This window comes from Otolemur garnettii, unplaced genomic scaffold (genome assembly GCF_000181295.1).
Source record: "Otolemur garnettii isolate 467f Iridium unplaced genomic scaffold, OtoGar3 scaffold00019, whole genome shotgun sequence".
NCBI classification, from domain to species: Eukaryota; Metazoa; Chordata; class Mammalia; order Primates; family Galagidae; genus Otolemur; species Otolemur garnettii.
Window position 1 is genome coordinate 15,913,520 of NW_003852414.1, and position 63,940 is coordinate 15,977,459.

The 63,940-nt window shown below is 36.6% G+C and overlaps 1 protein-coding gene across 3 annotated transcripts; it reads left to right on the forward strand.

Moving 5' to 3' along the window:
* The first annotated feature begins 14,857 nt into the window (after positions 1 to 14,857).
* TRDMT1 (tRNA aspartic acid methyltransferase 1) lies at positions 14,858 to 59,406 on the forward strand. 3 transcript variants are annotated; one of them, XM_003786878.3, is made up of 11 exons: positions 14,858 to 14,985; positions 34,110 to 34,219; positions 44,610 to 44,686; positions 47,432 to 47,503; positions 48,121 to 48,186; positions 48,868 to 48,937; positions 50,133 to 50,216; positions 51,517 to 51,860; positions 54,206 to 54,263; positions 55,264 to 55,393; positions 59,087 to 59,406. In XM_003786878.3, exons 1-11 carry the CDS (start codon positions 14,922 to 14,924, stop codon positions 59,185 to 59,187), a joined length of 1,176 nt encoding a protein of 391 aa, XP_003786926.2. In that variant the 5' UTR covers positions 14,858 to 14,921; the 3' UTR covers positions 59,188 to 59,406. The 3 variants fall into 3 exon arrangements, with proteins under 3 accessions (XP_003786926.2, XP_023367199.1, XP_023367198.1); XM_023511431.1 differs by lacking the exon at positions 59,087 to 59,406 and adding an exon at positions 56,164 to 56,259; XM_023511430.1 differs by lacking the exon at positions 48,121 to 48,186 and having other exon boundaries at positions 14,908 to 14,985; positions 59,087 to 59,281.
* Positions 59,407 to 63,940: the final 4,534 nt, after the last annotated feature.

A 63,940-nucleotide genomic window follows, 5' to 3' on the forward strand; every position in this document is an offset into this window, starting at 1 on the left:
AAATGGAAGAAATAAAATAACATAATGGTAAAACTATGTGAGGCAAAAAGATTTATGAAATTATTAAAGCAATAACAAAATGTAAGGACAGAAAGACCATTTGGAGTTAAGTATGGCAGAATACAGGGCTTGGCAGCCCTCTTCCTAAATCTACTGCAATGGTTTCTAAACCACTGAGTAAGCTTTCATATTTCTAGTTAGCTAAGTACTGGAAATACGCACACTCATGTGATTCATAGGGACATGTGGAATACGGAGGATAAATATGGAATTGGAGCTCAGTGAGATTAAGTACATGGTCTTCATGAGATAAATCATGAAAAATTGCACTGATGCTATAACTTACTCCTATGGCATCTTTAGAACTTTGGCAGTATAGACACATGTGATTAAAAGAATCCACATGTGTGGATCAGGGGTTTTCTTTTGCTAATTCTAGGCTGACATTCACAGTCCTGAGTGACTATGAGTCCTTCAGTGAACTTGAAACAATGATGACCAAGCCTGCTTTGACATTATGAGTAGAGCTGGAGTCTGGCTCAGACAGGAAAATGGTAATTGTAATGATTGCTTAGTGTATTGAGTGCCTACTTTATTTAACATGTTAATACCCTCAACAGCCCTATTTGACAAGAAGTTGAGGCACAGAGAGTTTATGTAGCTCACTCAAGTTAATCCAGACAGGAAATGTCAGACCTGGATTTTGAACCCAGGACTTCTGACCCCAGACCCCAAACTCTAAATCTCACTGGACTAAGGTAGGTGATATGCCCAGGGAATTTCATACTACTGTTAATGATGTCCTGAGGTCTCTTTGATGTTCTTATTATGGTGTCTGTCTACCTCATTAGACTATTTCTTTTTTTCCTGTTCTGATGCGGAAATGGGGCCCATTTTAATTCAGAGAATTTTGTGTCCCCAATGAGTCATCAAGAAGTCCAAAGGCATTTTTAGGGGTTTTCTGTGGATATCTCATTTCTTAAATCTGACTCAATCCACCGGAATGAATTGATAATTATGACATTTGAATCCTGCTTACCAGAGAAATGAATAGACATGCTTAGCCACATTTGCTAATGGAGAAGAAAGAAATTGAACCCATTTTTTGAAAAAATATTACTTCCATAAGTAAAAACACTTTCTCCCCATACTTTCTTTTAGTCTGAATTTTAGGGAGATTTACTAATATTTTAGCTCTACTTTAGTACTAATATTGTGCAATCCGAGAATAAATGGGAGAGTTTGGCGGAGTGAGAGGAGATTCCGGGAATTACAGGGCAACCAAGATTTTCAAGGTCAAGCCAAAGCAGCATTCCTGATTATATGAGTTAACTACCCAGTATTTAAATTTTCTTGTGCAGTACTGATCTTATTGTTTTTTGTATGCCAGATTTTTCTAAGTCATGCATATCAGCACCAGCTTTACCATAAAATAGGACATGCTTAAAGTACTTCCCGTGTGTGCCAGGGCTACAGCACGCCTATCAGAGGCCAAGAGGGGATGTAGGGAAATGAATGCAGACAAGTGTCAAAAAGTCTGGTGACATTCTAACTCAGTAGTGCCATGAGTATTTCATACGTATAATAGATTGGATTATTTTGAAGAGAACCAGCAACTCCATTCCGCAGAGGTATTTTGAGTCCTCACGTGGGTCAAGCCCTCTGCGAAGTGCTAAGAACAGAGAAATGAATACACCTTCCTTCTCTCAGGGGGCCCCAAATCTACCCCTTTCTTCTCTGTTAACTTATTTTGAGTCTTGCATAATTATGTGGCTGCCTCGATAGTTTACTAACAACTCTTAAAGGCAGAGCATCGACTTTGACTCTGAAATCCATGGAAATGTAAAGTTGACTGTTTTGTGCTCCTTGATAAAATATAGCATAATCACTAGTTGCTGGGTTACTACAGAAAACACAGGCTCCAAACTGCAGTTGGGAAGAGCAGTTAGCAATTAAGTAAAGGAAGTGACTGTGTCTACTGTGGGTTTGGGTTTGAAACCCAACATGCCGCCTGTGTACCTCTCAGCCTAGGAGGCATTGGCGTAACTTAGGCAACTTTTATCACTAAGGAAGTAGTTTGTGTGACTCATGCTCATACAGAATGACTTATTTGAGGATCTGAGTATTCACTAACCGTACCATTATGCTTCTGTTTTCTTTTCTTTGGAACAAGACAGAAAAACTCCATTTGGACGGCCTAGGTTTGTTTCTAAGTAGCATCTTACTCATTGGCTGGCCCGTACTTTGAAATTTAATGGCCTCGTGGTGATCAGAATGAAAGGTCAGTATTTTCTGGGATAAATTGCTACTTGAAAGGTAGAACTTACAGCTTATTTTCTAATGCTTATTTTCTATTTTCTAAGCAGAAATGTTATATTCTATAATAACAATACTTGACAAATTATTGTCAATTACTTTTTATTTAATGTGACAGCGCTATTTCAAATACTAGTCATGCTTTGATAATTAAATAGAATACTGAAGTACTTTATACCATCACAAAAAATGCCTTATATTTTCCCCCAAAGCGATGAAAAGTTGAATTAAAATCTCCTCTGAGAGTCTTCTGGAGATGATAATGACAAAAAGGAAGGGGCTTTTCACCAGTTTCTCTCTTTATACTTTTAATATACCTGCTTGTTGATCCAGTACCATTTCTTTATTGATCATTCAAGCTGTTGGCCTGGGTAGAGCACTGTGGCATCACAGCTCACAGCAAACTCAAACTCTTGCGCTTAAGTGATTCTCTTGCCTCAGCCTCCCAAGTAGCTGGGACTACAGGGGCCTGCCACAATGCTTGGATAGATATATATTTTTTGCCATTGTTGTTTTAGCTGGCCCAGGTCAGGTTTGAACCTGCCAGCCTTGGTGTATGTGACCAGCGCCCTACCCACTGAGCTATAGGCACTGCCCCCCACCCCCCACCCCAGTTAGTTAGTTTAAAAAGTTGCAGGTTGATTATTGTTGTTAAGTTATGTTTGGAGAGCTATGTGGAAGGACTTAACAGGAAAAGCAAACCAGGACCAAGGGACTGAATTGGTTTCTGGGGTTGGCACAGGAGCACCGTGGCTCATGTGCCAGGTTTTGCTGGGAGCCTCCAAGATGCTAATTTCCTGTGTGGTCAGCCCAGGACTCATGTGAATCATGAGCATACCTTTTGTCCTAACTCCAGAAACCATGCTATAAATTTCAAAATTTAGACAGTGTTCCTTTAGCTGTTTTCACTTTGCATTCAATTTAGTTCTTTTCTGTTTTTAATTTTGTGGCTGGAAAAGCTTGAAAAGGCAATGAGTCATAACAAATATTTCTTTGTTCTCCAGATAGAAGCCTTCAATGTGAGGCCATGGTATTGTGCACCATGTGTGCCATGCACGAGCCTTGGCATCTGATGCTTTTCTGGAAAGACCCATTGGGAGAGCACATCCGGGACATACCTTGTGCAGTGATTCTCAAAGTGTGGCACCTGGACCTGCAGCCTCAGCATCGCCTGGGAATTTGTTAAGGGATTGCAACTATTCCTACACCAGATGGGCTGCATGAGAAACTCCCAGGGTGGGTGGGCCCCACTCATTTGTGTTTCTGCAAGAATTCCATGTGATTCTGAGAACCACTATGGAAGTGAATTGTGAGCATGTGTGGCCAACACAGAATGTGAAAAATACAGGTTGGACATGGGGAAATCCATGAGTCTTTGCTTAGGAGGAAAGGAAGAATAGATAGAAAGGAATGATTTAATTTTTGGAAAAAACAGTTTTACAAGCCAACAGTTTACTTCATAAGACTAATTGGATGGATCTGTGCTTTCTCAGAGTGGGGCAATCCAGTTGATTAGGCTACTGTGAAATGTATTGACATGGTTCTGAAATTCTAGGATGATCTCACTAGTGAGAAAAGGCAAACTTGTCCATATTGGGACATTTAACTCTGGTTTATAAAATCCTATAGGATTCTGGGGTGGTGCCTGTGGCTCAAAGGAGTAGGACGCCAGCCCCATGTACTGGAGGTGGTGGGTTCAAACCTGGCCCTGGCCAAAAACTGCCCAAAAAAAGGTTAAAAAAATATTCTATAAGATTCTTGTATTCTATTGACTTAGCCAACTTGTTTGTCTCTTGAGACTCAAGTTTCTACATCTGAAAACCACATGCATTCCTACTCTTCATGAATTATTTCACTGAATGAACAAGGGATTCAGTATGTGTATGAGAATTTGTGAAGCATTTTAAGATGACTGAGAAATATAAAGCATTAAAGATCAAGGATAATTATTATAAATGTTGATAACAAAGAGATTGTTAGAAGTTGATGCAAAAGTGAGTTGATACGTATATATGCCTCTTAAGGTTGACTCTATTACTAATTAGCTGTTTGCTTTTTAAACAAATCATGGTTTTTTAAAGCTTTTAATCTTAGTTTCTGCATCAAAAATACAGCATTAACAACATCTATTCAGTGAATTTTCATGAGAATAAAATTCATTCAACTGATTTAAAATTATGGAAATAGAGTTTTTAAAAGTAAAGCATTAGATGTTATTGTAATTGCTGGTTTTTTTTTTAATGTCTTGTTAAGAAAGCGTTATGATTGTTGACATAATGATATCATCCAGGAGTTTGGAATAAGTATGTATGTACATCAGCAGATTTTCTGTTTGCAAAAAATAGCTATGTTTACTTTTCTGCTAATTCTCCTTCAGAGGAATGTTTCCATTTTCTCATGAAATGGAGGAGATAAGACATACGTTTTATCAAAGAAAGCAAGTCTAATATTTTGTATCTTTCAAACTATTCATTCTCTCCAGGGCAGATAGGGGTTGTCAGAATTAGAATACCCAGGGTAAAATTCCCAGCTCCTCTGCTTGGGAATAGTGCAACTGGAGAAGGCCTCACTGTCTATATGAAATATGGAGGGTGAATTGTATGAAGGTGAGATGAGAAATGTAGCTCAGCAGCCACAGCACAGTGGTTACAGTGCCAGCCACATACACCAAGGCTGGCGGGTTCAAACCTGGCCCCAGCCAACTAAACAACAATGACAACTGCAACAAAAACTAGCTGGGTGTTGTGGCAGGTGCCTATAGTCCCAGCTACTTGGGAGGCTGAGGCAAGAGAATTGCTTACGCCCAGGGGTTTAAGGTTGCTGTGAGCTGTGACAGCACAGCACTCTACTGAGGGTGACATTGTAGAAATGAGAAATGTATACAGAATTATAGTAAAGTGTCCAACACAGAGTAATCGCTCAATAAACGTGGGTGGTGGTGGTTATTGACATTGTTGTTATTCAATGATGGCATCAAAAGAGGTGAAAAAAAGGACCTGTGTCCAAAAATAAATGGCCAGAGGGGATAAGGAGACATGGGATGCATTTAAATTACAGGCGTCCTCAAACTACGGCCTGCGGGCTACATGCAGCCTGCCTAGGACATTTATCCCGCCTGCCAGGTGTTTTTGCCGCTGCTGCCTATCCTGCTTAGCAGCCAACTCATCCTGGGCCCGCAGTCTGGCCCTCCAATGGTCTGAGGGACTGAACTGGCCCCCTGTTTAAAAAGTTTTGAGGACCCCTGATTAAAAAATAATCATTTTACAAATAAAAATTTCTGTAGAAATTCCCAAGACTTTCTTGGTTACTCTTACAAAAACCGAACAATTCTCTGATGGCTTCAAAACAGAAAAGTAATCATAGTAATTTATAGTAGTATCCCACGTCTGTGTAAGATTCGGAATTTCCATCTAACTTTAAAGTTAACGTGCCTTCTCTCCCTCCCCTGGCTCAACTGTGCTGGAGTTGGGAAAAGTAGTCCTGGATTTTTCACTCTCCCCACCTAGGGACCTCTCCCCACCTAGGGACCTCTCCCCGCCTAGGGACCTCTTCCCACCTAGGGACCTCTCTCCTCCTTCTTCAACTTGCTAGTAAGGTCTGGAGACTCCAGGATTAGAGTATGGAGGAAGAGGTGCTGGAGGAAAGAAATTTCCTACTTGAGAAGTATTGTTGGCAATCTTTACACCTCTGGATGTGGCATGTGTTTAAAACTGTCCCTTTTCTAGCAGGTGCATCTCTGGAAACTTCTCATCACGGGGGATCGCTCTCTATCTCAAAGCTTCCCTGACATGCAGAAATGATTGTGCCTTCAGCTCCTGAGCCACTATCTCCAGAGCCCCTAGGAGGCATTTAGATGTATATTCCTTGCTTCTTTGGGGGGGGGTGCCCTCTTTTCCTGGGGTGATCCCTTGAAAAGGATTTAAGTCAGCCCGTTCTCTTGGGTGGCTTAGATCTGTCCAGGGGAAATACTTTGCCTCCCCAAACTCACGGGTTACAGGGTTAGAACTTTAAACTCTCTGAGTGGTTTTTGAAGCTCCTTGCCTTAGATTTGAAGTGAGGAAGGAAAAGACAGCCCCTACTGATCTTCCCAAGAAAAAGATCAGTCTATACAGCATTTGTGCAACATCAACCCAAAGTTTCCAACTCTTTTATACCTACCAACATGGGTAAACGGTTGTAAGAGTTATGTAACTATTTCTGGGATACTTGAGAATTTTGCATTATCCTCTTGTATTTCACTTTGGAATGTGGTTTCTAGTATTTGGGTACCTTAGCCAAAACGTGCTCTTTAACATCGCGTTCAAGTTAAAGGAAAGAGAATGACTTTGAAGGTGCATTGACTTCACACCCCATCATCCTTAAAGGAGCTGGTGCTGCTGAGGGCAAGCTGGTTTCTCTCTGTGAGGAGAGGTGTCACTGGGACTTTCATGGTGCCCACCCTCTTCACAAAGTAAAGCTTTAAAGGCGAGTGACTGAGATCTTTGAAATGTTCATATTCAATATTTTCCTGGGAGGTAGATTTTTAGGACCGATTTATATTATTGTTTTGGGAGCTAAAAATGTGTTTAAAAATAGGATTGGGAGGAATTTAGAAAACTGTTAACTCTTCTCAGATGATCCTAGATTCCCACACATACTAAAATTGTTTTAAAAAGCGAATCATTACCATTTTTAGATATTATTGTTTAAGCAGGCTAAAAGAAACATATTATATATGATGTATAAATTGTTATTATTTTTAGCATTTCAAGCATAACTCTTTTTTTTTTTTTTTTAGCATGAAAACTCCTGCAGAGACATGAGTCTGAAACCTCGAGCACATATCTGGGACTGACTTTTTAGAGTTTTGAAGGTGGGTATCTTTATTGAAAGATGTTCAACAAACCTAACAGTGCTGGGGTTGGGGGAAGAAAGATGGCATCGTGAATTACAGAAAGATTTATTTTTTTATTTTGTGCACCTTTATAAATTGTTTTTCCCCTCAAAATTGGGATATAAGTCAGGAAAATAAAGACAGCGTTTTGAAAATCGTATATCTCTTTGATGTGTTTACTGAAATACAGAACTGATAATAATAAAATGTTAGGTAAAAACGATGAATGTATAAAATATAATTTTATGATGAGGTTCTGGCGTGGGTAAAATACTACATATAATTTGTGCAAAGACTATAGGAAAACACACTAAAATGTTAGCCATGGTTATCTCTTGTACCTTTTTAATTTTCTTTTTTTACATGTTTCTTTATTTTCCAAATGATGGGCAATGGGCATAAATATCTTATTAATAGCGAAAAAGAGAACGAATGATCAGAAAAGAGACTCTTGTAGTTAGATTGGGCTTCTTATCCTCTGGGGGTTTCTGATGTTTGTTTATTAGGCCTCTTTCCCTTTAAGTCACAATCAATATTTGTTTTCTAAATAATAGTGCCTCGTGCCTCTAGGGAACAAACAATAGGATGAAACTGCAATCTTAAGTTTTGGGGTTTTAAAACTGTGAACTCTACAGAGATATAAATAATGCTCTTTGTTGCCTCCTTTTTCCACCCTATTCTAGGATTGGGTCCTAAAATGAAAAGGAGTAAAAAAAGATACGACATGCAGATTCCGGACATTCTTTCCAAACCAGGGTCTCGTGTTTAACTCTTCGTGTGAGATTCTTCCTTCAGATGTATACCAACTCCCTTTCATTTGTTATGTGAGGCCTTCCAGATGCAATTCTTTAAAAACACCAAAAAAAAGTGTTATCCTCTAATTTCCTGCCTTTAAAAATATGATGGTGTGTTTTGTGAATACATCTGTCAACCTGTACAATGTTTATTTATGTGACATGGAGCAGATCACATGAAGTTTTCTACTTTTTATTCTTTGTAAAACCCTGAATATTTGAAAAGAGGATCTGATAGGTCTGAAGTGGGTTAACAAACATCTAAAGTTCTTTGAAAATTACAGATGTTTATTGTCTTATTGATATCATCCTATTCGGCAAACGTCCCTTTGCCATCTAGTGAAACACGGACTATTTTAGTCACTCAGTATTTTCTAAGTGACTAAACATAGAAGAAGTCCCTTTGGGGATTCACGTATTTTAACATAATGGTGATTACCTTAGATGGAAATGAAAAATCCATAGTCTCGATCTGCAGGAATAACTTTAACTTTCTAAAGGAAGGGCTTGCTGGCCTCTGGAACAGTCCAAGTATAAATAGAAAGTTTAAAGGTGAAAGTGTGCTTCTAAGCTATTCAATGTTCACATGAACGACTTTGCAAGCTGATAAGGTAAACTTCAACAAGTTTAAATATATACAACTTTTTTGTTTTTGTTTTTTTTGAGACAGAACCTCAAGCTGTCCCCCTGGGTAGAGTGCTCTGGCATCACAGCTCACAGCAACCTCCAACTCCTGGGCTTAAGCGAGTCTCCTGCCTCCGCCTCTCAAGTAGCTGGGACCACAGGCGCCTGCCACAAGACCTGGCCATTTTTTTTTTTTTTGGTTGCAGCCATCATTGTTGTTTGGCAGGCCCGGGCTGGATTTGAACCAACCACCTTAGGTGTATGTGGCTGGCGCCTTAGCCACTTGAGCCACAGGCACCAAGCCTAAATGCAATGTTTTTTTCTTATAGAATGAGTAGTTATGGTCATGGCAGTACTATGGCACTGTTATTACACTTTAGTTATTTTTGTCCCTATTGAATCATATGAGAAGGATTCTAAGGGATACTCTTGTCTATCTAAATTAGTACCAAATGAGTATGAGTAAAACTAATTAATCTTTGTCCGTGAGTTTTTTTCTGGGTTTTAGTTTATTAGTTCTGATTATGTAGCAATTTAAAAAAGGCTATGAAATTGTGTGCACGTGCACGCACGTGTGTGTGTGTGTGTTTTCCTGTTTCTGGTGTTGCTGGCTCTGGTTTGCGTGATATAGTTACCTCGATCAGTTCTGAATGTTCACGTGAATTATTAGAGAAAGACAGCAAAGTAATAACAGCTCTTGAAGGCACTAAATTGGGGATATAGGAGATAGAATTTAGTGCCTTTAAGAGCTAGTTAGGTACTAATTTAGATAGACAAGAGTATCCCTTACAATCCTTCTCATATGATCCAACAGGGACAAAAATAACTGAAGTGTAATAACAGTTCCATAGTACTGCCATGACCATACCTTGTTCAGAGTGGAAGGAAACCAGTATTCGTTGTTCTAGGCACATTACTGACCCGTATATATACCTCAATTTGAATGCTGACAAATACCTCGCTGTAGTTTACATCCTTGGCTTTGTCTCTGGGCGGAAGGGCCCAGCAGGCTGGGGCCAACAGAGCTTACTTAGTACCTTTTGTACTAAATTATGGTGGAGCCAGCCCTGGAAAGATTTCTGAAAGAGCTTGAGCTGGCATTCCCTGTTTTCCACCTAGCTGTGCAACCAAGTGAGCCTTAGAACCTTTCTGGATGTCTGTGTCTTCATCTGTAAAGCAGGTGGGGTGAAATCAGTTGTTTACAATCTGTGCTCTGTGGTGTCTTTTAGAGGCAGCCAAGGGTATGTGTGTCTATGCGGGTAGAGAAGGTGATCTGGCATTGTTGTGGGCGAGCGTCCGTGCCTCGGTAAGGCACGTGTGTGTGTGTGTGTGTGTGTGTGTGTATGTGTACTTGCTATACCTCTTGGTCTCTCTCTCTCCTGATTCTAGATGAGATTTTGTATGAACAAAAGATTCCATCTCTAAAACCAGTTTGAAAAATGCTGGTCCCAGTAGTCCTTAAGATTCCTTCCAGTTTTAACTTTCCATGCACTTATGAAAGCAGTTTTAGAGAGAGTCCCATTATCTTTCATTTAACTAAAACATATCTTTATAATTTGCTGTGAAATATTTTTTTGTTTGTTTTGAGACAGAGTCTCACTTTGTCCCCCTGGGTGGAGTGCCATGCATCATAGCTCACAGCAACCTCAAACTTTTGGGCTTGTGCAATCCTCTTGCCTCAGCCTCCCAGGTAGCTGGGACTACAGGTATGCACCACTACACCCAGCTGGTTCTTCCACTTTTTTTTTTTTTAGTAGAGATGGGTTCATGCTCTTGTTTAGGTTGGTCTCAAACTTCTTAGCTCAAATGATCCACCTGCTGTGACCTCCGAGAGTGCTAGGATTACAGGTGTGAGCCACTGTGTCTGGCCTATATTTGCTGAAAAATTTTTTTAATTAGAAACTTCAGAAATAACCTCAAAGAACAAAATCAATGTTAAAATCCATGACTGAGTCCTTGGAAATGGCAATCTATGAGGCCAACTGCACGGTTTCTGCATTTTTTTTAGCCAAAATTGTATAATTCAATTTCTTCTTGATTATAATTTTTCAAAACATTCATGCTTTTTCTTCTTCTGAGGTCACAGGCAACATCATTCACGGTCAGAAGTCACTAGAATATACCTTACAACAGAAAAGTACTACTCCTTACAGATACCAGGAAGTCCATTTTCCATCTGTTCTGTTTCAGTTCAGAGTTTATCATGTCATTGATAGAATACATCTGCTGGTTCCTGTTTCTTTTTCCTTGTGACATTCTATCAATATAGTGACTGATATTAGAAAGAGTTGGAATGTTTTGCTGCAAGATTTATTTTTATTTGATTCCGTATTTGGGGGGCACTTATTTTAAATCAGTGTTCAGTCTGCAGTGATTAAGCAGTTAGGGCCTATTCAACACTGTTATTTACTGATAGACTGCTCATAAAGGTTGTAATGTCAAGAGACTGTTATTCTAGAACAGTTCTGCCCAATAGAACTTTCTATGATGATGGAAATAATCTGTATTGGTGCTGAACAATGCTGAGCACTTGCAATATGTCTAGTGAGATGAACTAAATTTTAATGTTAATTAATGAAAACTTTCTTCAATGCCTGGCATATGAATGAATCAATAAAAGACTGTTTGCTGTTAACAGGTTCCCCCTCTCCTCCCAGATCTCCCCAGCTCACGCATCTGGGGTAAGGTCACTTAAAAAATTACTCTGAAGATTCCCAGAGCTATAGACACACCCACCATAACTATCCTGGTCTTTCTGGGAATTAAGAGCTAAGAGTTGTTTCTCTTCCTATGAGTGCTTCTGTCTGTCCTCTGACTTCCTGTGTGCTTCTTATACTGGACTTTCAGGTTCTTGGTCTTGGTAATTTGAAGAATGAATCCACAGACCACAGATCAGTGGCAAGACAGAATTTATTTACAGAAAAAGAATACAAAAACACTAAAGTTTCTGGTAAGGAGAGAAAACCCAAGTCGGGCGAGAAAAGCTCTCTCGATTTTTCTCTCTCCATCTCTCTCTGTTTAGCGGTATGCATAGGTGCATGGGTTCCTTCTGTAGGAGGCCAGGAAATGAATGGACATAGTTCCTTCTGCTGGAGCAAGGTGAATGAATGTACTAATGAATGGACATTCCATTCATAGAATTGAGGCCTAGGAAACTTACATGAAATTGACCTAGGCATAGGAAAAGGGGGTTTCTTATTTAGTCATAAGTGTAAAGGGGAAGGAGACACCAAGGTGCCAGTGTCTCCCCAGCAGTTGTCCAGTCCCTTTGGCTACTGGAGCCTCCAGTGGAGGAGGGAGGCTCCCCCCTCCTTGCCTACGCTCCAGCCCACTGGTTCCTCTTCCAGCTTAGCCAAGGCGGTGGGTCCTCTAGCCCAGCTCTGCTGAGCTGGCTAGAGCACCACCTGTCCTGTATCACTTCCATGCTTAGCTCCTCCTCCGTCAGGCCTGTGGTTTCTCGACTTTCAGTCCTTATTCCACCCTGGTTCAAGTTTAAGACTTCTGAATGTCTTCTACAAGGCCTGGGCCATCCTGGAGGCCCTAGATGTCTGTGGACATCTGGTCTACTCTCTAGGAGGCAGCTCTGACCTTGACTAGCTTGTTCCATGCAGTGCACACTTATGGCTCCTAAAACGGGCTTAACCAAACCAGAGTATGATCAATGGGAGAGGCCTGAATCCTGCCCTATGTCACGGTTGAAGGAACTGAGCATGCATCCCTTAGAGAATGTCATTATATGGATACTCTCTGTTAAACATGTATTTATTGTGCTAGGCGCTGGATAAATGCTTTTAATCCTCATAGCAACTGCCAGTCCTGCTATTTATACATTTTAAAGGTACACTTGGGCTCAAAAAAGGTGGAGTGATTTTCTCCGAGTCACCTAGTTAAGCAGCAGCAGAGTTGTGATTCCTGTCGACACTATGGTTCTCAAGCTTGGATGCTTTTTCTTTTCAATTATTTTTTATTTTCATACAGATGGGTTCTCCTTATATTTCCTAGGCATATCTTGTGAGATTTTTTTTGTCTCTTATGAACATTTGTGATTTGCTTTGGTAAAAAGGAATCAATGTATGTTTTCTTTCTGCTTATCTCACATTCCTCTTCAACTTCTTCTTATTAAGCCATCTCCACCTAACCCTCCCCATTCTCCCCTAAATCACATAATTTGTGCCGGTGATTGCAAGAAAAAGTGCATACATCATCTGAAGGGGCTTCCATAGAGATAGTTGTAAATTATGATTATGGAGAAAAGTCTAATTCTTGGAGTGATTGTCACATGGGATAAGCTTAAGAGAGGAAATAAATATATATTTTATGTAGGTATTATTATGGCACAGAGGAGGTGAAAATTGGTCTAGACAGAACTTAAAAGATTTAATGACAGGAACAGGTGAAACCTGTACTTCAGAAGATGAGGGAGATTGAGGAATTGAGTCAGGATTTCTATGTCTGGAGTCTAGAAATGAGGTTCCAGTTGAAGTACAGGTTTTGAAGAAAGCTAGGACATTTCTAGGCAAGGTAAAGAGCACCAGTAAGGAACATAAGCAGGGAAGTGGGGAAGTCAGGGTATATTTGAAAAATGCTTACTAGTTTAGTTTATAGCAGAGCTCAAGAAGAGGAGAAACCAAAGTTAAGGAAGGAAAGTAAGTTTGGTGCTACATTGTGAAGATTCTTAAATTATCTCTGAAAGGTTTGCAATCAGCCTATGTAGGACGGTGGTATTTTTCCTTAATTCTGCCACATATATACCCAGTGTCTCTCCCCTATGGGTAAGATCCTTAAAATTTGTTTTAATTTATAGCACTAATACTGAACAGATTCTAGATTTAACATGTCGGTTACTGACTACATGTACATCACTATGACTATATAGCTCCCCTTAAATTTAAGTACTGATATTAATGTACAGTGTTAATATTATGTAATAAATATTACAGAAAAGTTTATTTCATGCATTATGCATGGAAGTATGTTATTTGGTTCTTATAAGTAGAGTTGGTTTAAGAGTATATTTGCTTATAGCGGATAATAAAAAATTAATTCTTTCTAGATATTTCAGTTTGAACAGATAATTAACCCGTGGCCAAATTAATACTCATTTTTTCAGATTCTTATTCATTCATGGAATCTTCACACTGTAAGGCCCTCAGCAATTGCCTCCCTCTCTTCCTTCTCCTTTATTTTATAGATGAAGAAAAGAGGATCATTCCAAAGTCACACAACCAATTACTGGCAATGCCAGGGCTAACCCTCATTTCTCTGGTATCTTTTTACCACATACCTCGTCTCATCTGAAATAAGCGACTCACAAAAACCAAAGCATTTAAAGGCCAATATACATTTATAATTTAAAAAGTTAATCTCATAGATCACATCAAAATGAACCACTCCGTTCTATGATTCAGATACAGTAGTTATACTTCGTTAACAGCATCACAATAGCAGGCAAGCATCGTCTCTAACAAATCAGTTACTGTTATTACAAGTGTACTCCCATATTCCTTATTGGAAACAAACAGGACACTCTTCCCAGGAACATTTCCTCTCCTCAATATGGCTCCTTTATCTTAGTTTATAATCAAAGCCTCTAACAATTGGTCTTTGGGCCAACCTGGAGGTTCCAGCACGTGAAGGCCCATAAATAGTCCTACGAGATATTCACTGCATATTCTATGTAGGGTATTTCCCAAGGTGAAATATAATTAATCACACTAACAGTTACAGCAACCCTCCTCTGTATTACTATTGACACGCACTCAGAGCTCTGCTGCATGTGGTCCTATGTCTGTTTTGTTAATTCTGGAACCTTCTCTAAGGAAGAAGCAGGACTGATTTATCTCCATCACCCCATTGTAGGCACACAGTCCGTGTTCAAGACTAGTTGAAGGAATGTTTGAACACTTTAGGCTTCCAAGAGACAGAAAAAAAGCCTGCCTGAAAAATGACTTCTTTTCTGGATCCTAATCAGTGTTAATCCACCTGGAAAGGAACACCCCTCCAATGAGCTCCATTTTTCTCTTCCGTGCAAAGCCCGGGAAAACATCAAAGCAGGAAGATGGAGCCGAGAGTAAATCAGGCTAGAGTGGCTGCTATTCACTTGGGAGGCCTTATTGTTTCCTGTCCTTTGTCCGCGTGCTGATCCCTGAGGGCCCCAGGCCCCGCGCTGCCCTGGGAAGACAACCCAGAGCAGCAGGAGAGGGGGGAACTGAAAAGCTGCGGAACCAGAGACCGAGGGAAGGTGCGGACCGGGGGCAGAAGGAGCGAGGGACCGGCAGGCCTAGCTCTGAGGAGGCGGCGAAGGAGACGCGGGCATGGAGCCTCTGCGGGTCCTGGAGCTGTATAGCGGCGTCGGCGGCATGCACCACGCGCTGAGAGGTGAGAGCTGACCGCGCCGTCCCCTCTGTGTTCGCTCACCGCCTCTGGTCTAAGCGGCGCCGGGGCGAGGCGGAGCAGAGAGACGCCAGGGGCGGAGACGGGGGCGGGGAGGGACGAAGCCCTCGGTTGTCCTGGAAACCACCCCAGCTCGCCGGCCAGTCGGCCCCTCCCGGCGGGGACTTCCATCCCCGGCGCCAGCCTCTTCCAAAGGCCCAGTTTGTGAGCTGGGATTCTCAAGGCTGTAAATCAAACTCGAATGCTGTAGACAAAGTTAGGGGGAGGGGCGAGCCCCCAACCTAGTGCCAAGCCCCAGTGCTAAGTGTGTAGTCATTTAGAAGCCTGGACTCGGTCCTTTCCCCTGGAGGATGTCACAGCGGCGGCGGGGGGTAGGGAGCTGAGCCGGAGGGGAGGATGAAAGATAGGTCTTGAGAGGAATAACTACAATTCAAGGTAGAAGTTAGCGAGTACTAAATAGAGTTGGAGGGGAAGCACTGAGGAAAATCTTCGAAATCTGATTCCCGAGAACTGAATTCATACATAAGTTCAAGCTTTCTTGCAGCGTGACCTCTATCTAGTTCCTTAACATTTTTGAACCTGTTTCCTGATTTTAAAGTGTAATAGGAAACTTAGTACGTTCAAAGAAGGATTATTATGATTAGCAGTGAAGCCTGATGCATTGCAGCCAATCCAAATATTATAAATGATTATCACTATTACTTATGTTAACTTTCATTTTGAACTTTTAAATTTCTTTGATGCTAAGTTGGGACTGAAAGGCTTATTTTTCATGATAATCACTCAAAAAATTGCATTGAGTTACTATTCTGTGCTAGATTCTGTGCGAGAGCACTTGAGATACAGAGTGACAAATAGGCCTTAAACTTGCACAGTGTTCTTTCTTAAATCACTAAGACAACCACAAAACAAACTTCCCTGCTTCCTTATTTAGTACCAAGGGTAACAAAAAACTAATATTGTAAGATACGGACAGTATTCAATGGATTGAGCATATAAATTTTCTGAGCAGATGTATTGAGTTTTGATTTTAGGCTAGGTTAGTGAATATTACATTTTTGCTACTTGATTTTTTTACTACTGGAAAAAAAGAGCTTCATTTCTAGCTTCATTTCTTACATTAAAACTTACTAGCATGAAAACAAAATGAAAACTCTAGTCCTATTTGTTCTGTTAGTTTTGTAACAAAGGCTGTGTAATGTAAACGTTTTCCTTTGAAACCATAAACATGATTTTAAAAGTTGCTTACTAGTTTATCGTAAACAGTAATTCAGTCACTCCTTGAATGTTGAATATTTAGATTGTTCCTCCTTTTTAAGCAAGTACCATGTGCTTTAGTTACATCCTTGAGTGTAAATACTGATTTTCTCTTTAAGATTTTCTAAATGTTGAGTTAATTCATTTAATAGTAAGATTACCCATGTGCTAGTTCCTGAGTGGAAAAAAAATGAGAATTTTTTAAGGCTTTTTTTTTTCATAAATAAGATAACAAATTGCTTTTCAGAGGTTTATGAGTGCCTTGTTCAACTACATATTCATCAGAATTATGCATTATCTATTTTTACCTTGCTAATTTTATCAGGGAAATTGTATCAATTTTAACTAAGGTTTTTTTTAGTTAATGAAACAGTTAAATATATCCCATCCTATTAGCCATTGCGATCTGAATTTCAGTAGTTTTTCTATTGCCAGTGCTACTATCCTGAATTTAAGATACTATCACCTCTAATTTAAATTATTAAAATAGCTTCCCAACTGTTCTTCTCTCCACTCTGCCTTAGTAAGCAGAATGATCTTTTCTATAGTAAACCAGATCATGTTGCTTCTCTGCTTAAATGGCATCCCTTAAATGGTTAGAATCACAGTCCCATATTCTTAACCAGGACTGTGAAGTCTGGCTTCTGTCTCCTTTTCCCCTTTTCAATCTTATCTGGTGCTCTTGTCCAGGCTCGCTGGTTTTCTTTCTCTGTTCCTCAAACCCTCCAAGTTCTTTCCATGTTCTGGCTTTGCTTTTGCTGTTACCTCCAACCCCCAGACTTTTCCACTTCTTTCTTCTTTTCATGTCCTCTTTGTTCATATGTGGCCTGTTCAAAGAGATCTTCTCTGCTTGACTCTGTGATCCAAAGACTTTGTACTTTTCCCATTTTGAAATGTAATAGCAGGGGAAGAGTAAAATATGGTTTAAGGTAGCTAGATGACTATTTTTTTTTTTTTTTAAACAGAGACAAGGTCTGACTCTCTTGCCTAGGCCGGAGTATAGCGAAGTGATCATAGCTTACTACAGCTTCAAACTCTTCAGCTCAAGCGATGCTCCTGGCTCAGCCTCCTGAGTAGCTGGAGCTGCAGGCGCACACTACCACACCTGGCTAGACTGTTTCCTTTATGGTGTTATAGTGGAGACAGCCTTTTAACCAAAGAGATCTGCCCTTCCAAATAATTTTTTTTTTTGCAGTTTTTTTGGCCGGGGCTGGGTTTGAACCTGCCACCTCCAGCATATGGGGCCAGCACCCTACTCCTTTGAGCCACAGGCACTGCCCTTTACCAAATAATTTTTAAAGATCTTCCAAGGAAGTGGCTTTGAGGTTTAGCCAAAAAATAGTTAATCATATTTAGTAGGAATTCCTCAACTTTAATATTTTCTGTTAAAATTTTAAGCCTCTCATTTGTCATTCATTAGGCTATTCAATTTCTGAATCTCTTTATCTTTATTTCTCAATGACTTATATGCCGAATTAGAACTCTACTCATCTACTTTGTAACTAGATGTGTTTATAACTGAATCAGGCAAGCACATTGTAATAAAGTGTTTTCCATGTAGATCTGAATGTCTCCTAAGGACAATTTTGGAACATTGGTTGTAAGGGGATGGAATGTGGACCACTTAATTGTTTTTTGCTTTATACCTATCTTTGGGATTGTAAAATTTTCTTTTTCTTATGCCTATTTTCCCATAGTTACTTTTATGTAGCATGTCAGATTTAAAGTGAAGCAAAGTAAAAACTTGTCCTATTAAAAATACTTATCGTTTTTTGGTTGTATTTGGATAAGCCATAAAGGGAAAGTAAGAGAGCCATAGTGCAGCCATTTTGACTGATACCGGGCCCTAGCTAGCCTGAACAGGGAAGCTGCCAGCAAATCCCAAGCCTGGGACCCTCTCCCCACGCCCAGGATGGGTGAATTGCTGTGCTATGCCTTACAAACACTTACCTTTCTGTGATAGTAATTTATGATTGACTTCTATGGTCATGTATGGCTGTTGAATATGTAAAAGCATTACCTTTATAGCTCAGGAGAGGACCCTTACTCTGTGTGTGCAGCAGGATGGATCTATTGTCTCCTCTCTCTCCATAAACTTTCTCTAATTTTCTGTGGCTAGGTGACTTGTCTTTGCTTTTGAATTCTTTCCAGTGTGAAGCCAAGACCCCACTTCATGAGTTCAGAGAGTTTTCCTCCTTCACTGGGACAAACCCTGCGTTAATTCGTTCTCTAGTGTCTTTGGAAGTCAGTAGATTGTGTTTTTCTACTTCTTTGAAAAACAGAGAAGTAATATGTAGGATCAATTTATGTATTCATTAAAGGAGAATCCTGACATCCCATTGAATAGTCAAATTACTTATCTTTTATGTCATGAATAATGTGCATTTGCTTACTTCACTGCAGAGTATTCATTACTGTAGTCCACAGATCAAATTACTTCCTCTGTGCTAATGAATAGATGACCAGTTGAGTTTGTTTTTGGATCTATCTATTGGGTTTTTTAAAGGAGGCTCCATAAATAGCACTCCACTTCCTAAGTCTGAACAAATTAAGAAATAAAAGAGTAAGGCAAGTAGGAAATAAAATCTGTATCATTCACATTACTAATAAAGGCTGAGCTAGATGATGTAGGTTAGTGAGAGGGCAAAATCGGTCAGTTTGTATTGAACCAGAGAATTAGGTAGCATACCTTCTGGGCAGAGGACGTGTTCTATGTGGCTAGTTTAATACCAAAAGGAGGATTGGTGGAGCTGAGCCAAACATGCCCCAGTAATTCTTCCCAAATTAGCCAATTAGAGAAGTCCCTCCTCCTCCCATGGAAGAGGAGGTTAAAATGAGTGGAAACTGCTCACTGGTAAGAAGCGTGCATGTATCCCACAGTTTACATTACCTTTGCTAAATGTTTCTAGGAAACCTTCAGGTGTTATGGTTTTTCTATTTTGCAAATTCTATCAATCAGTTAACATTTGATACTTTAATAGTGATTTGGTTTTGTCTAATAGTTTGAAAAATGATTTTTATATCAGCTTGGTCTTTATTATATCATTGTATGATTTGGTACTGTGAAATAATAATAGTAGAATATGTTGATGTAAGATGGTTTGTGGGAAAGGTTGTTTAGTCTTCCAGTTTAAGAATACAGTTCTGTAGTCAGAAGGCCTTGGTTGAAATCTTGCTTGTCGCTTCCAGCTATGTGACATTGGATAAAAATCAAACTTTCTTTATCTTAGTTTCTTCTATAAAATGGGAGTAGTAAAGCACTCATTTCAAAAAGCAGTTTTGAGATTATAAATTAATTTTCAAAAAGTACTTAAAATATGGTAAGTGCTCAATAGTTACGAGCAACTCTTATTTATAAATCTTAAAGTTATGGAAAGTTAGTACTTGTTAAAAATGGCCTTTAGCAGAAATTGATTATTAAATATTTGAAGTTGTCAAAGAACTTTCAGACTCAATTTGAATTACATAAGAGTAGATTGGTGAAGGAAAGCATTATTTATAGCCGTCAATGATGATACAGAATGAATACGAAGAGGTCAAAGAGATGGCAGTGAAGAGAGTGAACTGTTCTGCCCTCTGGAGTCTTCACAACAGTGATTTTCTTTCTTTCTTTCTTTTTTTCTTTTTTTTTGAGACAGAGTCTCAGTATGTCACCCTTGGTAGAGTGCTGTGGCATCACAGCTCACAGCAACCTCAGCCCTTGGGCTTAAGCAGTTCTCTTGCCTCAGTCTCCCAAGTAGCTGAGACTACAGGTGCCCTCCACAACTCCCAGCTATCTTTTTGTTGCAGTTGTCATTGTTGTTTAGCTGGTCCAGGCTGGGTTCAAACCTGTCAGCCTCCATGTATGTGGCTGGTGCCAATCCTAGAATGGTGATTTTCGACTGCTAGAAAACTGTGACTGTTTTCTATGACTGTGAGATCTATGACTGTGAGAAGATCATAGGTATACTGTGAAAATTTTTAAAGATCATTAATTAAATTATTTTTGAAAGACGTTCAAAGCACAGCAAGTATATTCTTTTTTTTATTCGTTGTTTTTGATCAACATAGTTTAAGTGTGCCACAGAAGTTTAACTATAGTTTCAATTGTGCCATGAGATAAAAAAGGCTGAAAAACACTGCTCTAGAAAGTGTCTTGCCTTTATGAGGGGAGAGATTTGGGGTTCATTTTACCGTCCTTTTTGCCAGTGCTTTCTGAATTACTCTGTGTGTTTCTCTAAGTGATAACCACCAGTGCCATTATAGAGGAATCAGCTCTGCTGCACACTAGCCGTGTGGATACTGGAAAGTTATTTAACCTTTCTGAGCATAGGTACCTTTCCTGTGAGCTAGACGTGGTAATTAATACCTTCCCACAGGGTCTTATGGGATTTACCTAAAATAACTGATGTGCACAGTATAATGTAGGTACTCAGTAAAGTTAAGTGTTTGTCATTTCACTGTTGTTTTGTAATTAGCTTAATTATATTGGGTTTCTCATTGATAACATTTGGTTAATAATACTGACTTTAAGAGCCTGTTAGGAGGATGAAACAGTGTGTATGTAGACCTTATATAGTTCTGGTGCATAGTACATAGTAATACTGCTGCTGTCACTTGGGAAATCGAACGTTTTCTTATGTTTATTATCAGTATAAAGGTAACTTACTCATGTTGCATTGGTATAATCTTTATCTACATCCAGGACATCAATTTCTCCATTCTTATTTTTAAAATATATTACTTTGTTTTATGTAATTGCTGATTTGCCCTTCAATTTTGTTCTATTTTTTTCAAGTAGGATTTTTTTTTTTTTGAGGTGGAGTCTTACTTTGTCACCCTTAGTAGAGTGCAGTGGCTTCATAGCTCATAGCAACCTCCAACTCTTGGGCTCAAGCGATTCTCTTGCCTCAGCCTTCCGAGTACAGGGGAGGGGTTACAGGTACCTGCCACATTGGCTGGCTGTTTTTTAGAGATGAGGTCTCACTCTGGCTCAGGTTGGCCTTGAACCTGTGAGTGCAGGCAATCTACCCGCCTTGGCCTTCCAGCGTACTAGGATTTCAGGTATGGGCCACTACACCCAGCATAAGCAGTATTTTTAATGATGATTAGGAGTTTTCCAGAAATTCGAGAGAGGAAAGGGTATCCACACAGGAAATATCCTACACAGACAGGAAATAGCATGGTCTATGGAGAGATGTATACATGTACTCTACTAAGTAAGATATAAGTGCTACAAAAAAATAGAAGAAGATAAAATTTAAGAGGTGCTAAATTATGATATGGCATTTCTGATAAGGTGCTTGGATTTTTATCCTGCAGACCTAATTAATTAATGAAAGCTAATGAACCTACCACAGTTATGTTCTGAACATTTTACCCTATAATCATAAGGGAGGGTGGATTAGAGGCAGGATGGCCAGTTAGGAGATTACTGTTGAGAGATGATGACTTTAGGCAGAGCTGATGATTGAAGAAGACTCTTATTCAGGGCATATGAAATGACTCTATCATTTCTTTCCACCTGGTCCATAATCTCCTTCCAGTTTTGTTGGGTGTAATTTTTGTGTCACCCAGATTTGCTTGGCGCCATCTACCTTCTGGGCCCTGGGCTCCTTATTCAGTGTCGCATCCTGGCCAATGCTGCTGTTGCCTCATTGAATGCTGCTTAGAGCCCTCCATGGTATCAGTCTGCCCCTCCGGCACTGCCGTGGATTGTCTTTCCCTCCTTCTCTGCCTCACTGCCCTCACTTCTACAGCCATGGAGTTTTCCTCCTGGAAGAAGCTCCTTCAGCTAAGTTGTGCTGGAGCTGCTTTCCCAGGGACTCTGGACAAAGGAGTATCATGATGGCCTTTTGACTAGTTGCTTGCTTCTGCTCCACCCACTCAAGTCTGTTTTCCATAAATGGCCAGAGTGATCTTATAAAAAATGTCAGATAAGTCATTCTTCTGATTAAAATTCCTGAGGCATTTTTCATCTTACTCCATGAAAGCCAGAGTCTTGAACAAGTCTCCCAGGCCTATTTAGGCCATTGTCCCTTTCCCTCTCCGGCCACATCTCCTGTGCTTGTCCCCTTCTTTGCAGTACTCCTGGCTCTCTGGTCTTTTGGCTGTTCCTGCTACAAAAAAAGTGCTATTCAGGAATAGTATCAACCAGCTCTCATCTTGTTTAAAAGCAAAAAATTACATCTGATTTTTCAGTAAGTCGGTAGAGTATATATTGGGATTAAAAAATACCATTACTTGGAACAATAGCTGCTTTTATTTTTATCTGAAAATTCTTTTCATTCTGGAATTTTAAATCACCACACCACAAACCTAGCAAAAATTCTTTGGGGTAAAGTAGAACAGCTCCATTAAAGAGCTGAGCATTAATTGTTCTTGGGCATCCATTAGTGATTTTTGTTCAAACCCAGTAGTGAAGTTGATAATCCCCTAGTACTCAATGAATGAGACAATTTGAGAAACAAATGCCAGAGCCTGTTGGGGCATAGACCACCTCACAGGCTTTGGTGTGGTTAGGCCTTTAATTATTGGGGAATTTTGGTCCAAAAAGAACCCATAATTTGAGGGATTTGTAGTTAATTTTAGTTAGAAGTACTTTGAACTTTAATAGATCAAGTAATACTAAATATATATTTTTTACCATATTTAAATTTTATCCTAAAATCTCTGAGTTTAGGTCATAATAAAGAACCAGAACAATGTCCTTGCATCTTTAGAATGCATGTTATTTTTGTGTCCCCTGTTTATTTTTGTAGCTATCGCTAGCTTAGTCAGTTATTAAAACTATATCCTTTGAATATTCAAGCTTCAGATGCTCCTTCTTCATTTTCACTTAATAGTTCTTTATTTCTAGCTTGTTCTCCATTCAGGGTGATTTCTTTTAGATAATTTTGAACTGTCAAAATGTTGACCATTGTTGAGGGAAAAGCTGTGAACCTACCATTTTTCTAGATTGTTGTGTGGCTTGGCAAATATGGCAAGGGCAATATACTTAAAATTCAGAGGTCTATTTCTATATAAAGGTCAACTTTTGCATTTCTTCCACAATTGCAAAATCAGAAGGCTTACAATCCTATTATTTTAAATAAAAACAAAAATATCCAAACACTTAGGCACATACCTTTGTAGACACATTTGTCATAAATTCTTTGACCCAAAAATTATACTTCCAAAAGAGAGCGTGGCTTTATATTTTGGAATTCAGGCAGGATCTTCATAATCCTCAATTTGAACTTTACTTTAAATAGCAAATCAATAAAGTGCTGTTTGGGTTAGTTTTATTGGTCTGAAGAAATACCAGTTCTAGGTGCTTATTGACATCACTTAATGGCCAAAAATCATTCAGAGAGACTTCTTCATGTTCACCAAAATATTTTCATTAAGTATTTAGGTAGTTTATAGATGATAGATATAGAAGAAGATATGATCTCACAATTATAAGTGTCAGATGTCACTGCAAATAGGTCTTTTGAAAATAACAAAGTAATATAGTAGGTGGTTACTTTATGGAAATCAAAATAGCTAGTGGGTATTTGTGGTTGGCATAAAATTTCCAGTGATATCATCATGCATGGAATTGAAAAGGGCTATATCTCAAGTAACTTTGATGAAAGGAAGTTGGTGTCCCCTTGAACACTGTTAGATCACTTTAAAAGTGGCTCTATTGGTGATAAAGACCCTGATTTCAAAGGTGTTTTTGAGAAAGTAGAATCAAATTGTTTCATGAACTTTGAGTAGTAAAGACAATGTTTCTACATGAATATACAAAAATAGTGTTATTAATGTACATAGTTACCATTCAATAAAAAAAAATTAGAAAAAAATAGTGTTATTTAAAATGTCTGGAGCCCTCTTGTCTGAAGTTCTGTGGGAGCAGGGATTCGTTGTTTTATCATGTATACTGGAGCAAGAGACAGGGTTTGTCATTCTCAATAAATATGCTTTTAATACATAAATGAACTAGGTTATAAACTCACCTAAATGCTTCATGAAAATATTTTGGTGAACATGGAAAAACACTTGACAGGGTTGATAAAGGGTTTTCATAAGCATTGTCCAGCTCAGTAGTTGGGGGATATGAAATCCTTTTTCTAGTCATTTTTGGATATTATTTTGGATTATAGCTTCATAAACTCATAGCAGATCCTGAGGATTATTTCAGATGGCTTCTTGAAGGAAATGTTTATTGAATAAAAACCAAACTTGTCAAATAGGACAGTTAAATATCTTTTGCCATCCCCATGTTGACAGATGAGAGCTGCAGTTCTTCATGCTGGTTAAAAAATGGTCAATGAACAGAACTTGTTTTACTAATTTAAAATTTAATCTTAATTTTAAAATAATCATCATTAAATTAAATGTCAAAAAGTTTGTGTAATTAAATTATAAGTCATACAGTATGAAGCCATTTGACTATTTCAGTTATGTGCTTACAATTTTATATAATAAAAATGGCCTTGGATCTAATTTTGGGTATTCTCGTGGGGAAAATGCAAGATTAACTTCTATTGTTTTTTATTTGTCATATACAATGTGTGTAAAGTATATGTGTTTAGGCATTAAAGTCAGGAAAGATGTACATTGTCCTGTTCTCAGTACTAAAAAATTGCATCCTCTCCCCTCCCGCCCTGTTCCTCTTCCTGTTTTATTTTTCTTTTTAGCACTTATTACTGCCTCACATGCTGTATATTCTACTTGTTGTCTTTTTAATGGACTGCCTCCTCTTCTAAAATGGAAGCCCCACCAGGGTGGGGATTGTTTTGCTTTGTTCTGCTTTGTTCACTCTTGCGTCCTTGGTACCTAACATGGTGCCATTGCAGGGTGATGCTCAAAAATATTTGCTGAATGAGTGAATAAGTTACAGTGTATGAACATTTTAAAGATTATTGATGGCCTTGTCCATTTTCTTTTTAAAAAGACATACTAGTTTATATTCATTAATGTCTGTGTGACTATAAATATGCCAACATAATATCTTAAACTATATAATTAACTCGGTGAAAATGTTACCTTAATGTTTAAAAAATTATTTTAATTTCAGGATATTAGGGATACACTTTTTGTTTACGTATTTTGTTTTTATACAGATTGAGTCAAAATTGTACATGTAAGTGTGTCTTTCACCCAGATAAGTGTGCACTGTACCCAGTCGGTGTGAATTTACCCATTCTAACTCCCCTGTTCCTCCAGCTTGTCATTGAGATTTATTTCATGTGTGCGCTTAAGTGTTGATCTATTAGGTTCAATTTGGTGTTTAGTACTTGTATTTGTTTCTCCATTCTTGTGATCTTTCAAGCGTTAGAAGATTGGTTTCCAGTTCCCTGCAGATTGTCCAAAAAGATAACTAGGTCACCATTTTTTTTATGACTGAGTATACATGTACCACATTTCATTAATTCATTCATGTATTGGTGGATATTTGAGTTGAGGCAAGGGAATTGCTTAAGCCCAAGAGTTTGAGGTTGCTGAGAGCTGTGATGCCACAGCACTGTACTGAGGGTGACACAATGAGGCTGTCTCAAAAAAAAAAAAAAAAATGTTTGTGGGTGGTGAGAAGTCCATATCTTAATTTTTTGATTACTAGAGAAGTTGAATATTTAAAAATTATTTACATTTATTTTTATTTTAACTACATCAGTAATATACTTGTTGAAAATTGGGACATACTGAGAACATTCATTTGTTCTTTCAGTACAGAATTTATGGAGAAGTTCTTGCGTGCCGGTTACTGTGCTGTGTGGCGGGGATACAGCACTGAATGAGACAGCATGTTCTTTTCCTCCGGAGATTATGCTGTACTGGGGAACACTGATGCTACACAAATAGAGAAGAAAATTTAAAAAAATAAATAAACACCCATGATGCTAATGCGGGGGACTGGTGAGGACTTAGATTATATCTTTTTAATCTTTATTCTTTTTTGTTGGTCTTTATTCTAATGTGTTTGTGAAAAGTAAAATAAATTACAGCCTTTTTATATAGACTATCTTGAATATTTTTCTTTTCCATTAAATATAGTATTTATAAACCAAAAAATATGGCATTTATGGTATTGCCAAAAAATACAGTATAAGTAATCATCTATTCTGGATATTTAGATTGTTTATAATTTTGCACTATTATACACACGTAAAATAGCATCATTCATCCTAGACATAAATCTTTTTTACACATCTCTATTATCCTATATATATTGTTAATTTCCTATTGCTTCTGTAATAAAAAAACATAAACTTCAGGGCTTAAAGAAAGTCCTGGAGGTCGGAAGTGTTAAAATCCAGGTGTTGGCAGTGCTGCATTCCTCTGAAGCCTCAGAGAGGAGAGTCTGTTTTTCTTGGCCTTCACAGCTTCAACAGGCTGTCTGCATTGCTCGGCTCAGGATCCCTTTTTCTATCTTCAAAGCTAGAAGTGTAGCATCTTCAAATCCTTCTCTCTGACCTCTGGTTCCCTCCTTGCATCCCCTTCTCCTATTCTAACTTCCTCTGTCCATCTTGTACTTATACTAGGCCCACCTGCATAATCTGGGATAATCTTCTCATCTCAAAAACCTTACCTGAATCCATCTGCACAATCTGTCCGCCCATGTAAAATAACATTTCCACAGGTTTCAGGGGTTAGAATGTGGATATTTTGAGGGACCATTATTTTGCCTACTATACACCTTAGATTTGTGCCCAAGTGTAAAACCACTAAATCCAAACTAATTTTTTAGACTTTTGATGAGTATTGGCAAATACTGAAAAATATTGATCCTTAGTTGATGCTCACATTTGCAGAAGGGTTGTTATTTATTTATTTATTTTTTAAATTTTTGGTCACAATTGGTCCTTTCTAGCATTTGCCATTCTCATTTTTAAAAAGTTTTTGTACTTTTGATAATAATAAACATTTATGGAGTAACTATTACACACCAGACACTAATTTAAGAGTTTTGTAGGTATTAACTCATTTAGTCCTCAGAAACCCCACGACATAGGAAATCTATTATCCCAGTTTTACAGGTGAAGACACTGAGAGAAAGAAACTTGCTTAAGTCACATAGCTAAAAAAATAATAGAGCTAGAATTCAAACTCAAGCAGAAGAAGAGACTGGTCAATAGGTAGATAAATATCCACACCCTAAATCTTTTCCTTGGGATATAGGATATATTAATATACCCAGACATAGAAAATAAATAAATTGATTATTTTGAAAGTTCCATAAGGGTCTACCTAAGACAGCCTTGACAAAAAAATAAAATGAGTTGAATGGTTTAGTCAGCAGAAAGATTTGTGGAGAATTACTCAGTTTGGAGTAGAACTTGGAAAGGGTACATGAGGAATGAAGCAACTGAACATAGGTCTGATGAACAACCAGTGCTTCTGGCCTGGTGCAGAACTGTAAAACTTTACTCCTTTATTAGAAGTGTGTGAAGCAGAGAGAATACCCATAGCATTTTTCAGGATAGGGTTTAAACTTTTATTAAGTTAATAAGGATGAAAAGTATAAGCCTTTAAAGAAGAGTTAATTATAAAGCAAAGAGGGCTCAGGATGGCAGGACAAAGTTAGAGAGGATTTTCATAGGTTAATTTTGGGAATAATTATGAGTTAATTATTACATATGATATATATATATAAATGTTAAAATAATTGTATTTTTACAAATCTTAAAATTTCACAGTTAACTGGATACTAATAATTATATCACTTCTCAATTTTTCATTAAATTTTCATGAATATGTCAGCAATTATCACCTTGTAAAATTATGGGAAACCATCAGCAAAGAACACTAAACATTTTGTAGCAATGAACCATTCATGAGTGATCATTCACTTAAACCACACTTTGGTAAAACAGATTAAAAGTTTTTGTTGCTCAAACCTATAATTGATTGGATCAGGTGTGTTGGTATCGTCTCTTAACTCTTTAAATAGTTTATATCCTTTGACTTCTATAATTATGTAAATAAAATAGGTTGCTTTCAGCATATTTTGGTCATATACTACTTAATTGATGATCTTTAAAAAACTTCTGCAGAGTAGCTTAATTCTTACTGCTTTTTTCTTTTTGATTGTTGTTGATTTGGTGGGATAAAATAATGCAGTGAGTGATAATTACTGGTGTGTGTATGTTGGGAGGTGGTCACAGCTCTGTGGTTTTGAGCATTTATCTAAACCTTTCTTGTCTGTCCTTGTTACTTACTTTCCTTTTGTTATTTCTCAGGGTCATAACCAAGAGGAGTATTGGATTCTTTTGTTCCAAGATAAAAATAGTTTTTATTATTTGTTTACTTCAAATAGCCAGTTACAAAAGTAGTACATTCTCATGGTCAAAAAAAAAAATACAAAAATGTTAAAAGGAAGAAGTAAAAATTACCTCTGAATTTAATCACTGAGAGATAGCCTCTGTTGTTATTTACTGTCTTAAATGTGTGCACACATACACATAAACTTTACAAATTTGGGTTGCCACCGAACAGGATATTCTGTAACTTGCTTAGTGTGGTGAAAAATATGGATATCTCTTCGTGTCAGTAAATATGGATTATATTTTTTAACATGTATATTCTTATATAGTGATCCAGATTTTTCCTTAACACAGATTTTCAGATGTGGAGTAGCTGGCTTTAATACCAGAAGGATTTTAGCAATTTATGCTGCAGGCAACATGAGGAAGGTCATTTTTTCAAATCCTTGCTGGCACTAGATGTTCATTTTGTTAAATCTTTGCCAATCTGATATGTAAAACAGATTAATATGAATTCCTATTATTATTGGTGAGGTTCAGCATCTATTGTATGTTGATCACATAAAATTATTTTTGACTTGCTTATAATAAAATTTCTATTTTAATCATTTTACTTTTAGGACTTGAATTTTGTACAGTCTAAAGAATTGAAAGGACGATATATCTGAAAATATTGTGCGCTTTTTATAAGCCCTTGGAGATAGATCAGTAGCTTTCTCCTTATTTGTCATATTTATTATCCATGTATAGAAATAGGTAATTGGGTAGCTCATGAGGAAGTCTCTGCTTCCATATTTGGAGAATTCTGCCTTTCTTATGTCAATTAGGTCACTTGGAGAGTGTTTGATCAAGGGGAGTGCATCTATTTTGCAAATATATAGTTTATTAATTACCCGTAAGCCTAGGGCTTTTGCATTCATATTGCTCTCTTTGCCAATTTGGAACTTAAAATGCATTGCATCATAGGAACAAATGATATTAGTGTGTGTTTACTTGCATGCCCACTACAACCTTTATATACATAAAAGTTGATAAATATGGAGACTTGTACTGACCAAGCCAAATGGAGGCCTAGTTTAGGTTAAAGCTTAAAGCAGGGGTTCAAATCATGCCACCAAGAACTAGGTCTTTCTCCACATATATCAGCTTTGTTCCTTATGGTTTGTGGATAAACAGACACACACACATATAAATGTATGCTCTTCCCTTATTGCATCATGGTGGCTGAAGTAGCCTCTGACTTTATATCTTTCTAAAGTTAAACTCAATAAGAAAGATCAAGCAACTCTTGATAGTTGCATGCAAAAAACTAGGGGTTTCCTACGTAGGGGTTGCCTAAGTGGCCTGTTGTGAGTGGTGTGCCCATCCTGAAACCACTCTGGCTAGCCTTAATGGCTCAGGCAGTTGACCCTTACCCTCCTAGAACCTAGGGGTGGGGGCTTCGAGGCCATTTGACAGAATGTGAGATAAGATCTTGAAAGAAAATCTGAACTATTGCTAGAAAAGAAGGGATAGATGCAGGCAAAGCAAAAAACAAATATCTATACATCTTGTATTCTCAGTAGAGTGCCTAGTACATGACAGATCCTCAGGTATGTTTACTTCTTACTGGTGGTCTAAGTGCAGGGCCCCTGGAGGAGTCACACCTGAACTGAGTAAGTCCCAAGAGACCTGTCAAAGTGATCTAGAACAAGAGAGAGAGAGAGAGAATGTCAGGGACTAGGCAGGCTGGGGTAGGCCTTTAAACCATTTGCAGTGTGACAGGGATCGAGAAATTATGGCCTAAGTGGGGGCACCATAAGTAGTTCATTGTTAACTGTGGGAAAATTCTAAGTGTGTGAGTGTGGTGGCTGTGAATTAGAGGAGAATAGGATTGGATTGACTATGTCAAGGGAGGAGGCTGAAAAGGTACATAGGAGCCAGATCCTGCTAAGAAGTTTAGAAAACAGTAGTGAACTACAAAAGACTTTTAAAACACTGTTAACTGATACATAACAATTGTACATATTCGTGGTGTACATGTGATATTTCTGGACGTGTATACTATGTGTAATGATCAAATCGGAATATTCCAATTTGAACATTATACATCATTTTCATGTCTTCTATCTAGGATTTTTGCTGATGGCCACCACAGTGAGTATAGAGCTGTGCTACCCAGTATGGTGGCCACTGGCTGTATTTAGCCCTTTAAATATTCAAAATGAAATTAGATTAAAAGTTCAGCTCCTCAGTTGCATAAGCCATGTGTTAAGTGCTTAATAACCACATATTAGTAGTGACTACTTTATTGGGCAGTATAGATCCAGCACACGTCCATCATCACAGAAAGTTCTGTTGAATGGTGCTGTTCAAGAATTTCAACTTAATTCTAATTTCAGCTACATATATTTAGAAATAAATCTTTTTGGAGACAAAGTGTGCTCCTGGAAAAAGAGTTCTCCATGCTCAGAACTAAACATGGTACAAGGCTGTGCAGCCTGTATGTGGCCCTGCACACCATGGTTAGTGATTGCTTTTTATCTAATATTCTGCCAAGGAAAGCATCAGTTCCCCCCCACCCCACCCCAGGGTGTGGAGGAAGAGGGGGGAGGGGAGAACCTCTCTGGTCTGTTTGTGCTTGGTACTTTCATTCCTTGTATTCAACTGATCTTCCATTTTACAACTAGATGTCAGTATTAACATACCTCATTGTCTCAGGTGTGATTATTATGAGTAACTATGTAAGGTACAGATCAGAAAGTAAATAAAGAAGGAAAAGAAATTTTTAAAAAGCTCGACTTTCCTTATCTTATTACAAAGTCAGTTGGTTAATTCTATATTTATATTTAAAAATACTGATTTCTTACTACCTAGTACACATGAGCAATTAAAGTTTTTATTTATTTAGTTTTAGGAAAATCAAGCAGAGCATGAGACTATAAACCTTTCACTATTACCAACTAAAAATTATTTCCTTTTCCAGAAGGAGTGACCAGAAAAAGAAGGGAAATTATTGCTAGTCAAATGTAGGGTGTGTACGTGTGAGTCCTTTCTACTTAAACAAGAGACATAGTTGGGAACATGTTTTATTATGTGGGTATTCTCGGTGGCATTTCTAAATGATAGAAATCATTGATATAACTAAATCTGCCTTTTAAAAGTCAGTCTTCATAGAAATGGAAGTGTGGTATTCTTACCCTTTCCACATAGAACCAATCTGACAAACCTTTAAAATAATTTATACTGTGTTTCTTTAACTATGATGTCTCATTTTTTGGTCACCCATGCTTCCTATTGATAAATATGAAATCCTGAAAAGTAACTGAAATATCATGAATAAAATGCAGGCAAAATAATAGATCAAAGTACTGAAGCACATCTTCTTTCTCTGCTTCTGCCAAAAGATCCTGACAGATCCCTTGTCTCGATTCTCTCTCCCCTTCGAGAATTACTATTATGAGATTGCTTAAGTGGTGGAGCTCACAGAGGTAAAATTCTAGAGAATTTTTACTTTGACATTTTTAGTTATACATTTTAAAAATCTGTGTATCAGTTTGAAAGTAGAGAACTATAGAGACTACAGATTGAAACTGTACTTTAGAAAACATGAAGACAGTTTGTCTTTGGAGCGCAAGTTAAGATTTTGACAGAGCTGACAGGCTTGCTTTTAAAATTGTTATTTGTAAGTTTAACTTTTCTTTAGAAACACTTCACTATCCCCTAAACGGTTGTTTTGAAAAGGCATGTTTGAATTAGTGTCAGTCATATTTTAAACTTCCATTTCTCTTTTTGAAAGTAACTTTTTAGGTTACACAACAGGTCCTAATTTTCTAACAGTCTAAAATATGTACATCAATCCATGCAAATAGTGTGTTTGCTTATTGGCTTCAAAAATCCATTCTTTTCTGAGAAGGAATTTTCAGTTCATCAGTGTTTGGATCATTTGATGTTTTTTTTTTTTTATTACCTCCAGGCACATAATACAGGAACATAAATTAATTATTAATTATGGTTCAGATCTAGCACATGGCTGTGTATTTTCACTCACCCTGAAGATGAAAGTCATGTTAACCAACTCCAGGGCAATCCCAGTGTGCTGCCTATGTAGAAGGAGGGAAGAGCAGCCCGTATCATGCTAATTACAACATATTTAGCAAAACAGTAAAATAGTACAATGAAGCTATTTAATTTTGAGCTCTTACAAGAATTAATAGTAGCTTAGTTTTTGATCTGAATTATAACAGTTCTATGATTTTTGCATATTAATTCTTATTTTCTAATATTTCTTTTGTTTGGAAACCTTCTTGATTTATGTTCTAAGATCTGATGCCTTTGACAAAGATACCATTTGTAACTTTAGATTTGTTCTAAGGCAAGTAACTCCTGAATTTAAACTCAGTGGAGGCTCCCTATGGTGTTACTGAGTAGAGCTCAAAGCTCCCAGTAACCATATACAAAGCCTTGGGGGGAATCTTACTGTTCAGTAGGATCCCTGGGGTAACTGGTGCTGGCTGAGTGGTCCTGGTCCTCGCAGGCACTTAGTAAGCAGGTATGTGGAGATGCTCCTGCCCTTGTTTTCTCTCTTCTAGGTCTCAGTGTAAGGTTGTGATGTTTTCTGGGTGTGGGAGCCTTTCTCCTGGCCCTCTCTGCTGTGATCTGCAAGATCCCTAGCTCCTTATATTCAATATATTTTCCTTTTTTGATTTTGGGCTAAGCTATCTATTAATCAGCAAGTGGTTATTAAAGAAATAACTATTTAGAGCTACTATATAATTGTATTATTTTCTTTGATGATTTAATTAAGAAGTATCAAATCTTTTAAAAATTCTTTACATTTTCTCCTGATTTAGAACAGAGTATATACATAATTGGTTTTATACATGTTTTGGTGAAGAGGGTGGTAATTACAAAATATAATGGCAGGTACTATACAGAGTTTTAAATTTTGTCAGTCATATAAAAATATGCTAGAATTCTCTCAATCTGAAAGCATTTGGAAAATTTAGAATTATTTTCCTTATTCTCATATTCTCTCCTGGGCTCTCTAAAGTTTTAAAATTTTGGTTTTTAAACCTTTTACATTTTGACACCGATTAATTTTTCACCTCATTAAAGAACTTATATAACCTTTACTTGGGTGAATTTTGTGATATCTGAATTATATCTCAGCAAAGCTGTTAATTGAAAAAAAATAAAACTTCTGAAAGCATTTTCAGTGGTACTATGAAGTAGCATTGTATTAATGTGACAAGGTGAAGAACAAATAGTCATTTATTTATGTAAAGTTCTAAATGATACGGCTTTTAAGAACATACTTTATTTTTCTATTTTTGGTTGTTTTAATTCAAGAAATGTTTCTGTTCAACTCATAAGCAGCTACTTAATTAGGGAGGAAAGCAAATTTAAGAGGTTATGACTAATACGTTTAAATCTTATCTTTAGCATTGGAATGCTGTCAGAGAGATGAACCAGACGTGCTTGTTCAAATATTCCACTTCTTGCCTCATTCCTAACCCTCCATTGACAATCTGAGATTTGGCTTGATAAATGAGGGAGTAAGGAAATGTACTGCTAAATTCTGCTATTTTGACTTCTTTCTATAATGGACTTTTCTTTCTGAGGACTTTTCTTTTTATGATATTCCATTTATCATTGCAGAAAGTGGTATACCTGCACAAGTGGTGGCTGCCATTGATGTAAACACTGTTGCTAATGAAGTATACAAGTATAATTTTCCTCAGACTCATCTACTGGCCAAGACCATTGAGGTAATTATTATTATTTTAAGAAGTATATATATATATATAGGCAAGGAAAATGTGATTGAAAAATACTAGTTTTTAGTGACTCAGTAGGAATGTAAGTCATATATAAGTTAAGAAAAGTTTAGTTTACAATCCCACCAAAAGCATAGAAGTGTTCCCTTCTCTCCACAATCACTCCAGCATCTGTGATTTTGGGATTTTGTGATATGGGCTAATCTTACTGGTGTTAGATGATATCTCAAAGTAGCTTTAATTTGCATTTCTCTGGTGATTAAGGATGATGAGCATTTTTTCATATATCTGTAGGCCATGTGCCTGTCTTCTTCAGAGAAGTTTCTCTTCAAGTCCCTTGCCCAGCCTGAGATGGGATCGCTCATTCTCTTCTTGCTAATACGTTTGAGTTCTCTGTGGATTCTGGTTATTAAACATTTGTCGGAGACAAATCCAGCAAATATCTTCTCCCATTCTGAGGGCTGTCTGCTTGCTTTACTTACTGTGTTCTTGGCTGTGCAGAAGCTTTTTAGTTTGATGAGGGTACCCCATGACAGTATCAATGTACACAGCTATGAGCTAAAAAAAAAAAAAAGTTTAGGAAAAAGAAGTTAGAAGTTAACATTTTGTATTAGAAGCATGTTCTTTTTGTATTCTTAATTACAAGACAGAGAAATTGATATTTTGGTCTCTGAGAGAAAGCATTAAAATGTAAGAATATATTTGACTTCTAAATGCTTGTTTCTGTCGGTGGCGACATTGAACTTTAATTCTTTGCTTTTATTCAGTACAACATGTTAAAAACAAAGGGAGGCGGTCACTGGCTATTACTTACTGAATGCTTTTGATTTTAGCAAACATGTCAAAATTCACTCATTTAACCTGAGTTATGAACTCAGCAGAATGTTGACCACCAGTGTACATTGATTTATTTTCAAAATAATAGGAAATTGTGTTTTTTCTCCTAATTTCTCATCATGAAAAATTTTATTACAAATTTATCATGAAGCCATAACTTACATACAATAAATTGCACCCATTTTAAGTGGACAGTTTGAGTTCTGACCACCACAATCAACACATAGAACATTTCCATCACTAAATAGTTCTCTAATCAGTCTCCAGCCCTAACCCAGGCAAGTACTACTCTCCCTTCTTTTATTATAGATTGGATTTTCTCTTTGTAGTACATCATAAATACAGTGACAAGAGCATAATTCTTTTGAGTGTAACTGGTTTGGTTCAGTATTGATGGTTTTTTCATTCATCCATGTTGTTGTGTATATGGGTAGTTTACTCTTTTTTTTATTGCTGAGTAATGTTTCATACAATGAAATATATGCTGCAGTTTGTATATCTTATTAACATGATTATAAACATTTAAGTGGTTTCTAGTTTTTTGGCCATTACAAATAAAGTTGTTATGAACATTCATTTTTAATTCTTTTTGTGGACCTTTGTTTTCATTTCTTGTGGATAAATACTTAGGAGAGGAATTTCTGGGTTATGTGGTAAATTTCTTTAACTTTATGAGAAAATAAACCAATAGTTTTCCAAAAGGTTTTTACCATTTTCCATTCTCTCAGTCAGTGTTTAAGTGCAAAGTTTCATGTTCTTCCTGACACTTGCTATTAGTCTTTTAAATTTTAGCCATTCTAATGAACATATAGTGGTATTGTGGAATTATTGCAGAAAACTTCCCTTTCCTTTCTAGCTTGTAAAGTCTTTGCTGAGAAGTCTGCTATTAACCTGATGGATTTTCCTTTGTAATTTACTTGTTGCTTTCATCCTACAGCTTGTAGAATTTTCTGCCTCATTTGAAACTTGGCCAGGTTGATGCCTGTGAACAGAACAGTATCCTACATATCAATACCAAGACTGAACATGAATGTCTTAATGTCCCACATAAAAACCTTAGATTGGCTGAATGATTAAAAATGAAACGTGATCCTAAATATATGCTGTCTCCAAGAAACATGTCTAACAAGGATACCGTTCTTGAGTCTGTTCACACAGACTCTGGAAAAAATATTTCATGCAAATGCAAACCAAAAGCAAACAGATACAGCCTTTCTCATGTCAGATAAAGTAGATTTTAATTAAATTAGCGATGTTAAAAATAAAAAAGATAAAGATGGTCATTGTACAGTGGGAAAGGCGGCAATTCAATAAGAAGGCATAACAATTCAAAATACATATGCATCTAACACAGGACGTCTGAAATTCATAAAGCAGATTTTACTAAATCTAAGCAAAGAAATGAATAGTAGCATCATAATTGCTGAAGACTTGCTGATAACTTAAGCAATTCCAGCTATATGTGAGATCTAGAAACCATTAGGCTTATAGTTGCCTAATAATTATCCTTTTTCCCAGTAGTTCTTTTTTGCTCTTCCTCGTGGCATTCTAACTAATGCATGTGCAGATTGATACTCATCAAGGGACTCAAAGGGACTGTTTTGCAGATTTCCTGTGTAGTGTTTATCTGCTACTTTGCCCTCAATCTGGTTATCTGTACTGCTCTGAGCTATACTCTCTCTCTGCAATTTGTATAGATTACTATTGTGTTTGGGGTTTTTCTCTCTTTATTACTATCTAAAAATTGTTACTTGGCAGAAAGCTATGGCAATCATAAGATTCAACTTTTTTTCCCATCTCTGAGTGATAATCTCTGCATTGCCTGTGGCCTAATATCTGAAAATAAAAACTAGAATACAATTTTTTAGATTTTTTTTTTGAATTTTAATAGGAGAGTAAGTTCTTGAGAATTTACTCCCTTATGGACAGAAGCAAAGGTCTCACAAATTTGTTTATTTGAGTAATTGAGATATACTTCTCATAGCATAAAGTCCACCATTTTAAAGTGACTAATTCAGTGGTTTTTAGTATATTTACATAGTTGTACAATCATAATCACTTTGTAATTCCAGAACATTTTCAATACCCTAAAATATACTGTACTCATTAGCAATCACTTCCTATTTCTACTTTTCTCAAACCCTGGCAATCACTAATGTACTTTTTGTCTCTATGGATTTGAGTATTCTGTACACTTAATATGAATGGATTAATACAACATGTGGTCTCTCTTGTCTAACTTTTTTTTTCCACTTAATGTAATGCTTTTAAGCTCATCCATATTGTAGAATGTATCAGCATTTAATTTCTTTTTATGACTGAATAATATTTCTTTGTATGGGCAAACCACATTTCTTTATTCAACAAATTTGAGGGTTTTTTTTTTTTCAGCCAGTAAAAAATGGAAACATTTCCCAACTGTGAGAGAAAGTAGTGTTTATATGTTGAAGAACATTTATCTTGGTATGAGAATTTTTTCCCATGAATATCATAAAGATTAGTATTAATGAGGACATATCTTTACAGTGAAACAGCAATGTGCATTTTGTAAACATCATATCAAACTATAGTTAGTCTAGTCTGCTCATCATGAAGTTAGGACAAAAGAATATTCATGGTCAGAGGAAGGATGCCCACTAGTAAGTATTATTTTGAATTAACTCTAGCACAGAGACTTATGCGCATTTAGGTTCCAAAATTTCTGTAATATTGAGTGTGGTAGCAATAGTTACCTTATTTAAAATTCTTAAATCTAAATTAATATTTAAAAATAGATGCAACCTAATGCCCACTTTAGCTAGAACTTCTTCCTAAACAAAATGCCAACAACAAACTCAGTAAAGCACTCTGCCCTTCAGCAATTTACTCTCTCTTTCTGTTTTGCTTTCTAAGAGAAACTCTGATACATAATATATTCCTGGAGACCTATTGGGATTCCCAACTATGTGCCAGTAGAAGTTTGGGGGATTTAGGACAATGTATGTATATTTATTCTTTCTAGTGGTCCTTATATTTCATTACCAGTTTTAATAGATGATGATGATGAATCATAATTTCTGCATATAATGCTAGAAAGAAAGAAGGGAGGGAGGCACCTCCAGCTCATGTGAGAGGAAAATCAGTTCATCTAAGTGCTGTCTATGAGAAAAAAGACTTTTCCTACATCTTATTTTACTTTATTTTTATTAAGGAATAGTTGACAAGTAAAAGTTGTGTATATTTACGGTGTACAATGTGATGCTTTGATAAATGTACATATGTGTACTTTGTGAAATGTTTAACTCAAGCTAATTAACATATCCATCACCTCACATTCTCACCATTTTTTGCTGTGAAAATATTTAAGATATACTTTTAGCAACTTTTAAGTATAGAATTACATTAACTATATTCACTGTACTGTATAATAGATCTCTCAAATGTATTCCTCCTCTCTGAAGCTTTGTACTCTTTGGCCAGCGTTTCCCCTTCCCGCCCTTCTGTGACTTTTGGCAGCCATCGTTTTGCTCTTTGTTTCTATGAGCTCTTCTTTCTTTAGATTTCATAGAGAAGTGAGATTATGCAATATTTGTCTTTTGGTCCCTTGCTTATTTCACTTAGTGTAATGTCATCCAGATTCATGTATGTTGTCATAAATGCCAGATTGCCTACCTGTTTTAATTTTTCCCTTAATACATATTACCTCTATCTGTGTTTTTTCTGATGAACTCTGAAATGGAAAGAGTGTATCACATCTAGGTCGAATACATGCCAGCTACATTGAGGGTCTTTTTGAGAAAGGAGATAGAATGTTAATGGAGAATTTAGGAGTACTAGGAAGCATTAGGGATTTTAAGTTTTAAATAACAACATACAATGATTATTTGAACATTTACTTAATGCAAGGCATTGAGCCATTAGAGGAAAGCAGATATTACTAAAATACAGTCTTTGTCTCAGGAAAGTTACTATTTAGTGCAAATATTGGACTAGTAATTAGTTTCCTTTGGGGCTTGTGATTGAATGTATCATAATAAAGATATTTATATTCTGGGACTCTATTCCTTTTTCTAATAGAAATTAAAAAAAAAAAAAAAGAAAAGAGAGAATGGAAAACCATTATCAATGAAGACAGAATTTAGCCGTAAGCCAAAACAAAAAAGAAAACTGCAAACAATAGCATCCAGTGCCACAGAAATAGCACAGAATTGGAGAATGGCAATTGCATGTACACCTCCCGAGTGTCTTGTGAAGAATAATGAAGGAAAGAATGGTAAGAGAAAAGAGAAAAACATACCCAGCAATTATTTTCTAGTAGTTATTCAAAGTAAGATGAAGAGACATTAAAAATAAAACCCAAATCACCAGACTTCATTGCAGCCTCTGTAGACATTCTGCTCATCTTGTATGTTAGAACCTATTAGGGACAGAGGCATGTTCTCAGGTAATAAGACTCAGCAGGTTCTTACCAGCAACAGTGTGACAAAAAGTACCTGAATGGAAGCTGCTGTACTTCACCTCTACTTTTAGCAAATCCCTGGACTCAAATGGCCTCTGTTAGTAAAAAGAATAACAATTAGAAAGGAACCAGTTTGAGAACATACTTAGAAAGTGTGTGTGTGTGTGTGTGTGTGTGTATTTTTTTAAGAGACAGGGTCTTGCTCTGTCACCTAGGCTGGAGTGCAGTGGCATGGTCATAGTGGCATGGTTATTGCAGCCTTGAACTCTTGAACTCAAGTGACCCTATTATCTTAGCCTCCTGGGTAGCTAGGGCTACAGGTGCATGCCACAATGCACAGCTAATTTTTTTAAAAATTTTTTTGTAGAGACAGGATCTTGCTATGTTGTACAGTGTGATCTTGAACTCCTGGTCTCAAGCAATCCTTTTCTGCCTTTGTATCCCGAAGTGCTGGGTTTACAGGCATGAGCCACTCCATCTGGCAAAATAGTATTTTTTAACAGAGGTAAGGAACATTGAAAAAAAAAAGCAGAAACTGTAACAGAAAAATGATGTTAAGCATAAGAAAATTTCAATCATTGTCTCCATGAGCTTTAAGTATTAAGTAAAACATATCTTCAAAACAAGTACTCACATATATGCAACAGCTCACAAAGCAGTGACCAGACAGTAGGAATAGAAAAGCATCAGAGGTCTGGAAAAAAACAGAGGAGAAAAATAAAACCAGTGCAGAAATGAAAGTCATGTCAGAGAGGCAAAAACTAAAATGACCGTGTGCTATAAACAGGGTCATAAAGGACGGAGTGTTTTGAAAAAGAAAGTGAAACAAAAGGGAAAGGAACCCAGATCAGAGTATTGCAGAGTAAATGATGGCTGCTGAAGATAGAGTGATCCACGATAAATAAAGGGGCGCCTCTGAGGAAGAGAATGAATCAAATGGACCGAAAATATTAACAGAAATATATGAAAATTTCCTAAAATGAAACCTGCCTCAACTCATGGGCTGTAGCATCTATGAGCCCTTCTGGAAAATATGCCTCAGTCACTTAAAGCAGCAGCAAGAGGAGAATAAAGTAGAAAGCCCAGGAGTGAAGCTGCTGTGTTAGGAAAGAAGTTTTGCTGGAAAATGGGGTGAAAGTGTTGTAATGCTTTGTTGTGTAGAAATAATAACACGATTGGAACGGGTAGGAAGGTGGCACTGAAAACGTATATCTATAGCATGTAAATGAAGCTATCAGTTTTTAGGACTTTTTTTTGATTAAAGCTTTTTTAATTTCAGATCAATCATGAGGATACATAAAATAAGGTTACATAGTTTGCTTTTATAAGGTTGAAGTCCGAGTTATAGTTCTGTCCTTCACCCAGGAAATGTGCAATATACCTGTGCTTTTGGCACATTTTAAGTATTATTGTTAGGAGCTTAGCAGAGCTGGGAAAGGGACATAAGTTGCCAGGGGTCAAAGTAGCTGATTAAAGCAGCATGCTAAAAATGAGAGTTGAGCCTTTATTCACTTACCTTGACGGTATTAGCTAGAGTCTAAAATCAGAGAAAATGCCCCTTCCCTCTGTCCCATTTCCCTGTGGATCAGTGCAGATATGGGTGCCCTCTCATTGTTAAGGGAGCCCTTGGCCTTCAGGGGATGGTAAGGAGAGAGGGCTAGGAGTGGAAAGGTACTGGGGACTAAGAGTGGAGAAAAGTGTCTGCAAGGTTTCCTCCTCCTCTCAGCATTAGGGGGCCTTGGCAGAGAACTTCTGTCCCAGATACCAGATAAGGAGACCTAGGAATGAAGCCTTGGGGACTAGGAATACAAATGTGCCTCTGAGACCTTGACTCAGCTCCCTTCAGGGACTGCGATGCCTCAGCTGTGCACCCAGACTGCCCCATGAGGCCTGCCATAGAAAGCCCTCGTAATTGCCTCGGGTCAGGCTGGAAGAATTACACATAGGTTTCTAAGAAAAAAACAGGACCTTTCAGTTATAAAGATAACGAGTAATAAATTACAATCAGTAAATTATCTAGGGATTGAATGGGAAATTACTCACCACTAGGATATAACTATATGTAAATGTTAAGTGGACAGAAACCTTATCTAGTTTGTTCATTGTTGTAGTCCCAGACCTAGGACAATGTCTGGCATATAAAGGCCACTCTGAAATACTGGTGAATTAACTTATGAACATTGTTTAATGAATATGTTACACCTAAAAAAATAAATATCAGGAAAATGCTAATAAAGAGTAATGGGTTTCAAAATTGATGTTAGGTAAGATGGATTTCAAGGCAAAAAGCATTTAAGAGTCAGAGAAAGTTACTTTATAATGGGAATTGATAAAATCCTCAAGAAAGTTCTAACTGTCATGATTATACATGTGTTAAGTAACATGAGCGTTCATAGGGCAGGAAATAATAGGAAATATCCACTCAGGATCTTGTTGAATACTTGCTTATGTACTACAAAATAAGATTTCTCTGAATGTGTTTAATCTCTCAGTGAAATTAGGGAAAATAACTGCTACCTTCATATATGTGTTGCTTACTGTTTTTATATATGGAATTGACTTTTGGAGAGATATGTATCCTTGAGGGGGATGAGTGAGTATGTATGTTTATATTTGCATTTAAACACATGCTCACATATGCATACACACACCTTTCCAAATCCCGTAGCATGCTAAATGGCAGAACTTTAAAAGCATTATCAAAAAATAATGAATATGACAAGAATGCCCACCATTAGCACTATTACTTAATATTGCTGTGACTGTGCTAACTAATGTACTCACACAAAAGAAATACTATTTAAATGAAATAAGAATTGAAAAACATGATTGAATATACCTAAGGCGCATCTTACAAGGGTACGTGTGAATTTACTAGGTGTAGAATATAAATGTCTTACCACAATAACTAAGAAAATGCCACGAAGGCTATGTTAACCAGTTTGATGAAAATATTTCAAATTGTATATAAAACTAGCACATTGTACCCTATGACTGCATTAGTACATACTGATGATTTACTTTTAAAAAAAAGAAACAAGTTAACTAAAAATAGCATGAGGAATACCTAGTGCATTTAATAAGGAGGCTAGTTATAAAAATATAATAGCCAGTACTTTCTAGATACAAATAAAAACTCGTTAGAAAATAGAAGGAAGTTCCTATTTTTATTAACAACACAAAAGTTAGAAACACCTTAACAAGAAATCTGTGTGACTCGCATGGGAGTAAAAAAGACTTGAAAGATTTTGAAAAATGTGGCCTTGGTAGGATGGCCGAAAATTATAAATATAGTAGTTCTCTTTAACTAGAAGTGAAATAAGATAATTAAAAGTTATTTTCCAGTCTACAAAGTTCTTTCTAAAACTTAAATGAAAAATTAAGTGTCAGGCTAGCCAGGAAACTTCCTCAGAGAAGAGGCAGTAAGGCAGACGTCAGACCAGGTCCACCTGCCAGCGAGTGCGGGGTAAACAGTGACACCCCACTGATGTGATCTAATGTTGTAGGAAAGCAGAGGTGTTTTTATTAGTTTTTATGACCATATAATAGAAAAAGAATAAATTTCCATTAGCTTTAAAATACTGAATCATTACAGATAACTCATGTATCTTCGTGACTACTTTCTTGAACCCAAATATGTATTCATTGGCCTAGAATACCAGATTAAATTAAGCTGTGAAGCATCCAATTTAGTGATTATTTTGTGCATAACTGCCTTATCATTTGGCCTATGCTATTGAAAAAATCACTGTTTTTAAAGATCCTTTAAAATTGTGATTGTTTTTAGTGTCTAAATTAGAGACAGTTGACTCTGTTTAATTCCTTTAGATTCTAGACATGGGCTACTCCTAGTAAAATTGTTATAAAAGATTATCGTTTTCATTTTACTTTAGTGTTAGAAATTTAGCTGTAATCCATCCATGTCCAGTTCCTTATCACGGGGCCCTGCCCATCTGACCCTAAGACTCAGGACCAAGAACTCAACCTCTTTGGGTCTCGGTGTGCTCATCTGTGAATCAGAGCTGAGCACATCCGGCTCCAGGGTGGACAAATTATTGAACTTGAATATGAGGTGCTGTCTAATGCCAGGCCCCAATGCTCAGTGTACGCTTTCCTGAGAACCAAGGATTCCAGAAGTGCTTTGGGAAATTTTCAATATTTAATTTTAATTTCATTTTACAAATGTATCTTACATTATTTGAAAATCCTGTGACCAAAAACTGACAGACATGCACATTCCAACCTTTAATACAATGGAGACAGCTAACTTGTATCAGGTCAACTCATTCTTTACAAAACCCAGAGTAAAGCTTTCCCTGCTTTACTGCTCAAGTGCTTGAACTTCTTAGAAGTGGATTATGTATGATTAGAAAAGCTGTGATTCTGGGCTGACCTCTTTAAATTTCTGGCTGAAGATGTGCTCTAAGCCTGCTTAATGAGAGTTGGCAGACCCACGACTTGTGCTTCTCTGTGTTCATCTTCTGATATGTATTAGAAAAAAGGATCAAAATAGCACATTTTCCAGCTTGGTCCGTTAGGGGTTATTTTGATCAATCTTGCCTACAATCTTTTGAAGTTCTTTGCATATAACTGCAGAAGAATAAAATAATTGTGGTTAACAAAATGAGGCCTTTTTCTATTTGGTGATACATTAATAAACATACAGGAAAAAGGATGGTGACTGGTCAGTATATCACATTAACTAAATAAGATTATTGATATTTTAAAATTTCCTCTACCTTATGTTAAAAATCATTAATTATAAAGTAAAGTTCTCCATGTTTACTCCAGAAAACAGCAGTATTACACTTGCGTCTCCCAGAGGAAAGAAGTGCTTACAATCCGGGAAACTACATCCTAGTTCTGCTCCGGCAGGTCTGGAGCCAGGACTGGGAGTAAGTGGCTTCTCTTCGCAGAGCTTCTGGTTACTGCCCCATTTAATTCTCCAGATTGCTGTGCAAAGTTATCTTACCTGAATTCGATTCGAAAAGTATTATGTTATATAAACTGTTATAATTTCTGGTATGTTTTATACTTTGATAGTGTTTTCTTTCTCTTTATTCTCTCCAAGGTTTTATATTTTTACCCCCAATGTTTGTTTCTTAGGGCATTACACTAGAGGAGTTTGACAGATTATCTTGCGATATGATTTTAATGAGCCCTCCATGCCAGCCATTCACAAGGTATGTATAATAAATATTTTTCTGTTGAGAAGAGTACTTTTGAAAGACTCATTAAACAAATAATACTGAAGTTTCAAGTATGGACAATTTGAAGTGAAGCAGCTACATTTTCATAGATTTGAAATTTTTCATAATTTCTTCCATCTACTTGAATTTATAATTAATCATTGTAGTCATAAAAGAAATAACAATTAGTGCCAGATGAGCAAAATTATTTGGTCAAGGCTTGGCAACTGTAGCTCAGCAGCTAGGGTGCCACTCACATATACCACAAACCCAGTCCCGGCCTGCCAAACAACAATGACAACTACAACAAAAAAATAGCCAGGTGTTGTGGTGGGTGCCTGTAGTCCCATCTACTTGGGAGGCTGATGCAGGAGACTTGCTTAAGCCCAAAAGTTTGAGGTTGCTGCGAGCTGTGATGCCAGTGCACTCTACCAAGGGCAACATACTGAGGCTCTGTCTCAAAAAAAAAAAAAAATTATTTGGTCAAAAGTACATATGAAAGAGTATAAGAGAACTCTTTTATACCTTCCTAAAATACAACACTTATTTCAGGCTTAAATTACCTAAATTTTTTTAAACTAATGAGCATTTAGTAATATCTTCTTAATACTTAATTTAATCAGTATTTCCATAGTGAATATTCAAGTCTTTAATTACTTAACTGTGAAATTTTATAACTATTCAAGCATGCACTTGTGTATTGTACATTTCTTAAAATTCTTATTTACATTTAATTCTTACTTTTCATAGTCACATTGTAATTTCTTCATTTAAAAAAAATTATATAGTATTTACTTGGCTATGTGTTTTAGGGAATTACATCCTAAATGAACTCTTGATTAATTAATATTTATTTAGATATTTTTACTAGTAGTATTTTTACTTATTTTAAATAATAGCAATAGTAGTAATCCTCTAAGTGTCTTACATGGGTGTACCATTTAATTTAACAAATTTAGGGTTAGGCATTGCTGTTATCGTTATTTTATAGGTGAGAAACTGAGGAATAGAAATGTTAAGTAACTTTCTCAAGGTTATACAATTGGAGAACATCAGAGCCAAGATTTATCAATAATTTTATATACTCCTTTTTTAATATATAGGACTTAAAGTGAAATGTCATTTACAATAAACATTCTAACTTAAGATTCTCATGATAAATTTTCATCTAAGTTTTGATTTAAACAGTTCTCTAGGAAGCTAATTTCCCAAGTTTTTATTGTTCATCTACATGCCAGCCATTATTTTAGATGTTGTAGTTCCTGTCCTTAGAGAGCTTACAGTCTAATGGAACGACTGAAACATGTTACACTAGGTAATAAAACAATGCCAAAAGTGCTCTGAGAACACAGGAGAAAAGGGCTTGCTGCTTACTGGGAGGGGGAAGTTCTTCCAGAGGTGGCATCTGAGCTGTGTCTGACTGGGAATTTAGCAGAGAGGCAGAGGCCATTCCAACAGTGCAGAGGTGTGGCCTGTGAAGTACAGTAAGTGGGACAGACAGAGCAGAGCACAGCCTCAGCACTGGGGAACATCATCTGTCACTGCAGCTGGCTCCAGTATCTTCCCTACTCTACCCCTACCCTGTATTAGCCCTACTCCAGCTGCTGATGGCAGCAATAACTGATTCTGTACTTACATCATTTGAAATTCTGAGAGGAAAGGATACAATAAGAAGAACCAGAGATTCCTGAGGAATCTGTTCAAGTCCAGTCTAATCCCCTAGCTGAGCCTCAGATCCATGGTGATTTTGGCCCTGCTGTTAGTTTTGAAAGTGATGTCAAATAACTTATTTGATGCTGTGAAGCTAATAAGCACAATTTAAAACCCTGGTCTGAGGCCCAATCCAAGACTTCTTTTCTGCTCGATCATATTGTGAATCGTAGCTGTAAGATCTGATTACTAAGGCCAGGCACAGTGGCACCTGTCAATATTACAGAATCCTAGCACTCTGGGAGGGTGAAGTTAATGGATTACTTGAGTTCAGGAGTTCAAGACCAGGCTGCGCAAGATCAAGACCCTGTCTCTAAAATAGTGGGGTTGTGGCTGGTACCTATAGTCCCAGCTCCTTGGGAGGCTGAGACAAGAGGATCAACCCGAAGAGTTTGAGGTTGCTGTGAGCTTTGATGACACACCACTCTACCAAGGGCAACAAAGTAAGACTCTGTCTCAAAAAAAAAAAAAAAGATCTAATGACTAGCCCAAATACTACCTGTTTACATAACCTGTCTTGACGCTGGTTAGTCTAACCAAGTTGCAACTTCTGCTTATAAGTCTTCAGCTTAATTCTCTCCTGTTTACATTGAACAAGATTGTCTTAACCTTGCCTACTACTTTGATTTGCGTAGATTAGTCACCAATGGCATTAGCTCTAGACTGCTATTCTTACCTTAACTCTTGCATCACCTGAGGCAGAACAAAAGGTGTTTTCAGCTAGTTTGTGTATTTTTCCTGAACAAAGTGCTTTTAAGAAGGTAATTGGTTTTAGTCCTCATTGATGTCTTGTTCTTTCTTTTTGTTTCATTTGGCATATTGTTTTGAAAAATAAATTTTAAGTGTAATTTATTGGATATACAATATTTTTTCTTGTTAATTAAATGAATAAATGCGTTTGTTCTCTATAGCAACAAAGATGTTCTTGTTTTTTGCAAGGACCAATTTTAATTCTCTCAGCTTAGAATTTTAAAAAGTGATTTGTTATCTCTATGTAAGATTCTTCTTGTGCTTTCTTTACCCTTTTAGAATTGGCCTGCAGGGTGACATGACTGATCCTAGGACAAACAGCTTCTTATATTTTCTTGATATTCTCCCAAGGTAAAACTTAAATTCCTTAAGATTACCTTAAAACTTAAAACTTTGGGTCTGGAAGAATGTGCTGTTTTTCATTTTCTAGACTAGCAGTTTATACGTGCTCCCTTCAGAGACTGTGCTTATCGTTTGTCTTCTTCCATATGACTCACAGAGTGACTGCAAATGTTTCACAGTTCCATACTTGCCACCTCAGTGAATGGCAGGAACTTGCAGCTTGTAGCTAAACTCTGTTCCCGCTACTCAACAGTAGCAATGCAAAGAATGCTGATGGAAGTATTCGCTAACATGCTGATGGGCATGGCCTGAAAACTTGCGCTAACCCTGAGCCACCATTCTATGTGAGTGGCAGCACTTTGGGCTGTGCAGTCCAGAGGCCTATGCTGACTCGTGTTTTGAGATTAAGCTTCAATAGAATTTAACATTTTGAATGTTAACTTTATCAAGTGTGCCATGTTTTTAGGAAAAATGAATAAAATATGAGTTGTTGCCTTTTTAAAATTCCTTTATAAAAGAGAGTTCAGAAAATGACTTACCTAATATTTACTACAAGAAATGATTTTTTTCTACTTTTTACTTGTTAGCAATGAGATATTTAGAATCCCCCCCCTTTTTTTTTGTAGATTACGGAAATTACCCAAGTATATTCTTTTAGAAAATGTTAAAGGTTTTGAGGTGTCTTCTACAAGGTAAACACATTCATTTGTCTTGCGTACATCTTAGACTTGGTGTGTTTTATAGAAGGAACTGTTGTGAAATAAAGATCTTAAAAATAAATGCATATATTCTGACATTTTTTATGTGTTATATATTTTATTCCTTAGTATTGATTTTGACTAATCACATAAAGCCTTACAATGTGTTCTTCAACTGATTCTGTCCCATTTTGACAAGTTTGAATATTTTTAGAATGAGCACTCACTTTAGTGAGACTGCTACTTGTCAGTTTTAGTCACTAATTATCAGTGCCCATTTCTTTCATAGTAGGAATATTTTCAGTTAAAAATGAACCTGTTGACAATTGTTTTCTGAAGTTGTATGCAAGAAGCAGCTCACTGTCAGGGTTCTTTCAGAGAGTAGCCAGCTGGAGAAAAAGACCCATCTGAGTGCTATAGGTTAGTGATTCTAACTCTCATGAATTTGGGTAATGTATCTGGCAGCTTTATTTGTAATAGAAAAATATTTGTATCTTTTTATTAAACATAATTTTTCAAGTACTAGACTTAGTACAGACTTATGATCATTGTCCTTCTAAACAGGTTGAGTAGAATTACATTTGTCACTTAAAGTTTTATTTACAATTTTTAAATAAGAACCCATTTCCAAGTAAAGAGGGAAAGATTTTCTTGTTTTCTTTCTTACTTTTTCAGAGACCTGTTAATACAAACAATGGAAAATTGTGGCTTTCAGTATCAAGAGTTTCTATTATCTCCAACCTCTGTAGGTACCACAATTGTAAACCCTTACATAAATTATTTAAAGAATTGTTTCTCCTGATGAAATTCAATTCAATAAACAGAATGGCTCTATTTTGAAATTAGTTCAGATGTGGGTCTTACTTTCTAAAGAATATAGTACATACATATAGATACATTTTTATATATTTTATGAAATAGTTATATAGCTTGAAGGTCATAAAGAATGTATTTTTCTTTTGGAGAATGAAGAATAGTATATTTTGAAATATGTGAAATTTCCAGAGTAGGTGTGCTATAATTTAATAGTTGAATAAGTAGTTTAAAAATAATCAAAAATGAAAATAAAATGAACATATAACAATTTTCTAATTACTGTTTTTGGGATATAACATGAAGTTGGAAACATTGCTTCCATTTCAGGTATAAGAAATCAAAGTATAGTAATCTCTCCATTACTCGGCAGTCATGGGGATTGTTAGATTCCAGATGAATGTTTGAGAGTTACTATTAAAAACAGATCTAACTAATTCTGTAGTCCATACCATGCCACATCAATACCATAAACTCTGTACTCTGATTTGATATTAATATTTAAATACACTAATTAAAAGTAAATTAAGACAAATAAAGACAGACTTCACTTACTGTAACATAGTTTTACTATTTATAAAACAGCTTTGTGAATGGAGTGTACAGTACAGTTTCAGATAAAAGGCAGTCCATACACTTTTCAACTTCACTACCATATATATTTTTTAATTCTAAGTAACACACTTTAGCATGTAAATCTGTTACAGAGAACACAGGGCGCTGTGAGAGCAATGCACAAAGTATGGGCTTACTGACTCAGGCACACCAAGTTTAAACTGTGATTTCTTTTTGGAGAGGTCACATGCCAGTTGCTTGAGCATGTGTGTTGCTTTAGTTCTGGATAACTGAGAGTTTACTGTATCCATTTTACTTCTTACCTGGGAAATGTAAAATGAGAGTGACTCACAGATACATTCATTAGAGTCTGTCTTTGCCTCATTCAAATAAAAGTATAGAGCAGAGGCTTAACGGGTTTAGAATTTGCTACCCAGAAGTCTTCTATCAATCAATAGCAGCTTTTGCTCTGGCAGAAGCTAGATGGATACCTCTATGAGTTTTTTACTAAGTGCTAAAGTTAGTGCAGATACCTTTAATTTCATGTAGTAACTACTCTTCTTGATTTGCAGCTTGGCATTCCAAATTCAAGGCTACGATATTTCCTTATTGCAAAACTTCAGTCAGAACCATTACCATTTCAAAACCCTGGCCAGGTATTATCATTTGGTATTATTAATATTCTTAGCAGCACAGTTTATTTATTGCAGATATGTATCAGTCTGTGAATTTATTTTCAAACACTACTTTGTGTAGGTTTGTCCTGCAGAGTCTGAAGATATAGACCATGCCTAAGTCCATCTCCAACGGACTTTTTTCTCTTCTGTTACCACATTTATGGGTTTAAACAAAACAAAAATGTTTTTTCTTTTCTTATTAAAAAACAAAAATAAGAAATAATTATCATTAGCACTGTTATTGCCCTCCTTTTGACCATTAACTATTTTTCATTTTCTCTCCACAGTAGAATCCATTGATTACTTTTGATAAAATTCAATATTCTGTCTTACAGATGGCTTAAGACTATGTTAACATGTCAGTTGTATCTTTTTAAAAGCTAATACTATTTAGCATAATTGATTAAAATGTAGTAATGACTAGTATAAGCTAGAATAAAATGTTGAATTGCTACTGGTAGTCTTTAATCACATGAGCAGTTTCATGTGGTTTGGTCAAAAATGAGAGTGGATAGCTGAGTTTCGCTGGTTCAGCAAAGCTCTTCATAATTGTCATAGGTAAGACTTTAAGAACTCACGTCCTACTACTAGGAGATCAGTGTGTCATTTGAGTCCCCTGTAATGTAATATTAATACACATATATATCCCTTTCCATAGTGAGTAATTCCACAAGTCATGTCTACAGTATATTAACATGATGCATTGACTGCAGAGACTTCATCATTAACAATGCCCGGAATGGTTTAATTTTACAAACTAGTAGTTTATACATACTGACGTGGTTTGCAGAAACAGGTTTTCCCCAAGGGACTCATGAGGAGACATAATCTTTCATGGTGAAAAGCACTTTTCTTTTTTTAATTACTAATTTTCCTTTAGTTCATGGGTATATTCCAGTTTTTCCTATTAATAAAGTGATAGGACAAATTTGATCCAAAACACATTTTCTGGAAAAGTTAATGTTGCTTTCCTAACTTCTTTCCCATGTATGATACTTTTTCTTTATTCAATGTACTTTCTATTACTTTGTTGAATTTTTTTAATAAATACAGAAAAAAGTAACTATGAAATAAATCATCTGTAGCCTGATGACTATAGCTGTATGATTAATAACTTGTAATAACTTGTACAGATATAAGTAAACCACATTTTCTGTCTTTTAATGGCAATCCTGTGAAGGCTAATGAAGTTTTCACATACTGTTGACAGGATGTTATTAATTTATCTTTTATTTTTAATAAAGATTTTAATAATTTGTGTATTTTTATTTAATGTCAGGTACTCATGGAGTTCCCCAAAATTGAATGCGAATACCCACAGAAATGCTCAATAGATGCAGAAAATAAAATTGAAGAAAAGAAAATTGAACCAAGTATTTGCTGTGATAGCAGCACACAGTGTTCTGGCAGAGATGCCGTTCTTTATAAGCTTGAAACTGCAGAAGAAATTGAAAGGAAACATCAACAGGACAATGACCTCTCTGTGCAAATGCTGAAAGGTTTTCTTGAAGAGGACATTGACATGAATCAGTACTTTTTACCTCCGCAGTCATTGCTGCGATACGCTCTGTTGTTAGACATTGTGAGACCCACGTGCAGAAGATCAACGTGCTTTACCAAAGGGTAGGTTTTAAAGAACAGGGATCCCTTAGACACTTCGTTAAAGGTCTACTCATCTTATGTCCAAAATAACCAGGTTTTTATAGTTTTTCTTTGTTTTAGTTCTCAAAACAAGGAGCATTTTATAACATGTTTTTGCTGGAATGATTTTTTTTCCCCCTTAATTGCCTGCTTCATGTTCTAATAGAACATGAGTGAAAATTCCTTCTGGCAGAACATTATGTGCACCACCCACAAAAGTGCTCATAAAAGACAATGTCATTTGTTTAGTGACCTTCATAGGAGCTTAAATACCCGTAGTGGAGACATGGTTTCTGTAGATGTTACTTGCTCTCAGTAATTTTTCAGCACTTTTCTTTATGTGGCACGTCAGACCTTAAAGAATGATGTCTACTCATATGATCAATGTATAAGAAGAAATTAAATTTTAATTAAAAAAATAGAGTTGAATCTTCTAGAGCATATAGGGTAATTTTTATAATAAAATTTATAGTCTTTTGAAAAAGTAACATATTCCCATGATTAAAAATTCAAAAGCTATGAAGCCTCTCTGTCACTTGTGTCTCTTGCCCGTTCAGTTTCTCTCCCCGTGAGCGTTTACTGCGTAATCTGCTGGAGGTTATTGTGTATGAGGGTTATTTAAATATATGTGTATATTTTATCCCTCTTTTAGTAAATGGTAGTAGACTATAGTACATTCTTCTATGCTCTTTTTTTCACTATACAATATAAATTAGATATAGTATTGTCTCTCAGTACTTAGAGGACTTTTCTCATGTTGTAGGTATATCATAGTTTATTTTACTGGTTATCTATTGATGAACATTTAGGGGGCTTCTTTTGGATTAGTTCTCCATTAAATGTTTAATATATTTCTCATCAATTTTTTTAAAGCAAGAAAGAAGAGGCCTTTTCAGAAAAAAAAATTGCCAAATACCTCAGTATCCACTTCGTAAGTGCTACTCAAACTCATGTGATAGGAGTTGTTTGATTTGACAATTCAAGCCTTCTTTTCTTACCTACTGGTAGACATCTGGGACAAGACACTGTGCCCTGATATAATCATACCACATTCATCATACTTTGCCCTTGTACTTCAGGGGGAAGGGTTTATTGCTTTCCGTTACTATAAAAGACTTCACTTAGCTGTTGTCTATTGCCAAGTCCAATAGGTTCTGTTTAGGACTCTCATAAAACAAGATTTATCAATTTTGTAATAAAAAACAACCTTGAAATTCTTTTGTAGTTATAAAGATGGTATAAAGAAGCCTTACTGTAAAAGTTTATTTTAGTGTAGGTAATGTATGTTAATACATACATACATATCTATCTTTGTGATATATATGAAAGAACAATTTCAAAAATTAATTTTTCTTGGTGTGATTTTTTTCCCTCTATATTTTATTTTTATTTATTTATTCATTTTTTTAAGACAAAGTCTCACTTTGTCACCATCGGTAGAGTGCTGTGGCAACACAGCTCATGGCAACCTCAAATTCTTGGGCTTAGGTGATTCTTTTGCATCAGCCTCCCAAGTAGTGGGAACTATAGGTGCCCGCCACAACGCCCAACTATTCAAGGTCTCGCTCTGGTTCAGGCTGGTCTCGAACCTATGAGCTCAGGCAATTTACCCACCTCAACCTGCCAAGTGCTGGGATTACAGGCGTGAGCTGCTGCTCTTGGCCCCTAATTTATATTTTAAATTGTTCTCTTTGGAAACAAAAATTCTTTAATGTGTTGAACAGCCAGCTTGGCAATAATCTTAGAGAAAGAAGTATTATGAATACCTTGCATTTCCAAAGTATTTTATCTTTTCTGTACACTTATTTATGTAATGGCCTGGTTGTTCTATGAAAATGATAGTAAAAACGTACTTCTTTAAATGACAAGCAGACAAGGCTCAGTGGAACTGTGTTATTGTACTGGAGAGGGAATGATCATCAGGCATTACGAAAAGTAGCAGCAATGTATTTCACCTCATGACACTTGCTTCAATGTGGCAGGGATGCCAGTATTGAATAGCATTTGAATACAAAGTGCTTACTCCTCAGTGACAAGTGTAAAAGACAGGAAAATTAATACCTAGAAATTAATATAAATAAATGATAAAAATACACAATTCAGTATTTTTTATACAATTCAAAATACTGTGCCACGTTTAGTTTCTGAGAAGTTCAAATATATCTTTTACCTAGCCATTTTTTTAATCACAAGGTATATTTACATGCTATTATTCAACATACTTCAAAAGCATGTTGCCATGTACATTAATTCATTTAAGAAATATTTAAGAAATTCTACATTAACCAATACACAAGTGCTGCATACTATCCATGTTAATTTTGCAGTTACGGAAGCTACATAGAAGGGACAGGATCTGTGCTGCAGACCGCAGAGGATGTGCAGGTATGGAAGGGAATGATTATGCTTAGTACTGAACTGAGAACATTAGAGTAATTTTACGTATTTAATTGTATGTGAATACAGATGATAAATACTCATAATATTTCTTTACTAGTGAATAAATGTTTTCTTTTTCTTATTGCCATATGTGAGTTAGTGCACAAGAAATATTTTGTTTCCTTTTTTTATTTTTATTTTCTTCTCTTATTCCAGAAATAGTAAATTGGAATTTATCCTAAAATAATTAATGTTCTCTAAAATTTTTCACAAACATCTTGATATTGGAGCCTTCCTTTATAGCACATACCATAAAACTCCCTTTCAGGGAAAACAGTCTGTTTTATCAGTGCTCTTCATTGAAATTTCAGTCATTAACTCTCCATGGTGTCGTTGTTGATATGTAGCAAGTTTTATATATTTTTGAATAATTTGAAAATGATACCATATTATCTTCTTTTATATCGGTGCAGGCTCTTAACTATTAATAAAGTTTACCCATGATAAAGATCCCCTCATAGGCAAATGAAAATGTCTAGATTTGAGAAACCATATTTAATATATGTTAAGAAATGTAAATTTCATTTTAATTTGATGAAACAGATTATAGAGAATAAGTGTCTTAATGATCTTTTTCTTAATATTATAAAATTGACTTCCCTGGTTGGCCAGGTTTCTTTTATCTTTCACTATATTTCTCTTACGGTATGTTGTCATTTACTGTTTTTACTCTTATGACTTAATTTTAAGGGATCAAAAGTGACAGACGTACTGAAAAGTGTCTTGATCTGTCCAGTGTTAACCTTTTTCTCTTTTCAAAGTTTAACTTGCAGTTATTGAGCCAACTGTATAGTGCATTGCACAGAGAAATTTTGCCCTGGGCATTTTGCTACTGTGCATTACAGTAAACTGTATGCCCATTATTTGTAAACTGTCTCAGTGTACAGGAGGTTTAACAAATCTAGTTGCACACACTTTTCCAGTTATCTTGTATATTTACTTACAGATTGAAAATATCTATAAGTCTCTTCCTGATTTGTCACAAGAAGAAAAGATAACAAAGTTATTAATGCTTAAACTGCGATACTTCACTCCTAAAGAAATAGCAAACATCCTTGGATTTCCTCCCGAATTCGGTATGTGGAATACATGTAGACTTCGCTTTCGTTTGTTGAAGGTTCCAAAATTCATTAGGTACTCACATGTGTGTTTTATGAATAAACCCTAGCCCAGACAGATGGGTTCAAGAAACCTTCCTTTCCCTATCCTGGCATTTTTGACATTTTCTTCCTCTTTCCTTCCTCCTTCCCCTTTCCTTCCTAACTGCCTCATTCCAATCTCTTGTGACTCGGTTCTCTCTCTCACTAAACTCCACTGGTCATCAGAGTGGTTTGCATGGGCAGCAGGAGCCCCTTGGCAGTTCCTCACCTCTTGGTATGGATGTGGTGTCCATACCAAGTGGACACTGTGGTGTCCCCTTTTCATCTTATTTCTTGCTTCCAGAGGTCTTTTCCAAGTAACCCCACACTAGAGCTTGTCAGAGAACAGCCCTTCTTAAATGAAGAAATTAAAGGCAGTTGGGGAATTGTTTTGGAAGGGTAGGTAATGTGTTTGTAAATTTCTTCCTCAAGGATAAATTCTTACCAGTTCTGTGCCTTTTTCCTTCCCTACAAGATTGAAGTAGAGAAAAGGAAGGTGAGAGGTAGTCTAGGAAGGAGCATTCCTAAAGGGAAGAAGGGTGACCCAGGGGTACAGTGCCAGAGTTGGCAGAAGATTAGTGATTAGAGTGAGAAAGACAAAGTCCTAATTCTCCTGGTAGTCCAGGGAATCTGGGGCTTAGCAGTGTGAAGAGACGGGACACCTGCCTTTGCCTTCTTAGAATAGCCTCTGCCCCTTCCTGCTGCAGGGAGGTGCTTTCAACAGTGAAGGAGGCAGGGCCGTGGGTTCCTGGTTCCTGGGTGTGGCTGTGCTCTGAGTACCTGACTGATGGGCAGGGAGAAAGACTGACCTCTCTAACATGCGTCTAGAGCTACAGAGGAAGAAATGTCTTTTTGAAGACTGATTGAGTTTGAATGCAGAAAAGCCAAACTTTGTTAAATCTGATACTGTTGTAATATTCTTTAAGTAAATGATGAGTTAAATAGATCATGTTTCAAATTCTAAATAATGGATTTACAGATGACATTAGGAAAACAATCCTTTTGTACATGGGGAACTGCCAGTATAATTTGAGTACCCTCTTGGTACTGATTCTCCGAGGGTAGTCACAGCAACCAGGTTTATTTTCTACTCTTTGCCTCTTTCTTGATGACCTCATTCTATCCTGAATATCCTGGGGAGTGTTATTTAACAAAAACACAGACTTTCCTTGTTTTAGTTAATGTCACAAAAAGAGTGAGAATATCACAAAACAAATAAAGAACTGAGAGTTGGACTCAAGAATTTTATTCCCAGTCTGTTTTCCTAGTGACTATATAAAGTTTGTGTTAGCTTTTATAACCTTTCTTTCATAAATATTTTTATCATTATTTTTAAAATAGAATTTTCATAGTTCTGTGAATATATGTATATAATGCATGCAAAAAAGCCTTTTAAAAATAGCTGAATCTTCTTTTAAAATATGTGATATATTTATGCAGTCATAAATTCCTGATGTTGCCACTCAACAGCAGGGACACAACTGTCACTTACTTGTGTGTTTCTGTCTTCTAGACTGTCATTCCAAACATGGGCATGTTTGTGGGTGTGCTGAACCCTCAGTGGTCCTTTTGTGCAGTCTGTCCTGGTTCTCTTTGTGACTGGCAGCGTGTGTTCATTCAGTAGTAGGCTTTGGACCACAGGGACACTTACTGGATGAAAGTGACTGTCTTGCCTTTGTTAATTCTCTGTTTCTTTGGTGTTAAGGATTTTTGTTTTTTTAATGTAATTAAGTTTTTAAAATGTCACTCTTTAATTTTAAAAATTATTTAATTTTTTTGTAAGTTAGTTTAGATTTTTAAAAATATACACAAATGCACACACACACACACACAATTTTTACAACTCTGACTTGCTTTTAAACCTTCCCTCCTATGTAATCTTAATATTGCAAAAGATCATCTCTGGGATACTCTAAAAGCCTATTTGTAGGTACATTTGTAATCTCTGGCTACTTTGAACTAAATAATTTTTGAGATAAGTAATGTGCTTGCCTAACACATTATCTTTCGAATAGCAACTTTATTATCATGTCCAATTGCAAATATAGTTTTATTGTAGTAATTACTGTGGTTTTATTGCAATTGATATAATGCTAAGTATTGATGAACCAACTTCGCTATAACCAGCTCTCCCTTTTGGTACTTACAAGTATTTGAAATATTGCTATACTGAATACCCTTTGACTAGGCTTTTCACTTTCTTATATAAGTTACTTTTCCTTTGTTTAATTGCTGTGTTGAGGGTACTGACTGTAAAATCTTGACTTTGTAACTCACCATTATAGTGCATGCCCTTTTATGCGTGGATAGTCTTTTATGCTGATGTTTGTATGCCTTCCTCCCAGCATATGTAGTATTTGTGGGTCTTTTTGTTTTAAGAAATAATGTAGCAAATAGAAGTGCAACATGAGAAAGCAGTTTGTGGCAGCAGAGCGTGAGAAACAGCTACAGGGGACTTGTATCCGGAATATTTAAACAACTGCTACAATGCAACAGTATGAGAAAGAAAAAATCCAACTTAAAAATGGGTAAAGGATTTGAATCAAAATTTCTCCAAAAGAGATAGATGGCCAGTAAGCACATGAAGAATATGTAATTAGTCATCAGGGAAGGGTAAATCAAGCCACAGTGTGATGTCCCTTCATACTGACTGGGAGGCTGAATAGAAAAGACAGACAGTAACAGTGTTGGTGACAATGTGGAAAACGTGGAACCCGCGTATGCTGCTGGGTGGGATAATAAAATGGTGCAACTATTTGGGAAATAGTCTGACAGTTCCTCAAACATTGAACATAGAGTTATTGTGTGACCCAGCACTTTTACCCCTGGGGATATATCCAAGAGAATTAAAAACATACGTTCACACACAAACTAAAGCATGACTGTTCATAGTAGCATTACCCATTACAGCCAAAGGTAGAAACAACTCAATGCTTATCAGTACATGAATGGATAAATAAAGGTGGTGTATCCATACAACAGAATATTATTCAGCCATAAACAGGAATGAAGTATTGGTATATGCTACAATGTGAATGAACCTTGGAAACATTACGGTAAGTGAAGGAAGCCAGACACCCAAGACCACATGCACGGTTCTGTGGATCTGAAATGTTCAGAATGGACGCTCTGTAGAAACAGAAGTAGATGAGTGGGGAGGGAGGACATGGGGAGTGACTGCTAATGGATACCAGGTTTCTTTTCAAAGTGATGAAAATGTTCTAGAAATAAATAGTGGAGATGTTTGGAAAACTCTGTGACTATGCTAAACACCACTGAATTGTACACTTTAAAACACTGTGAATCCTATCTCCATACAGCTGTTACTGTGTAAAATAAATGACTATGAAATAATGGTGTCCACTGCTTTTTCTAAGCTGCATTGGTACATGGATGTCTGTGGATGTTATATGTGTACATGTGTGTGCTGAGCATAATACATGACATAATGTGAGATGACACCATCTCAGTGTCTGGGTAATCTCATTGTCCAAATTCTTATTTGTTAAAATTACATAGAGACCTTACTGATTATTGAAATGACCACTGTGCCCTTACTAATCTATCTTTTTATCTCTAGAAGTTACTGTTACAAATTTTTGTATATGAATTGTTATCTCTCTTTTCTAGGGTTTCCTGAGGAGATAACCGTGAAACAGCGTTATCGCCTGCTTGGAAATAGTCTCAATGTGCATGTAGTAGCTAAGCTAATTAAAATCCTGTATGCGTAATTATAAAATAACACTGGAAGATGATCTTGCTATTCCTACATTTCCAGATAGGAAATGTAAATTCTAAAATTCTGCTTTGAATTAATTCTGATGAAATTCAACTAAATTATTTTATTCTGTCATTATTATGAACTTCAAACTTTAATCCAAAAAAGTCAATTTGTTTCCTCAAATTTATTTTACTATATTTTATAAAATGCAAATTATTGTTATGCTTTATGGAAAAAATATTTTTATATGAAACTGGTAAATATGTGAGATATTCTTTTTATTTGACATGAATGTTTTATAAAGTGTCTAACGAGCATACCATAGCAATTCAAGAAATTGTATATTTTTGTATGTTAATTAAAGAAGTTTTATGAATCTTACCATTTACTTTGTTTTTATGTACTTGTTCCCAAATTTTAAAATGATGACTTTTATTCTAGCCTGTTTCACACACTGTGTGTTTCATTTCTTTATTTCATCTAAACAAATGCATACGGTATTTTAAACCAGATCATCATTGTTCAATTTATACAACAGTCTGAAGAAGATGTCAAAAAAAAATCCTAAAGTCTGCATTACCACTCTATCAGGAGGTCACAGAAAATGTAGGTGCATATTATCTAATTATCTCCCTGTAACCACCACTACAAGGGTAGAACTCATTGTCCCTTCTTCATTGTACTTACTTCCCTTTCATTTGCTATTATCTGAGTTTTATCTTTTTTCTCAACTTCCAAGTTGAATATGCCATTGCATTCTAGGGAATGTGGCATGGCATTAAGATTATAGGGAGGAAGCAGCCCTCTGACCCATGCCACATGGCACTAACTCCTCCCCTAATTTTTTTTTATGACAGTACCACACACTCTGAATTAACTTTTATACAATGGAATGGTGTTTGGCCTTAGAAAGGAATGAATTCTGATGTGTGTTGTGACAGAGATGAACCTTGAGGACATGATGCTAAGTGAAACAAGCCGATCACAAAAGGTCAAAGACTGTATACTTTCACCTGTATGAGGTACCTTAGAAGTGTCAAGTTCATACTACAGAAAAACGAATGGTGGGTGTCAGAGGTTGGGAGTTAGTGTTTAGTGGGCACAGAGTTTCTGCTTGCGGTGATGAAAAGGTTCTGGGGGTGGATGGTGGTGATGGTTGTACCACACCGTGAACCTCCGGTTGCCACTATAGCTGCATGCTTAGAAATGGGTAAAATGGTGAAGTTGACATCGTGCATATTTTACTGCCATTTAAAAAGATCATAGTCTGCTACTATTTTTCTCAGAACTCCAATATGATATAGGAAAGCTGTAGGCCAGTGCATATGCATAAACTATCACTATATTTTGTGTATGTACTTAGAATAAATACTACTATAAGTCTAATACATTTTAGTATGCAGTCTGAAATCACTATGGCACACTTTCAGTGGGTTCCTGTCACTGCTGAAAGAATCTTAATAAAATAGTTTAGACTTTTATAATAATTATGATTATAATTATGCTGTAATTATCCTGTGCTTTGTTGAGCAGCATTATGTTAAAGCGTTGCAACAGGGTATCAAGTATGAACACGTGGAAGGTCTATGGAGACGTTTGCTTACCAACTGGAAGATAAAATATAGGTTAGTGAAATTTTTAAATTATTGCAGTGTATTCATAGGCAGACGATGATTCTTATCCTTAATTCATAATTGAAAATACACAGTAGCAAGCATAAAACTCATACCTTTATGAAGGTGTATCTAGCAGTCTCACTAGCAGATGCATATACATTTGCAAGATGTTATTCTATTGAATATACAGTTTTGGTACTATAGTAAAATTTTCTCTGGAAATTCTGTTTTCTGGTATTTGGACTGTAAATGTATTCAGTATGTTGGAAAATACAGCCTCTCCTTTTCAACAGAACTGTATCTTTGCCATTCCTAACAGAAAACTGATTTTTCTTTTTCCTTTTTGCATCTCTCCTGCTCTTTTTTTCTTATTTTTTCTTTATTTTTGAGAATAAAAATAGGAGGAGATAGAATGAAGTAAGTAAAGAAATGAAGTAAAGAAAAGCTTCATTGAGAAGTCTACTTTATTAACATCTTTATTATTCTTTATTAGCATCTAATCTCTCCTGCTGAGACAGGTTCTCACTCTGTTCCTGGACTAGAGTGTGGTGGTGTGATTATAGCTCACTGCTACCTTGAACTCCTGGGCTCATGCAGTTCTGAAAGATGAGTAGTGACCGTAGGAGAGGATCAGGGCCTGGCAGTCCTCAGTGGCGAGCAATGAAGCCAAGTGGCAGAGGGAAGGTGCGAGCCACCTTATTATTTGGGGATCAGCTGACCTCTTCAGAGGACCCTGAACATTGTGTTCTGGCTATTAAATCAGATCTGCTCAGTGAGAGGAGACCTCTGACCACCAGCCAGCTTGCTCTTCACAAAAAGAAGCAAGACCAGTAGTTGAAATTGTGAATGATGAGTGGCCACTCAGCAAATTTTTAAAATATTTGAGGGTAATCTTGCTTGCAATGATCCAGTGTCCAAAGACATAAACTTAACTTGTCAGAGAGGCGTTTGAGTTGCCCTGATTTGTGGGAGGTGAACTTGGATGGTCTTAGGGACAATTCAGAGCATTGGTAGTGAGTGGGATTCTTTAATCAGTGTCACCCTCTGGCTTTTGTCCATTCTCAACCTAGGAAGTGATTAAGTGGAGACCTCTGAGGAGACAGAAATGAAGCTAAGAACAAATGAGACTGATTTAATTCTAGCTATACCAAGACTGAATAAAGAAGCAACTCCATCTCATCCAGTACCCAGAGCGTACTAGAGGATGCATCTGCAAGTCACCACTGCCTCCAAACTCACGTCACTCTGGTCGCTCTTGTGATAACTTTATAATGTAGAATCAGAAGGTTCCCAAACAAGGCAAGTAACACAAGAAGGACCAAATTTTAAGCCCATACAGACGAAATAGTTAAAGTGTATTTTCTTGAGTTATTTATGTTACTGAACAGAAGGTTAGCTTATCATAATTTGGTCTTTGCCTTGGAACTATGACTATTTTAGGCCACCAATCATGACACTGACTTACAAATAGCTTTGGACTTTGAAACTGAGTAAGGGTCATATGGTTTCAGACGTTTTCTCATAGCCTGTGAGCATTCAGATTATATAATTGAGACATGGTCTTTGGACCGCTCTATAACAGTTAATCTGTTTCTCTCAGTGTTTACTATTCAAGTATGCTTTATACAACTGTCATATCAAATTCCTAACAAGCATCTTTTCTGGTCCTCCATCACACTCACCAAGATGGCAGGTTGTGCCTGTAATATTTCATTTGGGACTATCCCTTTACATACTTTATTAAGAGACAGTAAGAATCTTGCATCTGTTCTTCAACTTAAGTTTATACCAAAAACCTGTCTGTACCATTTTCCCTTCATTATTCCTTCTCTGCTGTAAAAATTTTAAGGCTTCAGTGTTTTAAAAAATTCTCTAGCCCCTGTTTCTCTCCTTTCGGACCTCTTGGAATGTGTCACTGTAACATACTCATGCTCTTCAAAATCTTACACAATCAGGATCCAAACTATATTACCATTTTTGTCCTAGTTTGTGAGTTTTCTTTTTAAACATATTTGTTCAAGAAATATAATCATGGGCAAAGAGCTGTTTTGGCTTTGTATTCCCCAAATTCAACCTTATCCAACACTTACAGAACTCTTTTTTAAGTACACCACACTTAATTCCTAAAGCCTCCAAAATCTTATTTTTCCTATAGATATAAGACTGGAAATTTTCACAAAAACTAGAGGATAGGCAGTTAATTTTCCCTTAAACCTCCCCTCTTTATAGCCCAAGGATGTTCTCCTTTCTTTACTTGTGTCTGGTATGGCTTCATAGTACTTCAAATATTTGCTCTGTATTTTCTTTGTATTTTATGTCTATTTATATCAGGGCATAAATAGGGAACATGTTTGTTTAGTAGATTGGCCTATAATCAGATGAGATCATCTAGAGAGGCAGAGAGAGAGCAAGACAGGAGAGCAGAGGCTTGCAGATGGCCTGTCAGTTCCTGAAAATTCAGTCCTTTTGTCTCTCTCTATCCTTCAGTGCAAGCCATTTTTCTGAGAGCTTCTAACCCATTTCTACAAATTCTACTATTTTTCCAGTGATATCCAGATGACTAGAGATGTGATATTTTCCTCAGCCCTATTCTAGAATGCCCATGCTATGACATTTTTAATTTGGAAAGTTTGCTATCTAAGTGATACCAAATTTACATCAAATAATTTAACATGTTCACAAACTAAGCACCCTCCATTCTAAAATCAGTTCCACCTATCACTTCAATATTTCTCTGTGTGGTACTGCTGCTCTCCCAGTCTCCCAAGTTCAAACTCCATAACCCAAGATCAACTTCACCTTCTTTCTCACTCTTTATTCTACTTATCAGTTTCTGTTAATAAAGTGGCCTTCCCAAGGAGGACTTTCTCTGAGCAATGATTTAGTTTTAAAAAAACTAATAAAAAATCATTTTGAGTCTGGGTGTGGTGGCTCACATCTATAATCAATCCTAGCACTCCGAGAGGCTGAGGTGGGAGGATTACTTGAGCTCAGGAGTTAGAGACCAGCCTGAACAAGAGTGAGACCCCATCTCTACTACAAATAGAAAAATTAGCTGGATGTTGTGGCAGGCACCTGTAGTTCCAGCTACTCTGGAGGCTGAAGCAGAAGGATCACTTGAGCCCAAGTGTTTGAGGCTGCTGTGAG

Bases quoted from the DNA above. Each gene is read 5' to 3' on its own strand.
- TRDMT1 (XM_003786878.3), top strand. From the start codon at position 14,922: ATGGAGCCTCTGCGGGTCCTGGAGCTGTATAGCGGCGTCGGCGGCATG. The intron at 48,938-50,132 runs GTAGGTACCACA...CTTGATTTGCAG, and splicing joins TTCTATTATCTCCAACCTCT to CTTGGCATTCCAAATTCAAG. The intron at 54,264-55,263 runs GTATGGAAGGGA...ATTTACTTACAG, and splicing joins AGACCGCAGAGGATGTGCAG to ATTGAAAATATCTATAAGTC.